Source organism: Capsicum annuum, chromosome 1 (assembly GCF_002878395.1).
Source record: "Capsicum annuum cultivar UCD-10X-F1 chromosome 1, UCD10Xv1.1, whole genome shotgun sequence".
Taxonomy (NCBI): domain Eukaryota; kingdom Viridiplantae; phylum Streptophyta; class Magnoliopsida; order Solanales; family Solanaceae; genus Capsicum; species Capsicum annuum.
In genome coordinates this window covers 2,413,202-2,464,329 of record NC_061111.1, presented here as the reverse complement: position 1 = coordinate 2,464,329, position 51,128 = coordinate 2,413,202, and the positions used below count along the sequence as shown (strand labels likewise).

The following is a 51,128-nucleotide window of genomic DNA, read 5'->3' as shown; positions in this document are numbered from 1 at the left end:
AATAAATGCTCCTATTTCCTCCAGTGTGGGAGTAAGCTCAAAGTTAGAGAATCGGAATACGTTGTTTGAAGGATCCCAAAATTATACCAAAGATTCTATCACGTCTCTTCGTGGTTCAACATTCAACAGACTCCTTAAAAATCCCAAGTGTTTATATACTTCTCCCTGTCCATAGTCAGTCATATTGTTATACCATGTCCGCAATAGCTTTGGAACTTTATCCAACACCATGAAATGGGGTACTTCATCATCCCTCGGCCTCTTGTCACTCCTTCCAACTGAGTTCATATTTCCCTATAGGATAATGATGGCAAATAAGAATTCTATTTTAAACCTCCTAAAGCAGGATAAAAATAATTTTCGAAAGAAGTTGACGAAACGACACGGAATAAGATTTCAAAATGAGCATGAGAAAATAATAACTGACAAAACAGGAAGTATTCAAGTCTTCTAAAACATCCTAGAGTAGAGACGATAATTTGATGACGTTTGAACCAGACATATCAGAAATAATTAAATTATTAAAACAAAATAGTGGACCAAATTATTTAAAAAAAAGAGTTTGACAGAAATGGGCTCTATGATATTCCTAAGAAAGATTTTAAAACCAAAGAAAACGGACATAACGAGACCACGACGTTAAAACGACTTAATCTTTACAAAAAAAAGTTCTATGTAAAATATTATATATTTTCTGAAATAAATCCTTAAAAAAAAATTTTATTTAACCCCTTTTTCATATCAATTAATTCACTTAAAAGCCGGTCAACATTCGATATGGCGTTTTCTATAATGCAACAAGTAGCACATAAAATGTACATGATGGTCTCAAAAGGTGACACCTGACCTAGACGGACCCGACCCCAGGGTCGAGCTCCACTAAGTCAAAAATACACGTGATACAAATAAAACACAATCTATTAGGGATAGCCATGTCTAAGTTCCAGTTATGTTAGGTTTAACCTGGTGGAGCTAGGGATCTAGACTTTCAATGAAACGAGCGGACAACTCGAGTCGGCAAGGGACAGCTTTACCGGTAGCAGGGCTTTCCGGCCTCACTTTTGGTCCCTTTCCGTCCTAAATCATGGGTGACTACAGAATCCTTCCCAGGAGCGTTGCCGCATCTCTGGTATCTTATGCTCGGGAGCGTATACCGCATCTCCGAATGTACAGTATCTCAGAAGACTCAGATGAGTGCGCGAGAGAAGACAGTTTATATTGCAATTCAAATAATATCAAAGCGATAAACATGTAGGCAAAGAACACATTTAGGCCAACAATATACAATATCAAAATTAAATAAAGCCAATTAAGTCAATATAAAAGCTCGAATTCTAGTTATTTCCCCAGCAGAGTCGCCATCTGTCACACCCCTGTTTTTCACCGCATCCGACCCCCTTAGGGAGTTGGTTTTAGAGAAAATGGGTTTTCCCAATTAAAGTGACGTTTTGAAAAGGGATTATTTTACTTACAGAGTCGCCACTTGGAATTGAGTTTGGGTGTTCCAAGTCACCTCATTGAATTCCTATTTAAAAGGAAATGACTCTTTATTTTCTTTGGTCTGCGAACTAGAAATCCGGATAAGAAATTCTGTTGATCGAGGGGTGCCTAACACCTTCCCCTCTTTATTTTCTGACTCCGCCACTGCTCTCTGCCTATGTAAAAACCTATATATATAGGATATTTTAAGAACCTATATATATATATATATATATATATATATATATATATATATATGATATTTTAAGAAGTGAACATTGGTTTAGCACCAGATGCTTGGTGCAAGGTGTAGAATGGAGTTGAGAACAAAATCAACAAGCCAAAAAAAGGAAAAAGCCTTTTTCTATTCTCTCTGTATATAAGCAAAATTCAACTTTTTTTAAAAAAAAAATAAAATAAATCAAACCAAGATATACAGAAGAAAAAAATAATCAACTGCAGAGGAGATCTTGAATTGCTTGGCTTGTCAAATTTAAATTCATGGTACAATTTAATACTGAATTTTTATGTTTACTAGCAATCTTCATAGCCTTCACTTTTCCTCTAAACTCACCAAAACTTGTCAATTTCACCATTCTTGAATTTATATCACTGCTCAACTTCCAGTTACTATGATTCATCAATTGATCATTAGTTCTCAATTGTAATGAAATTCCCATTCTCTTTGTTTTTCTAGCTTCCACACGTCCCACGTTAACGTTCGCGATACCAATCGTGACATTTTCGTACAAAAATACACTCATACTACTATCTTGAAAATTAATTTGACCAAAGTTTTCATTATCCACGATGATTTCAGCTCCCATGGCCAAACTAAATGAAGATGAATTAGTTGAATTTGAAAATCGAAGATTTTGTACGGTGATGAGGTCTAGCTCGAAAGATGGAGCTTTGAAACGAAAAAATACCATGGAGAAAATTAACATGACTGTGCTTAGTATAACGATAGTAGATAGGAGATATACGAAACACTTGTTGCTTCTTCGATTATTCTTGTTGTGAAAAATAATCGGTTTATTGAGATTCAGCCCTTGATCGCTTTTGGATATGTTTTTGGTGGTGCAAGAGGGATGATATGACTATCTTGGGCCATGAATTTGGTTAGATCTAGAAAGGCTAAAGAGGAACCAAAGTTTACTTGTTTCTTTTGTAATTGTTTAATGTGTGTTATGGACATATATAAAGATGTCTAGAGATGGATGATGACTAGGCATTGCTGTCTTTTTGGCAATGGATTCAACATATTTTCAACACAAAATATAAATGTATTTGCTTCATTTGAAATAGTTCAGTAATAGTTTTGGCAGATATTTATTCATAATGAATGGAATTAGGGGCGGAGCTATATATCCTTAGGTTAGAGGTTTGTCCGGACCTTTTTTGGTAGAAAATTATACTACTTATATCTTTTATGTATATATTATAGATGTTGAATTATCTTCGGTTAGTTTATATATTTTTTACTTTTGTACCCCTTAATGAAAATCTTGACTCCACCGCTCGAAATGAAATGTGAATTTGAAAGATAGTTAGTGGATGACTTGAGCCAAGTCAAGTTGGGCGTCTTATTGTTTTCAAAGTGGGGTTGCATATCTTTATATGTACTTAATTTTGTAACCTCCAATTGCATCAATTTGAAGCCATCATGAATGTTTCTCTTTTTTGAAAAAAATAAAAAAATAAAATTAGGGGGGGTGGAGAAGGAAAAGTGGGAAAGAAAATTATAAGCCGGAAAATCAAATCCTAAATAACAAAATGAAAATTCAACTAATCAACCAATTGAATTACAAAACTTCTTGGAATAATACAATTAAAAAGACAAGATTAAACAATTTTTTTTGACAAAAGAGAAAGATGCAATATAAGGACTTTTCAGAAGCTATTGAGCCAAAAAAATAAAAGAATGTTATTCGACTATTGTTATGATCGAGTAGAAAATAAGCAAACCACAAGTAAAAGAAAAATAAGAATACACGGATTTACGTGAAAATTCTTGAGGGAAAATCACGGGCACAGGCATAGAATTCACTATAATGGAAAGAGAGTACAATATTGGAGACGGTGGTCTCAATTTTATGTGTATTAGAATAATCTGAAACATCCCACTAAGTGAAATCGCACTTATATAATACGTGCGTACAAATAAAATAGGTCCTAGACCCAAGAACAGAAAGGTCCGTACCCCATTGAAAATCACAAACAGAGATCGGATCGTAAAACTTTCAAGGCCGGATCTACAAAATTCGGGTCATAACTCTAACAACTATATACTATAAAAATTGACATTTGACACCTCGTTGGAGCATAAGAAAAATCGTTTCACCAACAAAATAACTTTTTCTTGGACCCAAATTTAAAAAATTCTTCAGATTGAAATTGTCAAAAATTCTTCAGATTGGGCTTCTTCCACTTTTCTTGGTTGGATTGCACCATATATACTTTATGAATGAATCAACGTGAAGCCATTTCCTTTTACCAAAACAAAAACAAATAAATAAGAACGTAGGGTTCAAATAAATATATACAGTGTTTCTAGAGAGTTATTAAAATTGAAAACTTAGGACAATATAGAGTTCGAATTGTGACTTATTGACTTAAAAGGTGATAGAATTAGTCGATGAAAACATGACTCATGTACCCCGTCTAAATTTGAACGAGTTAATGATTTGTCTATATATTAACTCAATTCATTTTGAATTACTTAGTTGAGTAAATAAAAGTTGAGCTAATTTGAATTAGATATGTAGCTCGAATTGATTTACGAGAAACTTGTTTAGAAATATTTTTATTTTCTGGTTTAACATCTTGTATAGTCATAATAAAAAAATCAATATTATCAGCTCTGTTTGGTAATTAAATAATCCATCTTGATTTATTTTAATTCGTTCATGTTTAAAAATATCTGCCTATATTTGCTGATGATCTCATGGTGTTTTGCAAAGGAGAAGCAGGTTCAATTACAAGAGTGAAAGAAGCTTTGGAGCATTTCAGTGTTGGGTTCGAAATCGAGAGGGCGTCTTGCGGAAGCTAATAGTTGCAAACTATTGAGACGATAAATCAGACGATAAAAAAATTTGTAATAAAGACACATATTATTTGATATGATTGACAAGAAGCCTACATATTGAAAACTAAATCAAAAAACTTAAAATCTATTGGGAGAAAATCTCCCTCTAAACAAAACTCTTTAAACGACTACATTGTGCATTATATTATGTTTTTTTTTCTATGAGAAGAGGGGTCTTCTATTTATAGAGTTCCAAAACCTTTCCTCCAAAAAAGGGGTTAGCCAAATATGAAAAAAAATTATATTTTTTAGTTTAGAAAAAGTAAAAGTATTTATGGTTACTTTTATTTTCTTTACAAGAAAAAGTAAAACTTAAATTTGGTAAGAAAATCAGGACAAAGATCCTAACATTCAGTGCTACAACAGGTTTAATGGCTAATTTCGAGAAATCCAATGTGTTTCTAGCTGGAATGAATGATCAAAAGAAAGTTGAACTGCTTGCTTTGACTGGGCTCTGTCAAGGATCATTCCCTATAAGATATCTAGGGCTAGCTACCTCTATCACCTAACAAATAGAGTAAGCTGGACTGTCATGCATTAGTGGAGAAGATTACTATGAGGATTACAACTACATACGCCAAAAAAATTGTCCTATGCAGATATAGATTACAGGTGTTGATTGCAGTTTTGTTCTCAATACATAGTTTCTGGGGTCAGTTTTATTACTGCCTCAAGGAGTGGTAAAAAAGGTTGATAAAAAATTCAGGGCATATTTGTGGAGCGGTAACACAGAAACCAGGAAGATAGCTTTTGTATCCTAGGAGAAGGTTAATAATTCCTTTTGGAATGGTGGTCTAAATATTAAAAATTGCGGTACATGGAACATAGCTTCTGTTGGGATGAAAGAAGATACACTATGGGTTAAATGGATTCATGAAATTTACTTAAAGGGTGATATGCTAACATCTGAATTTATCAGACTCTAACAGACAGTAACTGGTACTGGAGAAAGCTTAATTCTCTGAAAGAGTGTATGATCAACTGGTATGTGAATGATAGATTTATACTTACAAAGAAAGGCATATAGGAGTAGGGGATATTGGCAACAGTTATTTCTATAGTTACTTAGTATAGTTCTGCTCTTGTGAGGCTTGGCGTTAACACATAAAGATGTTGACATCAAGTGCTCTTTGTTTATAGAGTTAATACATAAAAATGATCCTAAATTTGACATCAAACTATAACTTTAACCCTAAACTTTGACAGTGCACAAATATGATCTTTAATTATTCAAAACTGCACAAATATGACCTCCAATCCTATGTGGCAAAACGCATGTTTAACACGTAAAACTGGGCGCGTCCAGCTTAAAATCTAAGGCCATAATACATAAATACGACTTTAAACTTTGACAGTGCATAAATATGGCCTTTAATTATTCAAAACTGCACAAATATGACCTTTAAATGACTTTTCACTATTATTTTTGGCTCAAATATGAAAATGACATCTAATTTCTTTTTTCATTGCGGAAAAAGAGCAATATTGAAGATTTATTAATTAGGTGGGTTAGCCTCATACGAAAAAAATCGCACGGGTATGTATATATATTACAAAGCAAAGGGCGAATTTAAGTTATATAATATATCTAAATATAATTTATTTAAATATTAAATTAAAGATGAAACTATACCAATAATAAAAAAGTTATAGTTTTAATAAAACGTTATTAAATTTACGTTATTAAGGATAGTAATAGTAGTATATTAAATTAACGTTATCAAATTAACGCTATTACAATGTTACTAAATTAACGTTATTAAAAAATTATTAAATTAATGCAGGGGCGGACCTACGTGGTTGCCATGGGATTCACCCGATCCCCCTCGGTAAAAAAATTACGTTATATATATAAGGTAGAAAATCTATATTTATGTACGTATATTAATGTTGAACCACATGAAACAAGACACTTAGATAGTCCAGTGGTGTTATTTGCTCTTTTTGAGCGCTTCCTTCAGCCTATTGCGCGGGTTCGATTTTTTAATTAAAAAAAAGTTAGGTGTTGCAGCTATAAAAATTAAAATAATAATAATAATAATAAAAACAACACATTTTTAACACAAAAAGCAAAACTTTGACAGTGCACAAATATGACCTTTAACTATTTAAAACTGCACAAATATGACCTCCCTCCAAGTCAACCCTTTTAACGATGTGGCACCGTATGATTGGATTTCCTTTCCACGTAGGCGCGAGTGAAACTCACGCATGGAGTTATAAAATTGAAGGTCATATTTGTTCAAGTTTTAAATAGTTAAAGGTTCCATTTGTACACTATCAAAATTTAAGATTATCAAAATTTAAAATTAAAATTATAATTTGATATTAAATTTAGAGTCATTCTTATGTATTAACTCTTGTTTATATCTTTGTTTTGTTGGTTAGTGATATTCACAATGTTAACAAAAAAAAAAAATATATATCTGCCTAAATGATATAGCCTACACCAAGTGTTGCTATCGGGACCGCAATATTAAATGCTGGAAAATAAATGGGGACATAAATCATAGTTATAAGAAAATATCTACTTCTTCTCATATATCATTTGGACATCATTTTTATTGTACTTTAGCAATCACACATTAGAAAGAATCTTAGTATGAACCATATCGTTATAATTTTTTTTATTTGTTGTACTTGAGTCGAGAATTCTTTAAAAATAGCTTCCGTCTCGATGAAATACGCATACACTTAACCTTTTGATTGGTAGAAAAAACTTTTTGTGGCTATTGGTTAATTTAACCTTGAAAGTTCTCTTTATTGTACCCTTTTTAGTTGTTAGGTTCGTCATTTGTTCACTAAAAAACAGATTTTTCTCACGTTATTAGTTAGGCATATGTGTCGAACAAAACTAATGTAAGTGCCAAACCTGCCAAGTTAGAGTAAGAGATCCGTTTGGTCATGAGAATTTTTTTTTTTCTTGAAAACTTATAGTGTTTGGTATAAGAATTCCAAATACAATTTGAAATTGTATTTGGATAAGTCAAAATAAATATTTTTCACTCCAACTTTTCTCACAAAAAGTTAAAAAAAAATTCAATTTATTTTCATAACCAAATACAACTCCAACTTTAACTCAAGAAAATTTTAATTTTCATGACCAAACGCCTACTATGTTTGGCCTAAATCTGGGCCCAACTCAAGTTAACTTATCTAAAAGTTTTGATTGATTGGCAATTTGCTGTTAGATTGTGCTAGAGATGATGAAAGAGCAAAAAGAATTTTACGTTTTCTTCTTTAATGAGTTGGTATTTAATCTTTGCCCTTTAATTAGATTTACGCATAGTGAGGCATAAATTCTTAAAAATTGAAGTTATATTGGGCCATAACTTATAAAATATTGTGATACGAAAATATAAACTTATTCTCTGCAAAAAAATTATGAGTAATAAATAACATAAATTTTACTATTGTAGGCACTAATTACTCCTTCTCCGCTTACATTTCAATATTACATAAAATTCTATTAAATATTGAGGTACATAAATTGTAGATACAGATATATGATTCAGCCTCAAATATATTGTATGTAATCATATTTGGTCACATGTATTTAGGGGTTACATAGGTATTTGGGGTTATTGTGGAATATAACGTAATTTTTTTTTGAAGTAATGAATAAATAGGTAAATATTACAATAATGTTTGAGGATTTATGTAATTTTTCAAACAAATAATTTGTTATGAAGAGCATAACTTAAACACCAACAGAGCCAAAAGTGCAAATGATCCTAAGAAAGCGACTGGGCTTAAACTTTAGAAAGTTTGCATGGGTCAAGTCGGATTAGGCCTGTCCAACATGGGCCCAATCAATACCCCCTCCCCCCGGTTTCTTTGTGTTTTTTTTTTTTTTTTTCTGAAAAAAAGAAGAAGTTAAAGTTGAGATTTAATTTACATATATTCACATAATTTCTAACCTTGAAAGTTGTTTTGTAATTCTGAAGTTTAGGTTATATTTTGACCAGTATCAATTCAATCAGAGGCTGATCAAAGATTTGAGCACAACAACGACATCATTAACTTTTGTGCGTCAATTATGACAAAGTTATGTGCGGAGTTGTAAATGATGAGGCCACTCACTCGCATCAAGAGCCAAAGGAGCACAACAACTACCCGAATCTTATACTCGTAGATATATTTGAGGGATCATTTTAAAATATATGATACCTTTTTAAGATATATACATACATATATACAAAGTTTTTCCAAGCTTAACGGATGCACCTGCATCTCCATTATAGGCTAGGTCCACTCATGAATTCAGTAATTTGGTATGTCATTTTAAATTAATCTAGTCGGACAATTGAACTAGTGAGTCATCATACACTTCCTTTGAATTAACATATGGAAAAACAAAAACGACATGTCTTATAATCTTTCAAATCATCATATCTACACAAAGGAAAATCAGATAATGGATATACATACAACACTATAACCAAAAGAAAATTATAAATACATAAATGTAGCTTGGTAAGACTTCAAAAAAGAAAAAAAAAAAAATCTATTAATTATTGTCACTCACAATCAAGATCCTGAATTGCACTAATAGTCAAATTAATTGACATTTTACAATTCAAATCTGCAGTTTTTTTCCACCTAAATACCCTAAACACTTTCACTTTACCTCTCATCTTAGCTTCACTAATAACTGGCAAAACCCCAGAAGTATTATTAAGTCTTGAAGGCAAATTAATATTTGCCATAACATAATTTTTTTTCGTCGAACGACGTCGTATTTCACCATCAGGAATAACAAACTGTCCAATAGTTGCACCCCCTGCAGTATTAATAGTACCTAAGGTACTATCATAATCGTAGCGCCAAAAATTTCGATTCCTTAGATAAACTTGCGCGGAGAAAATAATTCTGCCATCGCCATCGTTTGATATTGTGATATTTTCGAGCCTCATTTTCGGCATTTTAATTCGAAGGAAAGTGAAGGAAAATAGAAGAATAATTCCAATTAGGAAAATTGTGATGAGAAAAATACTTCTGATTTTGTTCTTCCTTCTTTGATTATAATTTGATTGGAAATTATTTGTTGCAAATTCTGCATCACTTCTAGGCATAACACTTGATGGTGCTAGTGGATATGATTGTTGGTATTTTTGATCATTGGCCATTGTTGAAATTTAGAGAAAATCTTGGGTGGTTTTTTTTTTTTTTAATTGAAGTTGATTATAAGGGTAATTTGTTTGTTTATATATAGGGTTGGATTAAGACACTTTTGTGGAAAGTATTAATAGCCACATATATAAGTTTAAAAGTCTTTGTATCTGAGTTTCCCATGGCTAGACGCGTTGATTTGGAAAAATTGACTTCTAGAGAACCTATTACATTTCAACTATATTAAATTTTCTCCGCTTATTTTTATTTATTTATTATATTAAAAATATAGCATATGTCCTAAATATTTTTCCACAATCTAGTAAGTATATGATAGAATGTCCATGTCAATGATGTAGTATTATTTTTTGAAGGACGTGCAAAGTCCAAGCTGAATAAATAAAAGTGAATAAAGGAGGTGATTTTCATGTGATATTGATAATTTTGATAGTAACTTGGAGTGGTTAAGGGGGTCGGTGGCGGAGTTAGACTTTTGGTTAAGGGTGTTCATATTTTTTCTTGGGCAAAAAACTGTTTAAAAAATAAAGAAAATAAAGTATTGTTGCACCTGCCAAGGTTGAACTCGGGTTGTTGATGCGTAAACGCATACTCTTGACAACTAGACTATGTTTCTCTAGCTTGTCAAGGGTGTGCAACAACATGTATATAACTATAAATATCTATATTTAACCTATATACTCAAAAAAAAATTTCGACGAAGGGTATTCATCTGATCACCCTTCCTTGTCTGTGGCTCCGCCACTGATTAGAGGATATCGAGAGAAGCTTTTAAGCTGATCAAACTAGCTTGACATGCACTTTTTAGCTTATTTGACGAGTGACATGGTGGCGGAGCTAGAGGGCAAAAGGAGGTTCATTCGAATCCAATCTTCGAAAACCACACGATATAATATCAACTTTTTTTTTTTTCAAATGTAGTAGACGTTAAACCTCGTCCACCATAAGTTACAAGACTTTGACCAACACCCAAAGTACTTATAAACCAAAATTAACAAACTAATGAGTTTGGAGCTTTTAAACAGTCTTAGTTGACCATGATTGTTGTTCTCAAAACAAAAGCCTTCTTTTCTCAAGGTAATTTTTAGGTTATTTAATGAATATTTTCTAAAAAAATTAACTTTATATCTTCATTCTGTTACCAAATATATCAATCTCTTATTACTAGTTTCATCATTTTTATTACTAGTTTCAACATTTCTATCCAAATGTATAATTATCTTAAAAGTATTTATGTTTATCGTTTATTTACAATAAACTATTTCAAATGAGCTCTAATTAGTTTGGAGCTTCGAATTTTTATTTATTTAATTTCTATTCAGAAAAAAGGATGAGTGTGACCAAAATTTATAAAATAAACTTAAGGAGAACTACAGATATTGACCCTCCAAATTTTTTAATACAACATTATTTCGTTTAAGTTTTGAATATTATAGAAATCACCTTCATTTCATCATTAATAAATGCAACTACTGCATAGAATTTAGTCTAATTTTTGCAAATTTCACTCTCACAATTAGTTTAATAAATGACATTCATCCTTATTTCATATAGTTTCCAATTTTATATACTCCATATAATGCGTTTTTATTAAAGTTGAAAGCTCCCCATAACAGAATTTGACATTATGTTGGATATTAAATATAGTACTTTTGGAAGTTTTCTTAAGTACAAGCTATGAGTAGTTGTACATACTGCTTATATGAATTAGGTTATGAAAATGAAATATTAGATAAGATTACATCTTCATTTTTTGTGCAATTACAAAAATGAATACTAGGCACACATTTTTGTCAAATATACTATGGGTTATAACATCAATCTTTTTGAATATATATATTCAACTAATAGTTACTTTCAGTAAATAATTATTGTTTTCAAACTTGTTAAAATATCCTTCAATCCTTAATTAGAGATTTTAAATTTGAGCCTTAAAATGAAGTCGCTTTCTATAGGACGTTTTCACCCCAAACTAAACTTCTCGACTGAATTTGAATCAATCAATTTTAAAGAGAAATCAGACACCGAATGATTGAGATCCTCCCCTCCAACACACACAAAAAAAGTTATGATAAAAACAAAGTTTGAAAGAGTCCTCTTAGAAGATTTAATTACATGACCTAATTAATTATTACATTGTCACAATTCAATCTGAGTTAGTTATTAGTTTTTCCAATACTACCCTAGAAAATCAGAATATACAATTAGCCATACTGAAACAAAGACTATTTAAACGCGTTTTTCAATTAGTCTTTTTGGTAACAAACTTCCAACTGATTAACATTAATTTGAATGGGAAATTATATAAATTTGACTTCCAAAATAAAACCTTAGACTTGGCTTCTACTTTTTATATTATTTTTTTCGACTTGGTTCCAGCATAATTTGCACCAAAAACTCAATATAATTTGCTTCAAAACCTTCCCTATTTTTCTCACTTATCTAGTTGTGTTGATTGTTCCAATATATATATAAAATCAAAGGCAATATAAAGTTCAAAGGATTGTTATCATTGGCATCAATATATAATCAAAAGAAAATTCAAAATATAAAGAAGTTTTTATGTATATATAATATGTACATAGAAAACAAAAAGTTCTTATGAATCGAAGATGGTTCACATGAACGGATGAACCCCTTCAGTCTACTGACTCCGCCCATTGTTCCTCTCTAGTTGGAGTTGCATTAAAAGTAGTGTCATCCAATTAAATAGTTTGCTTTGGGGGTTTGTGGTGGAGGGTGGAGGGAGGTTATGTGTTATTAACTTATATTATATAGGGGGATCAGAGAAGTAGGAAAGGATAGGGTGATTCAAGAGTAGGGTGACGGTGAGAATTGAACTCATATGATTTATTGTGTGGGTAACTCTCAAATGGTATCTCTACGTACGCTAACCCCTAGTAATAATGTTATTGATTTCTATTATATAGGGGGACCGGAGAAGTAGGAAAGGATAGGGTGATTCAAGGGTAGGGTGACGGTGAGAATTGAACTCATATAATTTATTGTGTGGGTAACTCTCAAATGGTACCTATACATACGCTAACCCCCGGTAATAATGTTATTGATTTCTACTATATAGTGGGACCAGAGAAGTAGGAAAGAATAGGGTGATTCAAGGATAGGGTGATGGTGAGAATTGAACTCATACAATTTATTGTGTGGGTAACTCTCAAATAGTACCTCTATGTACACTAACCCCTAATAATAACTAAAGAGACTTAGTTGTGCTTATCCAATATTAGGGTTTGAATAGTATAAATAGTACGGATCTAATTCCAAATATGTAAACCTAATTGCAGTTTTTCTTTTGGGTAATTACTGATTATCTTCATTGAACTTCATAATACAAATTTATATGATAGAGGAAGACAACGTATCTACTCGATTGACACAAATGTCCCTTTTTAAGTCACCATTTAAATAGTCCCTATTTTATAAGGTTTTGTACATATAGCCCTAAAAATCACCCTTTCAGAGATTCGAGTCTAATGTTTGCTCATATGTTTCTCATTCTTACGTACGAAATATTAGTTCATCGTCTAACATTTAAATGACCTATAAAATTTGAAATGACGGTCTTTCTCAACAAGACGAACACTGTATAAGTAAAGAAGATGTCCACCCAATGCCCAAACCCAACTAAACTTGTAGATCATAATGGGCTTCAAACAATTCTTTGCCTACGATAGTTGGGCTTTCTTATTCCGGGCTTCTTGTGAAGCCCTTTCATCCAGCAATTTAACCTGTTGTATAAAGTTATGTATTTGCTTTATCATATGCTTAACCATGTCACTTATATGGTATCATAAACAATAATTACTCACCAATATAACAACTACATCTCAATCATACACAAGTTGGAATCGACTATATGTTACTCCATTAAAGCTTGCTATACATTAATCTTTTAGGGAAAGTTTCATTATTATCGGTGCATGAAACTTAAATTCTTATGAATTCTTGTACATGGTACTTTCTTTCAATCCAAAATCCATGAACTTCTGAGAGGACATCAAGAAAAATTTAAAAGAAATCCAATGTAAGTGATTATATTTTCCCTTTGATAGTACCTTTCTCCAAATTGAAGAGCTACTACAGAGAAACTTTACCAACAAGAATTGCATATACACATATTTTCTATCCTCTTTATCTTATAAATAGTATATTAAAATACCCCTTGATATAAATTTGTTGGGTAAAAATACTCAAAAAGCTGAAAAAAAAAAAAAAAAAAGGAGAAAAAGTAGCAGTACATGGACATTTTCTGGAAGGATTCCCTTGGCCCACCTCAAAATTATGTGTTCCACCAAAAAAGCTATCAGTCCCCCACTAGACCTTCTATCATTATCTTCTTCTTTCAAAATTGTATGAGTATTATTTTCCCATCCAGGCCATGAGTTTCTGTCCTTTCATGCTTGCCATTTTCAGAGTGTGTCAAGAAGGTCAACTTCTTATTAGCTGTTTCCCAATATTCTCATTCTTCATGTGCATTCTGAACATTCACTTGTCATCTTTTTTCTGTTCTTCCACATTCTAAGTCATCTGACCAAAGTAGACCAGAGTCTCCCTTTTGGAGTTCTGATTGTTTATGTGAAAACAGATGACTTAATTTTGTAAAATCTATACACATATCATATTAGTATGTATTTTCTCTTGAGATACTCTTTCTCCTATTATGTACAATTAGTCTCTGACTTATTGCTTACTGATGCTATATCTTCAGTAGAATCAATTAATCATGTACTGATGGAAGATGGATGTAGTAAATACTGGTTTACCAATGTGTGTGCCTCTTGATGCAAGAATTGTTCTCCAGGTCATTCTAAAAATGTTCTTTGTGAAACTCGAACTTTGTTGTGCCCTTTTGGTTAAACTCTTTGCAGAGTTTGCTGAGTTCTTTCGCTAATATGGGTGCACCGCAGTAAAAAACTCCTGCTCCAAAACAAATAATAAAATTGCAGTTTAACTCTCCGTAAAATAATGACAATTTTCCATGTCTGATAGGTCAAACGATAACCACACCTATTCTTGCATTTGCATGCTTGGTTAAGGTCTTGGAAAATACTCTCTTCCAATTTGGCCTGGCAAAATGTGTCCTCACCTGTTAATAAAGAGTAATCAGTGAGGAATTCATTAGCTGAAGCGACATTAGGTAATGATTAGTAATTCCATCTCTGCCTTAAAGACTGAATTGACTCAAAAAATATAATTTGGAAGACATGAAGTGGCTCACCCTGGTGCCTGATACAATATCAACCCCGTTCTTAGCATGGTTAAGCGCCTGGACCATGGTAATGAGAGCTGAACGTGCATCCCCTTCCTCATAAACGCTAGTCAAGTAATTATGCATCTCGATGACTCCCTGAATATTATGGAGAATATTTCTAAGTATAGAAGTAGGCAGCAAATAAGTTGGAATACCGGACATTTTGCATTACCCGTTGATCAAGTTCAGCCACTTCGTTCATAACACCTTTGAACCAATCAAACGATCCTTGCTCCCGGGTCACCCAATAAAAATATGCATTTGTGGTTCTTAGAGTACTCTTTCTCTTTTTTGGAGAAATCTTGTTCAGAGCTGGTTGTTCGCTTGTTGCAGCGCTCGTGTCTGAGTTCCCACTGAAATCTGAGACTAAATCCTGAGAAAAGGAAATACAACATCAGACATCTTGTTTCATCATGCAGTCCCGACAACACAACAAAACAGAAGACATTATACTTGAAGATTGCTACATGATAAAGGAAGATTGCTCTACTTGAGCAGAGTTATGTTAAATGTAACACCTTATGAAATTTTGGATACTCACTGCTTGTTCCTCCATTTTGACGATGTTTTTGAGCAAGTCTTTTAGGATACTTATAAAGGGCGTCGCTCCGATGCCAAGACCAACAAGCAGTAAGACATCATACTTTCGGTAATCTTGTGCTGGAGCGCCGTAAGGTCCATCTATTAATAGCTTTGGCAAACTGAGATTTAGGAGTAACTTTTTGCATCAATAATAATAATAATACCTCCAAGAATACTCATATCTTACCCGAAAGATTTTCTTTCTTAAAATACATCCGAAAAGTAATATCCAACAAAAAAATAATATTAAGTTTGGGCCCTTCTAGAATTATACCTTGTTTTGGTGTTTTCATCAGCTCTGAGCAAGCCACTCTTTCCCGGTTCTGGCCGCTCACAAGCCTCGGAAAACACCCTTTTGAGCTCTTGAGTCCAGTCACCAAGTTGCCGGATGTGAATGCTCAAGTAGTCATCCCCAGGAGCTGAAGTAATGGAAAATGGATGCCTGGATATTCAGCATATAGAATCCCAGCAGATAAGCATACTGAGTGTCATCAAATGTTTTAGACAAGATTGAAGATGATTTAGATTTGAACAGTTCATATATTTTTTCACCAGTCTACACCTTTCATCGAAGTGCTAAATTTACTATTCAAGAGAGAGAACAATGTAAACTAACAACTCTGAATTGGTGCAAATGAGAAACTCTGGTGGTCATGTCATCTTAGTAAATTTGAACTTTGTGCTGTAGGGTAATGAATCTCACTAAAAATAAAAATGCTTTGAGTCACTTACCACTCGAATGGAGAAACAGCTGGACACTGGACAAACATGTATTGCCCACTCTTGTATCGAAATTGCGGAGGCTTAGACATTTGCAGAGTGAGGACATTTCCAGGATATATTGCCACCTGAAATAAAATGTTAAGGTTTAAACATAAGAGAAAAGTATGAGAGAAGAAAATGTTTGATTCAGCATTTGTGTTGAGGGGAATGCTATTTGTGAAATATATCTAAAATAGCATGAGTCTACTAAGGAGGACTTGTAGCATGCTGAATTCAACTATTAAATGTTATCTAGTATACTCTTTTCTATTTATATCTCCCGGTTGTGTGAAGTGTGAGCTCGCACTTATACCGGGCTTCAGGACCAGATGAAGGAACAGAGTTGCATGGGAAGACTTGCAGCAGAAAATTAGGAGGAGTAATTCATGATGAATCTGCAGCCCAAACTAGCTTGGGTTTGAGGTGCGGTTGTCGTCATTGTTTTTTTTGTTTTTTTTTACATTTATGAATGTGTAATTGAATTTTGCCATGTGAATTGGTTAATGATGTCCTACATTAAATTCAGACCATATAAACAATATCCTGAAGGCAGCAACCTAATGCAAGTGAAATGAAATGCCAATTTCAGAAGCTTACTTTTAGAAGACGGACTGTGTACAAGCCTGATCGGAAGAATCTAAGAGTTCTTTCCCCTGCGTAGAGAAGTACAGGAACAGCTAGATACATCCATGTCTGGAAACAAGTAAATGTTAGTAGCAGGAAAACAACAAAATGAGAGCCATATTATTGAAAAGTGAGAGCACAAGAAATCAGAAACTATACCGTCTTGGAGTACCATTTATGCACAAGAAAGAGAAACGTGCCATGGATGACCAGCAGGATGTAGACAATGACAAGAAGGTGGTGCGAATACCAAAATGCATTGAAGCCAGTGAGTCTATCAAAAGGTTTGGGAAGCTTAATGAGGCTCCGCCTAAACCATCGCGTTGCAAGAGTGAAAGCAATGGCCATGAGGATTACCATTATAAGTCCCGTCACACCCTCAACTCCTTTAACAAGATCTATGTACCGAGGCTTACTTGGGCCGAAATCATTCACCAAATATTTCTGATAATCTGTAGAATTTGCATGTATAAGTTTTGGGAAATCACATACAAGGTGGTTACCGGCATGGAGTATGATACCAGTAACAATGGCTGCAGCGACAGTCTGCATACAACAAGAATATTAGAGCAGATATAAGTGCCGCCTATAGCAACTTACGTACTAATATAAACGCCACCTATCACTTATGTCTTCCACATATTTTGTAATTATTAGCGATCTACATTTATAATTAGGCAAATTCCAAAAGAGTGACATAGATACGTTCATTATTCATACTCTCAAAGTATAGTTAGAACAAATTCTCAATTTAATTTTGGTACAAGTTTGATGAACTTTTTAACATATATATAAATACAAGGTTGTGATCAAAACTACTGGATTATGCCAAATCCTTATATAACAGCCTATTTTAGTTATATAATCTGTTTCATAGGAGATATGTAAAGTATAATACATAATCCAGAGAGAATGTAAGGGGCAGCCTACCTTGTGAAAGTTGATATTGTCATCAAAGGGTACAAAACTGCTCAACTTAGTGGACCTGAGGCATGTAATGGTATTCCTGCATACTGGCAACAGTATTAAAGCCATGTTGAACTTGAGAGTCTCAGCAGCACCCTTAGCCGTGAGAAGGCAATAACCCATGACTTGAAATGCACTTTTCTGTTTGTACTGATAGAACTTCCAGAGAAAGAGCCCAATCATTACCAAAATCCACAATGCAAGAACCCAAATTCTCTTCCAGTTTTCTTGAAACCAATAGACAAGTATTGTGCTCATTCTTTTTATTGAACTTCTCTTCCTTAACCCTTGCAGGTTTTGGCTTAAGGCTTGGCTTGTGTAGCTTAGTGCTTGACTGTAATTGAGGTAAGTGTCCTTTTGGAGGAGAAGTGTTTCTAGCTGCCATAACTGCATTATCATCATGATAAAACAGAGCATGCAAGAACATTATCAGAAAGTTGTCATGGCATCATGCTCAATAAATTAAGGATGATGTTACAAAATGCTAATTCATCCCTAAATAGGTATGAAGGGGAGCCTTGAAATAACTAGTAAAATTATTGTCATGTGACTAGGAGATCACGGGTTCAAGCCTTGGAAACAGCTTCTAACAGAAATGCAAGTAAGGCTGCGTACGATACATCCTTGTGGTGGGACTCTTCTCCGAATACCGCACATAGCAATAGATTTAGTGCACCGAACTGCCTTTTTATCACTAAACGGGTATGACTTATAAAAACTTACTCTTATCAGATTATTTTGTAGTTACACGACAGGAGGTGTTATCACAACTTGACTATACAAAATATTTGTTATCTTGCTACCATCTATCAGTAAGACTATCAGGAAATACGCACACAGATACTTTTGCCTTCCGGCTTCCACTAGCTAAGTATCGAATAACTATGTACACCAATATTTCGACAAAATATGTTGCTCGACTTAACAAAAATGCTACGTACTACTCTTCTATGGCATCCTCCAAAAATACTCTATTTTTTCTTTAGAGAATTCAACATGATTCCATCAACATTTTGAAAAACGTAATCAATATAATCTATAGATGAATAGCAATCACCTAGTATTTTCTATTCTTTAACTAAGTTGTACGAACTCTTTACTTTTAATGTCACACTTAAATAGAATTCTATAAAAATATATTATTTTTAAAAAATTCAATAATAAGTAATATTTTTGAAAAATCTGAAGATAACATAGTCCTTGTAATATACTCCTATAATTATTTTTTGCTGCTGCTAGCCTGCTTTAGGGGAAATTGAACTCTAGGTCTTTGGCAAAAGACATTTGTTTGTTGTACACGTGTTTGAGTGCTCAAAACACGCATTGGATGTACAAAGGGGAAGGTCCACATGGGATGTCTGGACCCCCAACAATGGTAATGCTCACATATTCTCCACCTTTCAATAACAGAGACTCTGATAAATACAATAACTAGTGCAATCACTCATGGGACTTTTATGGGAATAAAATTCAAGAGTAAATATCAATTTAGTAGAAAAAATACTTTCAATTTAAATTTGAAAAAAAAAAAAGGAAAACTACTATAAACTAAAAAGAGAAAAAGTAGATGCACTATTGAAAATACTACTTGTTCCAATTCAAGAAATGTTTATTCCAACTGGCCTATTTTGAACTAGTCCCTCTGTGTCAATTTTATATGGCACCTTCTCTTAGTATAAAGTTTAAGAATGAAAAAAAAACTATTTTCAAAATTTGTGATTTAAAATCTTTGTTCACCATTTGTATGACTACTCTCTCCGTGTCCTATATAGAAAGGTGACATTTTTTTTTGAGATGAATTAAAAGAAAAGTGTGTCATATAAATTAAGTTGAAAAATAATACTGCCTCTTTCTCAAATTACATGACACATTGATTAAGAAAAATAATTAATAACATAACTAGTTTATCATAATACCCTTATTAAATGATGTTTATATTTTAATTTGAAGAAAAAGTAATTAATGCAAAGGGTATAACATGAAAAAAAAAATTATCTCTTCTTGATTAATAAAAAAAGACAAGTAAAATGAGAAATTGAATTAGGAAATTTGATACGGAATGAGTAATTCACTTGACATCTTCATGGTTCTGAAAATGGTAGTAAGCATGTTTAGGTTACTAAATCTTTTTAAGAGATGGAAAGTAGTACTCCAATTTAAGAGGAATACATAGAAGTTCTGATTTCAATAAACTAAAGTTTTTTGCACTATTAATACTCCAGGTACATAGCTGAATTTAGAAGCCAAAGTAGTGGTGGGGGAGAGTAAATAAAGTATAGTATAAAAAAAGGTACACGCATTTCTCACTAATCATTCCAGTCTATTCCATGATCAATCTTATCATGCAGAGCATCCACTAAATTAACATGTTTGCTCGTGAATATATGAACACATTATTCTTCTAAGTAGAGGCGGAGCAGTCTATTAATAGGGTCGTTCGAACCCCCTTCAACGAAAACTTATATTATGAATACATGATTAAATAATTTTATGTATATATTGTAGATGTTAAATTTTCTTCGATAAATTTTTCTTCAGATTTTAAATCCTCTTAGCAGAATACCTGGCTTCGCCTCTGGTTCTAAGCCATACTAATTGGTCTGAGTTTCATTGTTACTATTACTAATGTTTTATTTTATGCTTCTTAATTTGATGGGAAACGAAATTTAAAATGAGAAAGGTTTAAGTATGCTCTTTAATTATTTTGGTGTTAAACATATTATGTCGGATGCTAAAACTTGAGAGCTACTAAATACATAAAAAAGATATTTTTTAAGTCGACTAAAATATAGTACACATAAATTGAAATAAAGGGATGATAAAATTATAAATTCTAACCAAGGATGTGACAGCATTTTTCACTTCCTAAAATATTGAAACTAATCTTAACAACATACAGGTAAGCTCAACCAACAAAAATTAGGTAGCGTCTTTGTTTGAAGTTTGAACACATCACCTCCTTGTCACTTCACTTACCTAAATTTTCTCATATTTCCTTCATTTTCACTTGTATTTGTTTTTCTTAACCTAAATAGCAGTCCACCCAAATAATTATAATATATGTATGTCATATATAATGAGTGTATAAATTATGGTACCAATTAAAAAAAAATAAACAGTAAATCTATCCAGATATTCGTATAAAGATAAACCAACATAAAATAGGAAAGAGATAAAGAGAAAAACTGTTGAACGACTACAATTTGGCCATTATTTAGAAAATTAGTATGGAAACAGTATTAGTAATAATATGTAAAAATATTTGTTGAACAAGAACAACACGGTATCTCAGTGTCACTCCTTTTGTCGTCTAACAACTTGGACTTTTAATAAATATATTTTAAGTTTAATGCAATAAATTAGTTGCAACCATTTTCACTAAGTCAATAACCAATCAACTAAAAAAAGAAAAACTCAATCAACTTATATTAATTTACGTATAGGAAGAGTTAGTCATAACACGAATGTGTCGTGCAAGCAATAAAAATAAAATAATTTATGTTACTTTTGTAGCCCTTAAGGTTGGGTGGGAGGGGTGGGGGTGGGGGGTGTTCATACCTCAATGTAGCCAAGTCCTTCAGGATCTAATTCTTCCATGATCAAAGCTGCATACTCCTCTGCTTGTTCTTTTAATCTTGATAATTTGTTTGCTGAGGCACTTAGCATGATGATCTACATTATTAAAGAATAATAGGTTAACATTTTTCTGTTTGTGGTTTTGAATAGAACATAGTTAATTTCACAAGTAAACTTTGTTCCAATTAGCCACTAATGATTAACAAGGATTAATAAGAGATCTTAAGTTCAAGTTCTAAGTATGAAAAATTTTTAGTAGTGAATACTTTCTTCCTTTAATTGGTCTTATGCGATGCAAAATCAAATTAGTCATAATCCAATACTAGACACCAAATAGGAAATCAAGAGTATCACTGGAGTCTTGTCTAGGAGATTAAAATATATGAAAAATTCATAAATATATATCTTAACTTATCATATTTACACAAATTCTCATTCTTTAATTACAAAAATCACAACTAATTATATATCTTCATTGGATGTTACGACTGATTCAAAATCGAAAAAATATATCGAAAACTAATTATGTATCCTTACAAAAGAAAAATGTATCTTTGTTGGATGTATCGGAAGCTAATTATGTATTTCAGCAGACTCAAAATCAAAATTTCAGAAATTATGCAAAACATTAAAATCTTTTATAATTAAGCTTCAAACTGTCGGAATTTTATGTTGTTTTTATCTAAAATATCCTCCAAGAAAGTTTAATTGGCCTCAAACTAAATCAATTGAAATTTAGATAGAGTTGACATAGTAGCTTCGTCCACCCCACATTTAAATATCGACTTTTAATCCCTCAAATGTTTTTTCATTAATTTTTCAGGAACATAATTGGGCCAAAGGACATTTTAGACGGAAAGGGAAGAATAAATAATTTCAAAAACCAAAGGTATTTAATTAGAAAAAGCCAAATGATAGTACTTATATGTTTACTTGACAAAAACGCCCCCACCAACTCCAATGAAAATGATGTTTTAAGTCAGTGAAAAGATAAATAAAAATGTTGGGACTATTTGCACAAAGAGCCTCTACATTGAGGGCTCGTTCGGTACGATGAATAAGAACAAGAACGAGATATAAAAAATAATTAAGTTTAAAATTAATTTTAAAAATGAGAATATATCATATTTGAGTGAAATCAAATCGAGCAATAACTTATGAATAAAATAAAAATTCGAAATAATTAATCTTGAGATAAATTATCCAAAATAACGTGTTCCGCAACTAAACGAGCCTTAAGTTCCACTATTTGGTCCAAGACAAAAAATGTTTCTAGGGAACATGGGTAGCGTCAGACAGCAAGACTGTAGAGATTATGCAATGAATTATATTAGCAAAAATACATTTATAAATATTTTTGGAGTCGTTGATTCTTATTAATTTTCTTATCTGGCCACCTAATCATCACGCCAAACACATATTATTTTATCTCATTAGAAAAAATAAACAAAAAAAAAAATTAGGGGTCATAAAGCTTAATCCGAACCACTTCGTAGTATCGTTTTTAGAATGCATGTGTTTGTATATGCATAATGAATTGTTTATATAAGTTATTAAGCTTTTTTTAAGGTAAAGTCAGCGAGAAAATTTTAATACAGACTGTTCTTCTAAGAAATTATATTTAAAGGATACATTAATTAAACTTTCTTTTTCTAAACTTTAGCTAAAACAAGCAATTCCTTCTTTCCGAAGAAAAATATAACTATTAAATGAGTTAGTAATATGATTTCTTTAACCATAAAAAAATTTAACACTGAAAATTAGGTAAGTTGATCCTCATTATCTTAACTCAGTTATTCTTTTGGGAAAAAGGAAAGACTTATCATATTTTATTTATAAAAATTAATTTAACTAATCTTCGAAGCTAAATTAAAGTAGGTTAATTTAATAATTAAATATAAAAAAATACAAAAAAGTAATATAAGTTGCAATCATCTTATATTAATATAATAAAAAATATATTTAAAATTTTAGCCACATCTAATGTAATTTGACTTTTGAAAAGCAAAATGCAATAAATAAAAGTGATTGAAGAGAAAATTAAAAATGTCAATACATTTAGCTTTTAAAAAAAAGAATTATTTTCTTAAATGTTACTCCTTCTATTCACTTTTATTTGTAATTTTGCACTCTCCTTAAGATTAACTGGTGTATATCTCAATGATCTTGAAAAGTGATTTAGGATTGAGAAGATAATTTTTAGAAGTACTCCCACCATTCAGTTTTTTTGGTCACATTTTTCTATTCACTTTTATTTGTAATTTTGCACTCTCCTTAAGATTAACTGGTGTATATCTCAATGATCTTGAAAAGTGATTTAGGATTGAGAAGATAATTTTTAGAAGTACTCCCACCATTCAGTTTTTTTGGTCACATTTTACTTTATGACAGTTAATTTGACTAACCTTCAAAACTAAATTAAAATGATTAATTTAATAATTTAGATTTAAAATTAAATGTTCGAAAACTATACGTAAACTGCTATAAGTTGCAATACTACACCTCATATAATTATAATAAATGTATTTTAAATATTAGTCAAAATTCATGCAATTTAATTTTAAAAAGTGAAAGTTGACGTGTAAAGGCGAAGGAAGGAGTAAAACAGTATAATTTTAAGAAGTAACCTAGAAAATAAGAATATATTTTCTTTTCTTAGTATGCTAAAATAGTTAAACAAAAGTGAAATTTAATTTTACTATAGAAAATAAGTAAGCTAAACTAAGCTGGCAAGTATATCGAGGGAGGGTAGGAAAAATATACTCTTTATATGTACCTCTTTTACTTCCTCTTCAGCAATTCGACCATCTTCATTCTTGTCCACCCTTTACCATAAAAATAAAATAAAAACCACAAAGATTGTTACGTACTGTAAAATCAAAGCACTATTTGTAGTACAATTTAATTACTCCATTAGATAATGACGTGCCACTTAAATATTTAGAATATTTCTTTGTCAGTTGTCATGAATTAGTGGACGAGTGTTCCACATGGAAAGCAAACAGTAAATTTCTCTTTATCTCTAATTTTACTTTAAGATAATTAAGAACTTACTATTTTTAATACTAATTAATTAATTAAGAAAGTTAATGGTACGTACATATCGAAGAAGATCTGAAGCCGAGAATCGAAACTCTGATCGGTGATTTGTGACCAATATTCGTATAATTCCTCTTTGCTAATCTTATCAACCTTTAATCTCCTTCTTCTACTCAATGCATCAAATAATTCCAATGCAAATTCCTTCGAGTCCTTCATACCTTCATCCAAATAATTAACAAAATTAATCACAATAATGTAAAACGAAAGAAGAAAAACTTGATAAAATTATTGTCATGTGATCACAAGTTCAAGCCGTGAAAACAATTCCGATAGAAATGAATGATAAAACTGCGTACAATAAACTTTTGTTGTTTGCCTTTCTCCGTAACAGCATATAGCTGGAGTTTTAATACACTCGACTACTCATGCATACATTATATCCAACCTTACCTTGTATTTCTATAAAAGAGTGTTTTCACATTTGAACAAATAAATTTACTGTAGTACTGACCGATGCATTGTGCGAAATCGGAGCGATGAAGGTAACCATCTTTAGTAAGCTTAGCAAAATTATTTTCAACTTCACTCCATCCATTTGTTTTATTATTGCTGATAAATTTAAGTCCACGCAGAGCTTTTTGCGCACTTGAACGAGTCCGATCAAGCTGAGCGCGCTGCCGCCGTAATGCTCGCGCCGCTAAAGCCGAATCCACGCCGTTACCGTTACCGTTTCCGTTTTGGAAAAACGACGCCGGTGAAAACGCACGCGACGCATGTCCATGACTCCATGAAAATCTCCGTAGCTCCGCTTTCAGCTCCTGCGAAAACTGCCTCGCTTTCGCTACGGCTTCAGCTTTCAATTCCTGTGAGAATTGACGGAATTTATTCGACGTACTCCGACGCATCGTCGGCGATCGAGTTTCCGATGTAGATGTCACGGACGACGGAGTTTCCATTGAATCAGGAACATCAATGTTGATTACAGTAGCTGGTTCAACGCTTCGTAAAATTATCGTATCGTCATCCTGAAGATCAAGTATGACTTCAACAAACTCCTCGGAAACAAAATTACTCCCGGAATCAGTCACCGCCGGTGATGATTCATTAGTTGCATCCTTGCTGGAAGATACTGTATCCGATGTCCATCGGCGTTCATGGCGAGGTATCTCCCTCATTTGATCCCAATCAAAGCACAATTACAATACTGAAAATGAATTAGCAAAAAAATAAATATATGTAGAAAATGTACTTACAAAAAATTAAAAAAGAAAAAAAAACTCAATTGTTGGTGGGAGTGGACGTGGTGAATATTATATTACTATACAGAAATGGTTATACGCGTCGTGAATATAGCAAAAAGGACATGAACTCGGTGGGTTTTTGCAGAGATTAGAGAAAAGCAAAAGCATAAGGAGAAAAAGACAATGGAGTTTTGTGCAGAAGATACCGAAAATTTTGGCTTAGTCCTTTTGGTTTATTTTATATGCTTCTGTATAGTTTATAATGTTATATAGAGAGAAAGGGAGAGAGAAATAGATTTGGTTTTGTAGGAAGCTTTGTAAGAGCTTTCTGAATTTTATGATAGAATAGATTGAATTTATATAAAATAAAAAGAGGGAACCATGCATTTATATTTTTTGTTTTCACATTCGGTTATACTCCTATATCACATTGGAATATTATTTAAAAATTAGTTAGGCGGATAAAAGTAATACTCATTTAATTATGAAATGACTAATTTCGATATGAGTAATTTTATGCATTTTAATTAAAAAATAAATAAATAATAAGTTCGTTCTAAGATTAATCCCAATATTAGTTATCACTAATTGTCGCATATACCAAATGAGCCCCGAGTGTGTTGTATCTCCAAACAAAGACGATGTCGAAAAGTTCTTATACTGAGGATATAACACTTCCAAACGAAGAGAATTCTTTGTGATTAAATAAAAAAGTATCTACCACTTCATTATAGACTCTTGGTAGTGCCGTGATTTACATTAAGAAGTTTAAAATATGAAAAAATAAACATACACAAAAGTCAAAGGTGGTTCAATATCTATTATGTATGTACATAATAAAACAAATAACATATAAACAATATTTTTCACTGAAAAAGGCCTTGGTGAAACCTCTCGATCCTATCTAGCTCCGCCGGTGGTCAGATATTAGTAATTTCTTTGTATTGTGGATTTGCTTGTTGCAGTGAGGCGTATACAGTGAATAGATGTTCGTATTATCGTATATAATAATAGTACTATAGTAGCATTAGTAGTATATACTAGTACTAGTGATAAAAATCAATATCCGTTACGGTCCTCTTACTTACAGTCAAAATTATGTCATAATTATACAGCGATTATTACGACTTTACTAGGTTAATATTAACGGATAAGCTCTATTAGATGAGTAACAATAGTTGGAAGAAAATTGACTAACAATAAATCAAATATTGTTACTATATAGGAATTAGAATACTGTTATAATAATTAAGTTCATCTAATTAGTGGTAGTTTAGATGAATCCTCACAATTTATTTTGCTCTATGTTGAATTGTCTCGTTCCTAAATTATGACTAAAGTCAAGAATTACCTTTAATAAACTCGTACAAACGTTACGTGGTTACTCAACATTTGTCAAATTTTAATTTTTTATTATGACTATGTATAGGATGTCAAAAAATATTTGCAACAAAGTTTCTTCGAGTTTATTTAATTACATATCTCTAGTCCAAATTTGGTCCCCTCTAGCCCAATATGTAAGCATTTAGTTCATCATGACTTGAACTATTGCTACTTCCGCTGCTTTAAAACAAATGTTTACCTATAATATGCATTGACTTAAGATTTTAATTCTACATTGTTTATCTCATTGACTTCTGTTTATTTCATGTACTAAGGAATTACAAAGAATTGATTATGAAATGCGATTAGAGATATCTGAAAGAGATTAAATGGTTTTCACAATCTTTTGTGGGGACAATTTAATGACATAATTTTCTATTGAATTGATAAAGGTCCGATCCAAATCAAGTAGACTTCTTAAACAATGTAGCACAATTGAGTTTTTACCCTGTATAATTTTACGAAGAAAAAGTATTACAGCATTGGTAGGTGAAAATAAAGTTTGAATTGATAATTGTTTTGTAAGACAGATAATAGAGGTAACAAAATCAATTCACTTTTTCTATAACTCATTTCTACCCAACTACTTGAATTCCAAATAATTCATTAAATTTGTTAAATGAGCAAGTAGTATAACCCAATGGGCCAAACGGCAGTCCAAAATATGTAAAATAAAATTTTGAGATTGATAATTTTGTAATTTTAAAAGAATATTTTTGTAAATTTAGAAGAATTTTAGCCAATAATTGAGGCGTTGACTACATCATGGTAGTGTGATCATAAAAAGTTAAAAGTATATTCACTGTCAGTGAAAAATTATCTCATCAATTCAGTTATAAAATATTGCAAATAAGTTTTATGATAACCATCAATTAATAATAATTAATAATAACTAATAGCTAACTTGTTATTACAAGTTGGAATTCAATAATTATGTTATAACTTGTCATTACAATATAATTTTAGTTTCATGGTTCTAAAGTGAAAGGAGATTGAACTAATAAAAAATGAACATAAGGTAAAAGATTGACGACAGAAAATTTGTTGTTTTGGAATGTCCATTGTAAGTAGCTTTTAGAATGAGTTAGTTAATAAATGTTACGGTTGAGAGGTATTTGTTACATATTTCATAGAATTAATTGATGCGCACAAATTTGTTCGAACCCTGTGGCTATAAAAAAAATGGTCCTTATAACAAGTCCACTACTATTAGTTGAACTTGACAGATGACTTGCAAAGAAATCTGAAGCAATTCGAAACTAGAACAATTAATTGAATATTGAAATTACCTCCAAGGGTGGAAAGCCTAATGCTTCGCAGGCCAACCAATTTCATGGACCCTTAATTTCTAAATAATTATGTAATAGAAAAGCCACTGGCACAGAGCTACCGTTTGCTAGATAATAACCAAATGGCTCTGAGTTAGAATTTTGACTAGCTAGAAGCGACACATGCACCCATCATCATCTTGTCGACCTGCAGTAGGCCTTTGGCCCCTTGCGGAGAAGTCATGGTGACCACCTTGACTTCAAGAGAATCGAGTGAATGACCTTAACAATCATTATTAAACTTCTAGAATTGATTAAACTTTCAGCAAGAGAAAAGTAACAACAAAGAAATTTAATAAGGCCATAGTCTCTCAACCATAAAATGAAGACAAAAATGTAACATCATGAGGTGTCTAAAAAGTAGAATATGAACTTTAAATTTGTATCTCTTAACTTTTTCTTTCAGTCAATCTCTTTCACTTTTGACATTATTGTAAAAGAATCATATAAAAACGCGTGAAGTTTTATGAGGTTGAGTTTCTTCCTCAATCCTAACGAACTTGCAAGTCCTCCACCAAGTAATTTTGAGACATTAATTGACCTCCACTTACATTATATGAATACAATGGCAATCATAATACAAGCACCTAGCTCAACATTTGGAGTTACACTTGTTATTTTGAGTTTTTGACTCACTGATCAAACAAACTAAAAAGAAACTACTACGGAATTTTGATAAAAAATAGACCTTGGGTCTAACTCAACTTCAAACGGAATTCAGATAAAGAAATGGACCTTGGGCCTAACTCAACATCAAAAGCTAGCTCATGAGGGGAGGATTGTCCAAGACCATATAAGGAGACCAAGGACCCTTTAACCCACAGATGTGGGACTCCAACACCCCCCACACGCCCAGGGCTGGACATCTAGAGCGTGGACAATATAAAACAGGAGGCCCAACATCGGAAACAATGAACTGGATGGGCCTGACTCTGATACCATGATAAAGAAATGGACTTTGGCCCTATCTGTACCTCAAAAGCTGGCTCACGAGAGGAGGATCGTCTAAGACCATATAAGGAGACCAAGGACCCTTTAACCCACCGATGTAGGACTCCAACAAATTCATAACTAATCTATCACTAATCTACTCGTAACTTGCATGACAAATTTTTGATACGTCGATAATCCATCTTTGAATAAGACTAGTGATAGAATTTATCCATTGTCGCTAGTACAACACGACGTGTGGATGGAAGATATACAACCCATACAATTATCCCTCAATTTCAAATAAGTTAAACACAACTATTTGAACTCTCACTATATATCGACATTATTGTATTATATTTGATCATATATTGACTAATTTTACCTTAGTTTCTAACTTACAAGATAAGGCTACAACAACCCTCATTTATTTATCCATGCATGTGTTAACCATGCAAGCAACCTCATAGACATTACTGTTGTTTACTATATGCTTAGTTTTTCGTTTGTATAGAAATATTGATTCCTTTGTGAAGTGGGGTCATCAAGCGCTACAAGTATTTTTAAGGGTTGTATTAGAAAAAGAATTAGCTATTAATTTATCATTAATTTGCTGCTAACAATTCGTAATAAATAATTTTTTGATAGTCTATCACTAATCTATTATTAAACAAATTAGCAACGTATATTATTGTTTTGCGACATAAACTATTCATCGATAGGTGTGAATGTTATAGTCTCTACTCAGTTAGGTACGATTAGACTCAAAGTCTGTAGTAAAAATCAGTTACCTATATAAGAAAATTAATTGTGAGAAATATTATAGTATAGACTTTTGAATAGATTAGCTAAGTTTATAAACTTGTACCTCATCTTTCCCACTTTCCCTTGACTAGCTAAAATACAATTCAATCATATAGTGTCATCTATAGGCCAGCTTATAACTAAACCTTATCTTAACCAATAATAATTCATGTGCATGCATGTCTTCAAGAATGTGGAATTTTACTATTATAAAGTCACAATCTTAGGCCAACTGGCTTATGTTATCTTCTTCTTTTTCAATATTACTTTTCAGTTGCCTAAATTGTATAGAAGTTTATGGATTAGCCAATAATTTTTCTGCATCAGAAAGTTTCTCTCTATAGCTTGCACACTTTAATTTGGCTAAGGGGTTTAAAGAAATGTGAGATTTTTTGTCTGGCCTTTTTGTTTTTTCTTCTGAAAATATAATTAACTGCATAAAACTATGTCATCTTTAGTAACTTTTGGAAATACCATAGTCCATAGCCTATATTTGAGGTTCTTAAATAAAGGCAAAATGAGTGGTTTCATTAAGTTGCTAAAACATACAAAAATGCACTCAAACTGCCTTGTCATGCACAAAAAGTCGAGTCATTAAGCCATAACATCACTTGCGGACCCAGAATTTAGAAATCATGGGTGCTCACCCAAAGCTTTGAGGTTCATCTGTAAACTAAAGCACTCAGTTTATCTTTTTGGTTCACTGACTGCTTTTCTAAACCTTATACCAAATTTTATACTTTTTATATAATTATGCCTAGCGTCGAATTTAACCGATGCTATAGCAACAAAAAATTGGTTATAGGTCCATCCCTGCATAACATAGACATATGAAGCAGAAAAGACAAATCACTCCGCTCACTAAATAAAAATTTATTCACATTCGATCTTCATGCCTAATATACAATTGAATCTTAATAAAATACAAAATAAAGTGAAAAATACGTAACAAACACGTAATATATCAAAACAATAAATATGTATATTTAGCATAATAATTTATAATTATTAACTTAATACGAATGTTAAATGTGATCAAGTTTTTACACCTTTCTCTATATTTACATTGGTTTGGAAGTTTTGATCATGATTCGTGAGTAGGTGGGCTTCTAGAACCCTAGTAAATACAAAGCCCACGATTTTTCTGTGGGGCCCATTATGGAGGTTTCAAAATTCCATTTTTGCATGTCAATTTTTTTACCAACTTCTGAATCTTCAAATTCTTTGTGATTATAATTAATTGCCATTTAGGAGCTTATATTAGCTCAACAAATGTCATTGACAATAAAAACATTTCACATTTCTTTTTTTGTATGGTCTTTGGTTTGTTAGAATATAATGTGGGTTGACAAATATGCAAAAATGACTAGAAATTGAGTTATTTTATCTTATTAAACTTTTTCAAAAGACGAGGGTTAACCTCTTTATTTAACAAAAATAGGAGTAAATTATTGTTGTTTGGTGAAGCATTTTGCTCAAATTATATATATATTTGTAATATTTAACTTTATTTTATTTATAACGCAGTTTTTTCCAATAAGATGAAAAGTTCTAGTTTAACTTATATAATATACTAATTATAGTAATTGAAACAATGAAATTACTAGTTAAAAAGGTTATTTTAGTAGAGAAAACTTGTACATCCCGTTTTGAAAATAGGAAAATTAAATTTGTTAATGTCGTTTATGTTTTACGAATTAAATCAATAGTATTAGTAAAATAATACGTCAAACTTTTAAAATAATATTTCCAAGCATATGTAAAGTCTTTTGGTCATGTTCTTCCTAGTAATGAACAAAAGGAAAAAGACGAGGAATTATTTTTTGGAATTTATCCCTTCATCATACATATTTTCTTTTCAATCTGTATTTAAATAATTTCTTTTAAACATATAGATCTTCTTCATAGATCATACCATAAGTTGGTGAACTGTGGGTCCTTTTTCTTTTTCACTCAGTGTTCGTATTTGTATTAGATCCCTTTAAATTTAAATTCTCATTGGAAAATTCCATACTAGAAGTAAAGCGCATTCCTAATGAGGGTGATGATTTATACCCAACATATCTCAAACTTTAAGAATGAACAAATACTTATCAAGTAATCACAATCCTTTTGGTGGACTCTAGATCCTTTTATATTTTAGGAAAAATAACATAAAAATACATCTTAACTTATCATATTTACACAAATTTTCATCCTTATAATTCAACTAATTATTTATCTTGGTTGGATGTATCTGGAGATAAGTATGTATCTTGAGTTGACCGACCCAAATTTGAAAAAAAAATATTGAGAGCTAATTATGTATCTTTACAAAGAAAAGATATATTTTCGTTGGACGTATTATGTATCTCGACAGACCCAGAATCAAAAAAAATATATCAGAAACTAATTATGTATTTTTATAAAGAAAAAAAGTATTTTGTTGGATGTATCATGAGCGAATTGTATATTTCAATAGACCAAAAATTAAAATTTTAATAATTATATAAAATATTAAAATTTTGTGTAATTAAGTTTTGAGATTTATGTTATTTTTCCTATATTTTATTAGTTCCTATATGGCTCAATGAAAATAGATTTGTCAAAAGTTGGACACTTCTATTGCACCTTTGCCATAAAAAAATAATAATGAAGGCAAAACGAAAGGAATATTATACTATTCTCAAAGCTTTTGCCACATCTTTTATGTCCAAACTATTTTGGAATTTTCCTATTGTTTTCACTCTGTTCTAAAATTAAAAAGAAGAATCTAAGATGGTGTATGAAATACGTTTTAATTATTTACTAGAAAGAAAAAAAAAACACAAAGGCTGTATGCTAGCTTGAATTATTAAGCTTTTTGAGAAAATGTTACTTGGAAGAGGACATTTGAATGGTCTAATATACATAAACACATGGATGAAAATAATTTTCTTGAACAATGGTATATTTGCAAATCATTTTTTTTATCTTTAATAAACATATCTAAATTGTGAACGGAAATAATAGCGCCCAACACACACACACAAAAAAAAAAACAAAAAAAAAAAAGGGAAATTTCATGCTTATAAATTCATTATTTTATCTTTTTAATCAACAAAGAGACAATTGACAATCAATAAATCAGTTCAGCTTGGGAATCAACAACCTCGTTGATAATAATTGACACAACTTTTTTGATCGACGCCGCGACTCCTGACGCTCTCCTCCAGCCTATTTAGTCACGGCTGACACGTTATTCTTTGAATGAGCTGAGTTGATCACGACTAACATACCTCTTGAATTCAGATTAGCTCTTTGAGTCAATCGATATCCCAAAGTGTTAATAAACGTATTCTAATATCAATCCAAAAGATTAGCCTATTAGTTGAAAGAATTTGTAAACTTATAATAAACTCCTTACTCTTTCTCCTTTTAATCAATAAGGATTTACCAACACCCTATAGTAACATATGCAAATTAAATCACGCTATATGCAAAAAATAAAAGTTAAGATTTTTATTTTGACGATTTTTTTATTATCTTCGTATATTTACTTCTTCCTATTTTATAACTTTTCAATGAAATGTGTAATTCCATGATTAAAGGGAGTTATAATAAAGGAATTTTGAATGAAAAATATGCTTATGTTCCCATGACAAAAATACATTTTGACTTTGTTTTTCCTTTATTTTATTTTATTTTATTTTTGTGGCTTTGGGAGACAACACACTTGAGAGTTTCTGACGTATAAAATTATGATGTTTGGTGACCATTAATTTCTTTGTCAATTTTTGGCTTATCTAGAAAATTGAATGAAGGGAAATAAATTCAATGGAACAATCACTTTTACCCCACAATAATTGGGACCAAAATTTTCATAACTTGTATTTCACGTTAAACCAATTTACCTTTTCCACTTATAAAACTAACATTTGATAGTTTACCAAATTAGCTGCAACATTTTCTTGCATGTGATTTTTAAGTTTAGAATTTATAAGGCTTATGGAAAAAAAAAAAAATTAAGGTACGGCGACTCTAGCTTAAATATTTTTTAATTGAATGAATGATTCACGTTGTTCACCACCAAAGCTTAAATGCGATGAAATAGTAAGTATTTCTTCATTTTTAGAGGTACGGAGTTCGAAGCCTGACTATAAAAGTGCCTTTGGTAAACAAGTGGGACTTCCCAACATGAACCCTGATTAGTCAAGCTCCGTATCTAATATTTATCACCAAAGAAATTTAGACTAAAGTAAGAATAGCATTTTCAATCCATCAGTTATTCCAAAATTCTCATTTTAGTTCTTGATATGTTATATGATTCAGTTTATTTAACCTTTAATTAATTAAAATGTATTATTTTAGTCCTCTTATATAAAAAAATCTTAACTTTGGACCTATATTTAAAATATATTACCCTCAAATATGTATTAATGCCAAGGGAGGTAGATTTTGACTACGAGTTTAGCAAAACTTTGATGTATTTATGTAATTTTTAGAATTTTTAATCCATATACTTCAAACCCACCTTTTAAACACATAAAATAAATATTTAAATTTATAAACCTAACTAATTAAAAAGAAAGAATTGAAAGAAGCTATAATTAATCATCCCCCTTAATTGTTCGTCTAATTTTCAACGTGAAGCTAAGGAAGTTGATCCACCAAAGAAAAGAATGACACTTGATAGTTATACAGACTAATTATAGCTTATAATAATACCAATACTTACCATTATTGGTTGGTAAGGGTTAATTTGGTGAAAAAATAGACGGCTGCATAATGTTGTCAGTAATTTCATTTAGACATTTGAACTATAATTTACCTCAGTTATCACTGAACTAATGAATATTCCTATTAGACGATTTCTGTTCAAATTTATGAAAAGAATTTGTGTTTGCTCTCAAGAGTATATTAGATAGTTAAATTAACCATATAAAATATGTCATCTTCTTTAATTATTTATGCACATCAGTTCAATTAATTGAACTAGCCTGAGGTATTACTAATTCTTTTCAGGCTGAGGCGTAGAATTAAAAAAAGTAACATATTATAAGTCGTTAACTTATATTTATGTAACAATCACTCGAGATCACGTGCAAAAGTTATTCGAATACGCTATCATATATATTCACACGTCCCATCGAAACAACTCGTAGCTTGAGTATCTAAATGAAATTTACTACTGTACAAATTTTAAAGAGCCGTCAATGTATTGAACCAAAGAAAAACCTTAGCCAGTTAGACTCAGGGGCGGAGTCACCCATTGGCATGGGTTCGTTCTAACCCCATTTGGCGAAAAATTATATTATTTATATATGATTAAAATTAGTTTTTATCTATATACAATAAATATTGAATCCCCTTCGATTAATTTTTCTTCAACTTTTGAATTCCCTTAATGAAAATCTTGACTCCGCCTCTGAGTAGACTGTATGAAGCTTACCTAGAAATGAATGTCATGAAGAAACCACAAGATTCTACTTGGAGTAACAAACTTTTCCTAACAAATTAAAAGGTTCTAACTTGCAGGTTGATCAAGTTATTGTGTAGGTATAGACTTCTGAAAAAAGGCAAAATAAATAAATAAATAAATAAAAGCAAGTATGAAAGAAACCCCTACTTGGGTACCTCATCAAGCTTCCTAACTTTCCATATTAGGATAAGAGTAAGTAAAAGACTTTAATGGAATATAATTGTTCTTTGAATATCAGGATCAAACAACCCTGTGGTGCAGCGGATGAGGCTGCTCACCTCTTAATCAGAGGTCTCGAGTTTGAGCTCTGAATATGAAAAAATGATAGGGAGTGCTTCCCCCCGAAGGGGGCGCACATTCGAATTAATCAGACTCCAATACGGGTACCGAACACCGGATGAGAAACAAAAAAAAATATCAGGATCAAAAGTTAGTCCTAGTAAATATATTTAGATGTGGATGCATTAAATTTACTGAGTTTAATTATAGATTTTTACCACCGGCCAATTATATTTTAGTGTAACGACATGATGTATGATATTTTAGTGTTATTTCAACTTTGTTGTTGAAATTCCTGACTCATTTAATTACCTTGACTATGGTAAAGTATTTTCTACATGTTAAAGCAACCATTTGAATGTAGTTATATTGAATTAATTAATGCTAATAAAGTTTTCATGGGAATTAATTATGAATGTGGATTTGTTGGCTTACCTCCACTATATACAAAGAACAATGACATGAATCTCCTTTTTTGAATAAAAGTCAAAGTCATTACAAGTAATCTTTCTCGTCATATTATTACAATATGGAATATATATAATTTTTAATCAAGTAATTTGAACATTTAAAGGTTGTGAATTTGGTTACATTACGTGTAAAACAAACTTAAATTCAACATTTTAAGTTCACATATTTATTTGCTACGGTAAGTAATGATCATACCGATGAGATCTCTTGAAAATCTTATTTTCCGTTGAGCCAATTTATACGTTGCTCCACTAATTATAACTATTACGTATCTCCCAACAACATAGATAATAGGTAAATTTAACCCGTAATATTTTTCATTTAATTAGGAAATACATAAACATGAATCCTAATAGTTCTCAACTTACTTTATTGACGTTATTAGGTCAATTATGTTATATAATCACAGTTTATGTTGTAGTGTTTTGAACCAAAAAAAAAAAAAACTACTTGTCTAAATGTGCAAATATCGTAGCAGGAGCAAGGTGTATCAAATCGTCTACCGATACATAAACTACTTAGAATATTTACATATTAATAATCCTCACAAAGCAGTCATCGTCTTATAGCAACGTTTAAACGAAATATTTTTATCGATTAAATTGGGAAAAAATGAGGAAAATATGTTTAAAAAAAAATGCATGCTGATATAATCTGCATTATCACAAGGTAGTATCTATTAATTAATAATAATAATCTTCACAAATTGCCATTGCGTGATAACGATTGAAAGAGGTATTTCAATCGATTGAATAAAGCAAAACATGGAAAAGATTTGGAAATATTAATTTTATTTTTAGTTTATAAAACTATGTAATTTTCAATATGGATGAAAGCAATGGGTGCAATTAAGACAAGAAGAAATTATCAATGTGCACCTTTTTTGCTAGTGCACTTTAATTAGCCACCTTTGAAACTCCACATTATTATAAAATAAAATTATTTAAAAAATCAATTGAAAAACTGCCCATTATTTTAATTCAAAGTTGTGTCCATACGCAATACATGTGATAATATTGTTTACTTCCTAAACAACATGAGCTTTTCATTTGATTATATGCTAATCAACACAAAACTAAAGTACCATAAAGCTTAATTATATATTCTTTATCAAATTATGACGGTTCAGGCCGCTAGTGATACTGTCCGTTTTTTATCCTATGTATCACACAACTTTAAAACACACTCTGGAATCTCAGACTTATTTCCTTATATACCAAACATTTTCCCTATCTTTTAGTGGTGTTGAATTAGCCTAAGATACACTGTAAACATTTTTCCGTGCTAGGGTTTGCCCCAACCATCGTTTAAGGTTGTACGTGGAATGATTTTGATACCATGTATAATAGGATCAGTTCACTTGTAATATCATTCGCTTTTGAGCCTAAGTCCGTACGATTTTAAAACACATTATGGAGATTTAAGACTTATATATCCAGCATTTCTATGTAAACATGGAACTCACCTAGAATATCACACGAATATAATGTCAGTACATCAATTTTGAAAAAAAAATACCACTTTGTTGCTTAAACAATAATTCCATGCTCAATTTAATTTACGATTGACTAACTTATAAGTTTTAAGTTGTTTTAAATTCTAATAATACGTATGTAGACCTATAGTTTTCTATTAGACATATAATGAATGCATGCTAATCTAATGAATTTTTTGCCAACGATTGAAAGAGAAAAGTTACCTAACCAGATGGATTCTTGAAAAAAATAACCAACTTGGGAAGATAATGGATTGGATCACCACATATGATTATGACACTATTAAGGGCGGATTCAAAATTTATATTTGACGAGTTTAATCATTACTTTTATTCAAAATTTAAAAATAAACTCCAAGTTAAAATAATGATTTCAGTCGAACCTATTAATTTCACATTTCATCCACTTTCAACTCCCGAGAAAGCGAATTCGTCTTTACTCTCTCTCACTCGTTATGAACGACAAGTAGTGTGAATGTAGGGGCGGGCCTACGTTAAAATTTGGGGTGCTCCGGCACCTATTAAACTCGACGTGGAATAGGTATAATTACATAGAAAATATACGAAAATAGGTATAAAACATATAAAAGCACCCATTGAAATAGAAAGTTGGTTGGATGCATTGACATTTAGGCTGATCGTAAGCTTCTCCATTGAAAGGGACGCCTAATTTTTTAAGCACCCACCAGGTTCGAACCTTATTGAGGGATTTTTTATTTTTTTCAACTTTTTAATTTTTTAAACACCCACAATCCTTAAATCCTGAACCCGTCACTGTGTGAATGAGTGAATCTACAATAGTAAGTATGCGTTCAAACGAATTAAATGTTTTTTTCTTTAACCTTTATATTTATATCAAAGTTTCGTTATATATATATATATATATATATATATATATATATATATATGACTTTGGATTCTACGTACCAAGTCTAGAATTTCTAAATTTTAAGTTCTGACTCAGCCTCTAATTAATGAACACCAGCTATCAAAGAAAAATGTAGGGAAAAAGGATTACATCATCCCACTACACAAAAGCAATACTATAAAGCAAAGAAAGGGAGCTAATTAAGAAGAAAATAAGGTATGTCATTTTAGATTGTAAGGAAAAAGCACTTGCTAATTATAAAGTTTCTTCCTTAAAAATTGTCAAAAAAGTCAATCCAATTGAATGTTAAATACTTGATGAGATTAATGACCAACTCCACAAACTAATGTCTCGTAAAATGTTGATTGATTTAGCTATTTACACATGCCACTTTATTTTCTTAGATAAATAATTTAGAGATTTTGTGTGAATACACTGAGTTTGTTGTTGTTTTAAAAATTAGAGAAAATTATATAAACCATAGGCTTTGGACATGTGGGCGGTGCTTTTGCCGTATAATTAAAAATGGCAGACAACTTATTATAAGGTATCTTTAATTTGTGGTTTATTTATACTAGTATGTATTGATTGCCACTAAAAACTAATTAAGCTTTGCTTTCTTCTTTTGAAAGTCGATGCTTTTATTTATTCTTTTCCACAAAAGGGTTCCTTAAATTATATAATCATGTAGATTTGTAGGCTCTGTACAGAATCATTTTCAAACTTGAAGTTCAGTCGTATGTGTCTGAACTTTGGATATATTTCTTTGAATTTCATCAATATAAAACTTTATATATTACATATCTAAAGTTATTTCAAAGTAGATAGACTTGCAAATATTGTTTAAATAATGGTCCTAAAATTCACATGATGGGATCTAAGAACATCTCGATTGGTTTTAGCCTAATTTACCATGTCTTAATTGCCTCGAGAAAATAATCTCCTATGTCCTCGTACAATTACATATAAGAAAGTGATTTTGCAAAAATCTCGTGTTATTTATTACTAATCTTATTTTTTTTTAAAAAAAAAAGTCATACAAATAAAATATCATTTATAATGGAATCCAAATAACACATTTCCCGATTTTCTTAATAGTAAAATTTCACTCGCCAACAGACCCTATTCTATATTCTTTTTTTCTTTTTTTTTTTCAATCTGGTATTCAGTATCCATATTGAAAGTTCGATTAATTCTAACTTGAATCCAATATGGCCTATTCGAAGGTAGCTTTCCCTACCAATAATTTTTTCATACCCAAGACTCAAAATCGAGACTTTTGATAAGCAAGTACTATTCTAATGTCCTATCGATAATAAACATAGTTTAGCATTTCAGTTGTGGTTTTACTAAGTGGCCCATTAGTGACAACATGGATCTTGTTTCATTAGGCGCAACCCAACTTTATGGACTATTGTAATTGGGCCTATACAATTGATTATGAGTTTATAACATATTTTGGGCCGATTGAATCGGCCTATGTGTATATTGTCCAGAATAAAACTGTTCTGGGCCTAATAAGCTCATTAGAAATGAAAACCCATTACCAATCCAAAATAAATGGGCTTACACACCCTCCTCTCTTGGTCCAAGGTAAATGGACTCACTATATGTGGTCTGAATCAGTAGTCTCAAATTAGGCAGGGGGAAGTGCACAAATATCTCATTTTGGGGTCGCCATTTAATTTAGTAAAAATAACATAAATTTCAAGTTTATTAGAATTACCTACATTCTTTCTCATTTCCTCAATTACTATCTCTCTCACGATCATATACATAACAAAACCGACATATACATAGAAACCTTTGTATATGACAAGGCCGACATATACATAACAAGGACGATTCATATACATAACAAGTATGACAAGGCCGATATATACATAACAAGACCGACATATACATAAGAAGTATGACAAGACCGATATATACATAACAAGGCCGGCATATACATAACAAAACCGATTCATATACATAACAGGGCCGACATATACATAGAAAAGTATGTATATGTATTTTTAGAGAAAAATGAGATTTTTGTAATATGTTTGGAGAGATGAGAATTTTTGTAATAAGTGAAACTTAAGTTGTAGATTTGTGTAATTTTTAGTTTAATTTATATTTGAAAAAAAAAGGACAATTCGGTGTATTAAAGCTTCCGCTATCTGCAGGATCCTGGAAACAGTCCACCACAAAGATATATTATACGCAACGTTAACTTGCATTTTTGCCAAGGCAATGTTTGAAGTTCAACTTTTTTGCAATATTAGCTGCATGGAGAATAACTTCAGACTTACGCAACTGGAGCTGAAACTTCGCATCTGACTTTAGACATTTTTATTTAAAGTGTGAATTTTGTGAAAGTTAAACTATTGAAAAGCTCAACATATGATGAGAACGAGATGAGCGATCTCTTTATGTAGACTTGACAATCCTCTCATCATGAGCCATTTGTGGGATTTGAGCTAAGTGCGAGATACACATTCTTTTACTGAAGTTTGGCCTGACTTGTCAAGGCTAAATTCAGACATTTTTTGTCTGGAAAATTATTATTTTATGGTCAAACGGGGCCTTGTTTTCTGGAAAATAAGTAGTACAGCTCTTAAACCTATGTTTCTTAGCTTCGTCTTTCTTTCCTTTTTTGTAAAAAAAAAACTTATTACACCCTCCATTTAAAAAATGGTTTGCTTTAACTTGACAAAAAGTTTAATAAAATGAATAAAATTTTTGAATCTTGTAGTCTTAAATTAAACTTATATCAAATTCAACAAACCATCCTTTAATTTTGTGAACTTAAATATGTCATGTAAAACATTCGAATTAAAATATTACTAAAAAGGAAAGAAATATTCTGTTTGAAATAAACTAAAAAAAATTAGGCCACTCCTTTTTTAAATGAACTAAAAAGGAAGGCTAGATCGTTGGTTTTTAAAGAAGAGAGTTTTATTATTTTTTTTAGTTTTCCAAGGTCCGGCAGTCGTGAGACTAATCCTCCGTTCCTCTGTCAGCGTACTAAGCGGTAGGAAACTGGCCACAGAATTTGCTCCTTTCGTCAGAGGCGGGGATCGAACCCCCGATCTCTTGCTTAAAGGACATAGCACTGAATTATTATACCAACTCGAGTGGTTGAAGAGAGTTTTATTATTAAGACAAGGAAAGAAGGAAGGCAGAAGAAACAAAAGTTCAGGTGCTAGTCTTATTAGATTCTTATTTGTGATTAAAAGGGTTGAACAAGAAATTAAAGTTTCGCTTTCCTTTATTTGCACAGAGTAAAGTAATATAGAATACCACGTAATAAACATATCAATGTCAATGTTACGTGAAAAAAAAAAAAAAAAGACAAGAAAACAAGTTGTAATTTGTTGAAAATCTTGGTACCATCACACGTTAAAATTAATAGGTCGGTTCATCAAAGACTTTATTTTTGACCAAAGTAAAATGACAAATATAATAAAAATCCCAAATCAACACCACACAAATTGCACCACGTGGCTGATAAAGTTCTATCAGATCTCATGAATAAAACCAGACAAGAAAATTACTATATATATGTTCCCTTTAGGTTGTCTTTTATCCTAATTAAGGAAGGGATAAACATAATCTTTTGTATGTGACAGATGAAAAAAGGGAATTAACATAATCTTTTGTATGTGATAGATGATTAAAAAAGACATATATACAGTTTGGTAAGAAATTTAAAAGGCCTATACGTGTCATTGCATAATTGATGCATGTCGTTAATTGGACAAATATGGAAGGTTTTAATATTAAAAGTTTGATTTAAATAATTATTTGTTCTATGCACCGTGAATATAAATATTTTACATAATGATGTTACTTTATATGACAAAGAAGTTAATTATCTTATTTTCAACATTACGAATATGATAATTCAAAGAAGCTTAATTAAAAATATTCGTGAAGTGATTCAATATTGTGATTTCTGTTTTACACTATTCATGCGCATATATATATAACAACAACAACAACATACTCGGTATATTCCCACCAAGTGAGGTCTGGAAAGGATAAGTGTACGCAGTCCATATCATTACCTTGAATGTGAGATAGAAAGGCTATTTTCGATAGACTCTGATGTCTGTATATATATAAGAGAATATATATAAATCAAACTCTGATAGGTACTAATTTTTTTAATATGAATCTTCTCCGTTGTTGAATATCTATTTCCCCAGCTGAATCTTCCAAAATAACATAATTTAATTTGATGTGTACGTTCAAACGTTTCCCACGTAATACTCTTGTCTATAATAATTTAACTATATTAATGTTCATGTGCATAATATATAACAACACATCATTTAGGTATCCTATTGTAATCTCACAAGGCTTAAATAAGGTAAAACATATATAAGATTTTATCTCTATTTTTATAAATGTTAGAGAAATTATTTCCTATAAATTCTCAACTCAAAAAAGTTACAATAAACACAGAATACAAGAGAAATAGAATGATAAAATAGCAAATATAATTATAAATAAACAATGGAAGAGTAAAGACCAACAATCAATAGCAGGTATTATTGTGTAAGATGGAGATTGGTTAATTGTTAATTCGTCATCAATTATCTTTCTTGTCCATTGACCATGTAATAGTATGCTCCTAACTGCCCACAAAACTTTGTGTGCTCACTTTAACAAAAAATTTTGAATTTTAGGTAATGCAACTTACCACCAAAGGTATTACTCCCTCAATTTACAAAAAATGATGTCTTTTTTTCTTGTAATACTTTAATTTCAATTTTCTACATGACATGTTTAGGACCATAAAATTAAAAGATATTTTGATACATTTGATACAAAATTTAATTTAAGGCCACAAAATTCAAAAATCTTCTATATTTTCTTGAACTTTGCGTCAAATCAAAGCAGGTCATTCTTTTTAAAACGGAGAAAGTAACTTTTACTACGTGATAGGATAAATATGATTGATTTCTTTTCTTTTTTTTAATTAAATATTTCTAGTTTGAGTTTTGTGAATGAATATTCGAGTTTTGATTTGTAAATGAAAAAGAAAAAACTTAATAAAAAGTGCTTCCTTCTTTTGTTGGCATTACACAGTACAAATCTGGATGGTATATTACATAAGCATGTCTTTAACTTAGCTTCATTTGGCTTATATATCCTCCGGCTAGTTTTGAGTGTGCACAAGCAGACTAACTTACATAAAATTGAATAAGTAGACACATGCATTTTACATGACGTTTACGTAGAATCTACTACACGGCAATCTCACGTGAAGTGCCACGTAGATACCAAATAGAACTTGCGTGTTTATTTGTTCAACTTTCTAATTGTGAACGCCCAAAGTTAAAAGAAAAAAACAAAAAAAAGAGGCAGCCCTGTGCACTAATGCTAGCTACCGCTATGCGTGGTGTCCGGGGAAGGGCCCCCACCACAGAGGCTGTCTCCAAGGCTTGAATCCGTGACCTCCTAATCACATGGAGGTAACTTTATGAGTTACTCCAAGGGTCCCCTTCTAAATGCCCAAAGTTGAAATGCATAAATATCAACTAAGGTTAATTAAACGTACATTTATGTATTATGCTAATCTGAATTAGTTAGAACTTAGGATTTCAAAGAAGATATTGGATACTAGATAAGAAGAAAAAGCTATCTAGTCATGTATTCTTGAACTTTTTGTTTACCAAACTCATTGCTTAATTGTTACACTTTCTTCAATCTTCACCTACTATTTCCAAGGTTGTAGGGAAAATTACTGTAAATGAACACATGCACATAACCATATCATCCTAGGAAGCAAGCAAATCTTATAATTAGTCGGTGTTGCCACCTATAAAGTAACATGAATATTCATACTATGGGTGATGTATATGAAAGGGATATAAACAATTAATTTGTACTTAGATTATAAGAGATTTTTTTCTATAAAGTATTGTAACTTTTTAATTTCTTCCTTATCAAAGAAATAGTCTTTCCATTATTTTATGAAAAAACAACATAAATCTCGACCGACAGTTAGAAGTTTAATTACAGAAAATAATGACATTTTTCATAATTATTGAAATCTTAATTTTAGGTCTGTCGAGATACATAATTAGCTCCAGATACATCCAATGAAGATACATTTTTCATTTATAAAGATACATAATTAGCTCCCGATATATTTTTCAATCTTAGGTTCGTCGGGATACATAATTAGCTTCTGATACAACCAACCAAGATGCATAATTAGTCTGAATTTTTGTAATTACTTTATAGGAGTGGAGATAGATTTGTGTAAATATGATAAGTTAATGTATATGTTTATGTTATTTTTCCGTATTTTATAGCCATGAAATTGACAACTTACACTTACAAGCACTTTATCGACCCTTTTAGTGGAGGGGATCTCATGGTTGAGAATCAAACTTCACCGATAAAGTAGTGAAAGTTCAGATATCCAACCAAACTAAAATTTTCCGACACTTTATCAACCCCTTATTGTATCTCGTCAATTAAAAAGGATCGCTCCAAAGAAACGTGAATGAAATGGTATTATTTTCATTGGAGAATATTTGAGCCTAGACGAGGGGTGTCAATTATTGTCTATAAGTTAATAATACAGCCATGTCCAACTCATCATCAAAAGTTTGAAAGGGTTGATGATCAGTCAATGATATCATTTTCAATGGAGAACCCAAATCCACATGCAGTCAAAAATTTTGGGCTGAAATACGAAGCAATTGGTTGACTCACAACACACTGTTTAAAAGCGGTTAATTAAATCCACAAATGATCTCTAAAAGGTTGGTCTTGATTTTCTGATCCAGTTTAATAAAACCTAGAAATTATTTGAGTAAATGCATAATTACATCACCAATTTTGTTTGAATTTTATAAAAAGACACCTAAATTTTAACTTCGACCTATTATCTCACGATTTTCTTTATTTCGCTGCAAATACATCATTTTTCACTGAATCTCAGTCACAATAAAGAAAGTGAATGCACGCACCAATCAAGTGCTGCCACGTGTCAAATACTTTTAATTTCATATTTTATCTATTTTTTAATAGATTTTTTTCTTTTTATTTAATTTATCACTCCCCTCTTCCCCCACCCCACCCCACCCCACCCCACTCTGCGTCCAACAGCTCCCCGCTCCCCCACGCGTCCAAGTCCAACAACTCCCCCCTCCCCCACGTCCAATTTCCTCCATTAAAATGGAGCTTAAAGCTCCTATATAATCTCCATTTTAATGGAGCTTTAAGCTCTATTTTTATTTATGACCTCGCCCCCGCCCTGTCCTACACCTCCCTCCCCCATTTCCATCCAGTTCCTTCCATTATGACCCCGCTCTCGCCCCGTCCAACACCTTCCTCCCCCATTTTCATCCAGTTCCCTCGATTGAAATGGATCTTAAAGCTCTGTTAAAATGGAGATTGTACATCAGATTTCCTCTTTAAAATTACGGTGATGATGATGTTGTTGTTGTTGCTTTTGTTGTTGTTGTTGTTGCTTTAATTGATGTTATTGTTGTAATTGATGTTGTTGTTGAGTTATGGTAATGATAAAGAAGTTAGGAAAAAAGACAATGGTGGATGAGTGAGGTTGTGGGGATGGGGGGTTATGAAATAATTTTAACAAATAAATAAATATTGATTTAAAAAAAGAAGATATAAATTATATATTAAATTATTTATACGTGGCAGCTTCTAATTGGTCAAAAAAGTTAATTTTTGCCTATACACGTAGAGGATCAAAATGGTGTATTTGCAATGAAATAAAGAAGATTCGTGGGGTAATAGGTCGAAGTTAAAGTTTAAGTGTCTTTTTGAAAATTTTGAAAAAGATCAGTGGTGTAATTATGTATTTACTCAAATTATTTTATGCTTTAAATTTAAAATTTTATCTCGGCAAAGCTTTATTGTCCACTGGACATAGGTTATAGACATAAATTAGTTTTGCCTATAAGGCATATTTCAAAATAATAAAATTGATCAATCGACTATAAGTTCTACCTTATTTACAAAATTAAAACTTATGCCTACAAAACTAAAACTTATATCTAATAGGCAACAAAAGTCCTTTGCAATAATTTTTTTCTCAAGTTAATTAAGGTCATTGTTTAAAACGATTTTGTTACATGATAACAAAAATTTAAGATCGAACAGTTTGAAGAACACCAGACGTCTTTTCCTGATTTAAAAGCTAATTATTAAGGCTACATTATATAATAAGTTAACTAGGTACTCATCATTTTCTAGCTAAAGACAAGGTAAAAATTCAAAAAAGAAATTGTTTTTAATTAATTTATACAATCATAATTAATTAGAAATTGCGTTTACAAGTTGAATAGTGGAGTTATAACTCATTACTACACTATGTCACTATCTATATCAATTTACTAATTTATATTTTATTGACCTTAATAGACTTTGGACGGTTTGATTGATTCATCCATGCATTAATTTGACACTTGTATTGAATACTAAAGAAAATTAATCTTCACCAAAAGAAAAATTATAGGATAAGAAGAAGATGTGAACAGATAAGTATTTTCTTAAAAATAAAATATTAGTATATATGTTTCTTTCACTTAGTTGTAAGAACCATCTAATCAGACTTTATATTTAATTAGGATAATCTAATTTGATTGTCACTAATAATTTTCTTGTCTAATTGTTTCACAAACAATAAATCACCCTAGGATGCAAGCAAATCTTGGTTGGTGTTGCTACCTAAAAAGCAACAAGAGAACTAATACTACCATCAATATAATATATGTGAAAGGGATCTATAAAAATAAATTTGTTTCTCTTTTTCATTTACTGATATTTTACAATAACGCAACAAAGTTTTCGTGACACATGCAAAGGGATGTGTTTCGAGTTTAAATTATATATATATTGTCAATACGTTATTTAAGGATATATATATGTAAAATTATGTAATCTTGAAAATAAGATAAGTTACCTACTATATAGTAACTAAAGATGGTTTAATTATTACTCCCTTTGTTTATAAATATTTATTTACTTTTAACTTGACACATATCTTAAGAAATAATAATTAGAGGGATGATTTTTTTTATATCACTCTTTGAAAATAATAAATTTTTTGTTTTGGAAAATGCAGTATTTAATACAAAGGTAAAATGGGTAAAAATAAATTAATTATCCATTGATTTTATAAACGGGATAAGTTTTGTTGGACATCCCAACGGGGGCGGAGACACCTTTCATCCCGGGGGTTCATGCGAACCCCTCTGATGAAAAAATATACTATTTTCTATGATAAAAAATATTTTTTATTTATATATTGTAGATGCTAAACCCCCTTCGGCTACTTCATATATTTACTTCTAAACCCCCTTAATGAAAATTCTGGCTTCGCCATTGTATCCCAAAATAGAAAAATGAATGAGTAAGGATGTACGAAGAAAGTATAAGTAAGTATTTAATGATTTCTCAACTCATATACAAAATTTGAATTAAAACTATATTGAATTTATGTCAAACTCTTACAATACTATCATGTACCCATCTTGGAATGTTTCCATTAGTTAATAATTCTAGACTAAACCTTGATGCATTTTCAACGGTAAGAAAATTCTTGTAGTCAATTTAAGAAAAAGTTAAATATTACACAATTTTTTTGTTGTTGTTGGCATTAATTAAGAGACGTGAATAAAAGTGCAGCCGCAAAAGAAATTAAAGACATGCACTTTGTTACGCAAAGTTAAAAGGAGGCTATCATATATAGGGACAGCCATATCTTTGAAATATCTTCCATATTATAATTTAATATTTCACATCAAATTAATTAATCACTTTAATATATCATAAAGGTGTCTAAAAATCTTGAGTTTCTATCGTATTTAATATCATGTATTTTAATTTTTGTCTGAACTCTAAGATAGGATTAAATGTTTGGAGGATTTATGAGTTATATTAATATATATATATTTCATATTGAGTACAATGTATCTATCGTGTAAATAGAATGTAAAGATATAATACAATCAAGTAGTTTGAAATGTGTTCTATTTGATTATTTGTTTACGTTTTTAAATGAGATAATCACATAATTAATAAATGTAACAAACTTTTGTCATCTGAATAGGTAAAACAAAATTCACTTGTTTAATCCACATAAAAGATTAGCCCACTGAAATGGAGTTAATTAAGATCGACATGATATAATCAAGTACGTAAATAATTAAGCAGTGTGTTTTTTATTGTATATATAGGGTTAGAATTATTCTTAATGCAGATATGATAAATGTTAAATTTTCTTATTTATTCATATTTTGAATCTCCTTAATAAAATTTATAATTCTGTTGTTGCTTCCATCATCACTTTATTATTTAAGTTTTTACCACTTTTGGGTAAGTTTTTACCATTATTATATTGTTTAGGTTGGGTTGGAATGATAAAACTCAAAGTGCATATCTATTTCAGGAAATTTTTTCCAAAGATTCGAGTGTTGATGACTAACAAAGGAAATCAAATCAAAATGCAGGGTAATAATGTGATCAAATTAAACTCAGTTAATCAGTTCCATGTGTAAAATTAAAATAGTAAGAAAAATTTGACATGAACTACGTGTTTTTGTCACTTAGTTACATATTGTTAAAAAGGTATTTCTCGTGCTGCAAACTTTATTATAAAAAGTCGCAGTGCCTACTTATAAATATTCTGTCGACCCACATAGATAACAACATGATTGGAACTGAGAATATATAGTGTAATAAGGTCCCCTACCTTATCTGCCACATGCATTAATCAGGACTTTAATTCATTAAAATTGCAATTAATAACACCGTTTTAGAATCCTAATTCTTCTCAAATTTTGCTTCATGTAATCATCAATGATCTATCTCCTGCATGACCACGAAGATTAATAAGCAAAATATCTAATTAATTTACCCTCGATCGTCACTTCCTCAAATGATTGTCTTTTTGGAGTCGTTATTATCTGATTTATGAGCTTAAGTGGTTAGAGAAAATACAGATTAATAACTTAATTTGGTTTAACAATATACTTCACGTGTGAACTTAAATTTGTTTTCTGTGCTAAACACATAAATAATTTTTTCTTGTTTTTAAAGATGTGTGGTGGTGAGACTCAAACTCAAGATCTCTCTTTTCTTTAATTTAATGTCATGTTGAACTTGTGCGATCGTCTTATTTAAAACCTTAAGCTGTTTGAAAAAATATACTTTTATTGGTTTAATTATTTATCTCCAACGATCATAATAGAACTTTAAAAAAATTAATGTGTTCTTATTTGTTAAAGCCACAAATATCTTAGACTTTTTTTTTAAGCTAAAGGATCGAATCTTACTAACTTAGTTGGTTGACAATGTGAACTTTTGATCCTCGTCTTGTCATCCCATCCCCTCCCCATTTTCCGTTTCCTACCCCATTTTTGAAAAAAAAAAAAAAAAAAAAAGATGATGAAGAAAAGATGGAGTCCTAGGTGTTTGGTGATGTTTATGATTTTCGATGGAGTATGTTAGCATTACTCAATGAGTGTCTTGTTTCTTTTATTAACTATTGATATATTTGTAGACACGTGATTTTTATCCTCCCTAAATATTAACTTGTTTATCGATATTAAATATATTATATTTTTATATTTAATCACATATTACTTTAATTTTTTTTTAATTTTAAATTATATAAAAATTAAAAATATATGTTTTCTTTTATAAATTTTAATAAATAAATTAATAGTTTTAATATTATTTTATTATATTTATTTTTGTCTATTTATAAATTGTTATTATATTTTGTTAAATATAAAATTAATTAATTATTATTATATTTATAATTATTATTATTATTTTATTTTATTTTATTATTATTATTATTATTATTATTACCAATATTTTCTCTCTATATATATAGAGAGAATAATTAAAAAAAAAAAGAGGGAAAAGATTTTTAAATTTTAAATTTCCCCCCCTCCCCTTATCTGCTTTTAACCGTTCCCTCCCAATACTTCTATTATGTAAAGACTCTCTACCCAGATAAAAAAGAGTATTTTTTCTATGTATTATTCTATTTCGATACAGAGTAAAAAAAAAAAACTATCAGAAACCAGAGAGAAAGTTGTCAGGAAAAAGTCAGTCAGGGAGCAAAAAATAAAGAAGAGAAAGTGAATCAAGTTGAATTTGAATCTCGTTCAAGTTTTCAGTGATAACATTTATTTCCATAGTCAAATAAATTGGAACACAGGTTCTATTTTTATTCTATTTTATTATTGTAAATTTCCTATGAAAAAGTATGAATGCAAGATTCAATATGTTCTTTGTGTATGAATATATATTTATAATTATATAATTCTATTCATTAGATTTTGTTAAAATATGTGTATGAATAATAAATTCAAGTCTAAAAA

General features: G+C 31.0%; 2 protein-coding genes across 3 annotated transcripts; both read right to left on the bottom strand.

The window, feature by feature from the left end:
* Window positions 1-8,915: 8,915 nt before the first annotated feature.
* Window positions 8,916-9,754, bottom strand: LOC124899402. Its single transcript, XM_047414257.1, has one exon. It carries the CDS (start codon window positions 9,694-9,696, stop codon window positions 9,088-9,090), a length of 609 nt encoding a protein of 202 aa, XP_047270213.1. The 5' UTR covers window positions 9,697-9,754; the 3' UTR covers window positions 8,916-9,087.
* Window positions 9,755-13,722: 3,968 nt separating this feature from the next.
* Window positions 13,723-26,142, bottom strand: LOC107864242 (respiratory burst oxidase homolog protein A). Of its 2 annotated transcripts, XM_016710577.2 has the most exons (15): window positions 25,966-26,124; window positions 25,030-25,722; window positions 24,577-24,736; window positions 24,253-24,301; window positions 21,459-21,572; window positions 17,865-18,287; window positions 17,094-17,480; window positions 16,908-17,003; window positions 16,281-16,396; window positions 15,823-15,990; window positions 15,508-15,667; window positions 15,139-15,339; window positions 14,934-15,062; window positions 14,723-14,801; window positions 13,723-14,632 (listed from the first exon to the last, which is right to left on the bottom strand). In XM_016710577.2, the coding sequence occupies exons 2-15, from the start codon at window positions 25,691-25,693 to the stop codon at window positions 14,523-14,525; spliced, it is 2,856 nt and encodes a 951-aa protein (XP_016566063.2). In that variant the 5' UTR covers window positions 25,694-25,722; window positions 25,966-26,124; the 3' UTR covers window positions 13,723-14,522. The 2 variants fall into 2 exon arrangements, with proteins under 2 accessions (XP_016566063.2, XP_047270205.1); XM_047414249.1 differs by having other exon boundaries at window positions 25,030-26,142.
* Window positions 26,143-51,128: the final 24,986 nt, after the last annotated feature.

Excerpts from the sequence above, each read along its gene's own strand:
- LOC107864242 (XM_047414249.1), bottom strand. The coding sequence starts at position 25,693 with ATGAGGGAGATACCTCGCCATGAACGCCGATGGACATCGGATACAGTA. Across the intron at positions 24,737-25,029 it reads CGATTTCGCACAATGCATCG|GTATGAAGGACTCGAAGGAA; the intron begins GTCAGTACTACA and ends ATTTGGATGAAG. Across the intron at positions 15,340-15,507 it reads TCAAAATGGAGGAACAAGCA|GATTTAGTCTCAGATTTCAG; the intron begins GTGAGTATCCAA and ends TCCTTTTCTCAG.
- LOC124899402 (XM_047414257.1), bottom strand. The coding sequence starts at position 9,696 with ATGGCCAATGATCAAAAATACCAACAATCATATCCACTAGCACCATCA.